Below are 71,045 nucleotides of genomic sequence, written 5' to 3' on the forward strand. Positions count from 1 at the left end.
CACCCTCCAACTCCCTCCTGCCACCACCCAGGGGAGAGGGGAGGAGCGAGCCCACCCTGTTTTTGCCCTCACCACTCTCCCTCCCTCCTCCCAGATAGGTGCTCCTCCTCCCCTTCTTCCCACAGGAAGAGAGGAAGTGATGGATACTGTGCAGACATGTCGGCCAGGGTCTTCCCAAGAAACAAGAGGAGGATACATACAGACTAAGAGATTTATTTCAAGGCATTGGCACACAGAGTTGCGGGAGCTGGCTCATGGGAATCTGCAGGGAAGTTCGGCAGGCTGGAAAGAACCAGGCACTTGCGGAGGCTGCAGACTCTTTCACCCTCAGGGACCCTCTAGGATGCTCTTCAGGTTCCTCCTGATTGGACAAGGCAGCTGGAATCACCTTTACTGATTCAGTTTGGTCATGGTAGACCAGACACCAGCAACACCCAGCACTGTGTTTGATGAAGCAACTATGGCCCTGGCCTAACCATTGACACAGAGAACGCACCAGCACAAAGGGTGACCTGGTCTTCCTTTCAGTTGCTCTGTATTATTTTAACGTGGATAAGGAAAATTCTGAGCATTTATCAGAATTCTCCTTTCACTGCAATGACTGTCTGGCATGACGCTGAGTTTAAAAGTGAGTCGATGCAAAGATGAGGAATGATTATTGTTTAAATAGTGGGTGGTACTTGACAAAGGCCATGATGATGATTCTTCACATGTGAAATTCAGAAAACAAGGATGAGTTTTAACTTAGATTCAAAGCACAGGTTTTGAAGTCAGACAAATCTGAGGATGAACCAGTTCTGCCATTTTTCTAACCACCTGACCTTGGATAATTACTAATTTTATTGACCTATTGCTTATTTTCTTCTTTCTTTGTGTGCTTATACCATTGCTACTGACAGTTTTACTGAGGTCAATGGACTGCGTGAAATGGAGTTGGGTGGTTTGCTCAGAACTAAGATACAAACGTACACTCATGAAACTATTCAAAATGCTGCAGTTTCCTCCAAGTTCCTTGAAACCCCCCATCCTGTTCTCTCCCCACCCACCCAGGCCCCAGGTGAGCCACAGCCTGTCACGAGAGGTTAGTTTACTTTCTCTAGCATTGTGTTCATGCAGAGCAGTAATTTTTCCTCTGGCTCTATTTTTCTCTGGCTCTTCTACGCTGTATAAACATTTTGAACCCCACCCTTGCTTATGTTTCAATGCTTTCTTTCGTTTTACTGATGGGTACTATTCCATTGCGTGGGTAGACCACATTTCATCACTCCTTGCTTAGGGCTGGAGCAATAGTACAGTGGGTATGGCATTTGCTTTGTATGCAGCCACCTGGATTTGATCCCCCACACTCCATATGGCCCCCTGAGCACTAACAGGAGCAAGCCCTGAGCACCACTGGGTGTTCTCCTCTCAAAAAATTCAGGACTGCAGTGATAGTATAGAGGATAGGGCATTTTGCCTTGCAGTGATGGACCCAAATTTCATCCCCAGCACCACATATGGTCCCCCAAACCCCACCAGATGTGATCCTTGAGCACAGGGCCAGGAGCATCACTGAGACTGTAAAATCTTTCTTTTGTCTGTAACCCCAGTGGGGTTACAGTTACAAAAACCAATAAACAAAACGAAACAAAACATTCCATGCTCAGCAAAAGATGAATTTGGGCTTGTTTCTGGTTGGGTCTCAGTGAAGCTGCTTTGAATATGAATGTAGCTGTCTTAGTTACATTCATATTCGATTCATATGCTTTTTATTTATTTATTTATTTATTTTTGCTTTTTGGGTCACACCCGGCGATGCACAGGGGTTACTCCTGGCTCATGCACTCAGGAATTACTCCTGGTGGTGCTCAGGGGACCATATGGGATGCTGGGAATAAAACCCGGGTTGGCCGCGTGCAAGGCAAACGCCCTACCCGCTGTGCTATCGCTCCAGCCCCCATATGCTTTCTTTTTTTCTGGGTAAATACTGAAGAATGGGATAGTTAGCTCATACAAAGGGTGGAAATTTGGGGCCAGAGTGACAGTACAGAAGGCAGGTTGCTTGTCTTACATGCAACCAATCAGGGTTCAATCCCTGGAATCCCATATGTTCCCTTGAGTCCCACAAAGAGTAATCTCTGAATGCAGAACCAGTAGTAAGCCCTGAACACAGCCAAGTGTGCACCCTCCCCACAAAAAAACGTCATTTAAGGGGCAAGAAGATAGAAAAGCAGTTAGAGCACATGCCTAGTATGTGCCTGACCTGGATTTGATCCCCAGCAATAAATGGTCCCCTCCCTAAAGCATCCCAAGGTACAGTCAGAAGGCCATTGAGCAGAACCAGATGTGGTGTGGGCCTAGAGGACCCCAGAACCAGAGGATCACACAGGTAAAACCCTGCACCATGAGCATTGCCACATCCTTGTGCCCTTGCTTTGACCCCCTTGAATGCCCTGTTTTTGGTAAATGCCATCAGGTTTTCTTTAAGAATAGTCATATTGGGGGTCTGGAGTGATGGGACAGCAAGTAGGGCATTTCCTTGCATGCAGCTGACCCGGGTTTGATCCCTGGCATCCCATATGGTCCCCCAAACACCGCCAGGAGTAATTCCTGAGTGCAAAGCCAGGAGTAACCCAGCAGCGCTGGGTGTGACCCAAAAAGAAAAAAAAAAAAAGAATAGTCATATTGTAACACAGCTTTGCTACTTCTTTTCCAACTTAAATGTCTTTAATTCTTATTCTTGCCTTATTACACTGGCTACAACCTTAATACAATGTTGAAAAAGAAGTGGTAAGAACAGATGTTTTTCTTATTCCTGATCTTTAGCAAAATAGATGCAGTCTCTTACCACTACATATGATGTTGCTCTCTTTACTGCATCTGCTGCAAGAATGAAGACTATTCTCAGCTATCAGCAGACAAGATCATGTTGACTTCTCTCTGAATAATGCATTTACTGTGCAGGGACCCCAGAGGTCCTTTGTGGAGGCATTTGAATCACATCAATATAGAAAGACTCCTTAGAAAGAAAAAGGGATCAGGGTTGAAGAGGTAATACAGTGAATAGGGCACTTACCTTGCAGCTGACCCAGTTTTGATCCATAGTATTCCATATGGTCCTCAAGCATCACCAGTAGTTTCTGAGTGCAGAGCCAGGGTAACCCCTTAATATCATAGGGTGTGACAAAAGGACGGAAGGAAATTTTTTAAAAGGAAGGAAAGAAGGAAGGAAGGAAGGAAGGAAGGAAGGAAGGAAGGAAGGAAGGAAGGAAGGAAGGAAGGAAGGAAGGAAGGAAGGAAGGAAGGAAGGAAGGAAGGAAGGAAGGAAGGAAGGAAGGAAGGAAGGAAGGAATTTGTCCCCAGGTTGACAAATTGTGGAGGGATGGAAAGGAACTGGGTATAGTTTGCACTATCTGTATTTATGTTTAGAATATGATCAAATGAATTACTCCGGGCTTTCATTATTAGTTGAGTTTGTTTACAATCATTTCCCCACCAATGTCACTTTTCAGAAAAATGGACTCTCTTGTTGAAATACAAAATTTTGCAGGTGGTGGGGGGGCAGAAAGACAGGGTCTGGGCAAGGACAAGCATTACTTGTTCTATGTTATATTTCAAGCCAAGAAGGATGAGTTAATCCTTGAAGAAAAAACATTGAACCTGCATCAAATTTAGCTGCTTTGATTCAGCCAGCCACAACAGTTCAAAACAAGGATCTCGGGAAAATGTTGGATAGTGTCTCTTTCTGAAAGAAGAGTTTAGCAAACTGGTGAATAAGAAATCTAAATGGTCAGGCTATAGAAACAGCATTTTATGGGATGATTCTTCAGTCCTATTTGTGATTCTTTAGAGATGCAATAAAAGGTGTTATTGATTTTGAAAAAAATTAATGTGACATTGCTATAGATTTTTTTAGATGCTTCTCCCCCCCCACTACCCCCAGGCTGCATGAGATCTTCTGTATTTCTAGTTTACTCTGTGTGTGTGGTTTTTTAATCTGGATTAGAGGGCTGGAGCGATAGCACAGTGGATAGGACATTTGCCTTGCATACGGCCAACTCGGGTTCAATTCCCAACATCCCATATGGTCCCCTGAGCACCACCAGGGATAATTCCTGAGTGTAGAGCCAGGAGTAACCCCTGTGTATCGCCAGGTGTGACCCAAAAAGCAAAAAAAAAAAATTAAAATCAGGATTAGGTGATGGATTTCATTGATCTTTCACTATATTCACTAAGAAGCTCTTATGGGGGAGATAGTATAGGGGTTAAGACACTTGCCTTGCTTGCAGCCAACTCCAGTTTGACCCCCAGGGCCACATATGGTCCCCCAAAAACTTCCAGGAGTGATCCCTGTGTGCAGAGCACTAACACATGTGTCCCCCCATCTCCCAAAAAAGTATTATGGGGGCTAAGAGATAAAGCTCAGTGATCACGTGCACCCATATCTTGTATGTGATCACACTATTTTTTTTTTTTGGTTTTTGGGTCACACCCGGCGATGCACAGGGGTTACTCCTGGCTCTGCACTCAGGAATTACTCCTGGTGGTGCTCAGGGGACCATATGGGATGCTGGGATTTGAACCCGGGTCGGCCGCGTGCAAGGCAAACGCCCTACCCGCTATGCTATCACTCCAGCCCCAGTGATCACACTATTAATGTGATCAATTGCAGTGACAAATTTTTGAATGTTAAATCAACTTTGCATTTCTAGGATAAACTCTCTTCTTTATTGGTGAATTTTATTTGCTAGAACTTTATTTAGGATTTTTACATATGTATTCATGCTGAATTTTGGTCTTTTTTTGTTTTTTTTACTTGAAGCGACTTTGGTTTTTGGTATCAGGGTGGTGCTGAATTCATAAAGGAGTATGTGATCTTCTGGGTTCTGAAGGGTTTATGTAAAATTGGTTTTGATTCTTCATTAAATGTTTGAGAAATTCATTTGTCAACTGGAAGTAAACTTTCTGGAAGGTTTCTCAGCTAGACATTCAGTCTCTTGAATAGATACAGTGACAAGGATGTTGCCTTTTTTTTGGGGGGGGGACACAGCTAGTGGTTCTATGGGAGTACTCCCAGCTCAGTGCTCAGGAGTCACTCCTGGTGGTGGTTAGGGACCATGGAGTGCAGGAATTGAACTGAGACTTCCTGGAAGGAAGCAGTGCTCTAGCCCCTTGAGTTATCTCCCTGGCCCATAATGAACTTCTCACGTGAGCTTTGGCAGTGTGTCTTTTAAGGAAATCATCATTTCGTTCAAGTGACCAAACTTGTTGGCATAACATTGCTCAGAACATAGTCTTACTGTCACTGTCACTGTCATCCCACTGCTCATCAATTTGCTCGAGTGGGCACAGTGACGTTTGCATTGTGAGACTTACTGTTACTGTTTTTGGCATATCAAATACACAACGGGTAGCACAGTCTAACTGCTCTTTGAATATTAAGGAATGTGTGATATTACTTCTTTTATTCCTAATATGGTAATTTATGTCCCTGCCCCTTTTTTCCTATTCCATCTGGCTAGAGGTTGTTTAATTGATGTTCTCCGAAAAGTAATAGTTGGTTTCTTTCATTTTCTTTTTTGTTCTTTTTCTGTTTTTGAACTCGTTAATATCTACTCTGGTCTTTATTATTTCCTTCTGCTCATTATTGATGCAATTTGATCTTATATTAAGGTGAAAGCTGGTTTTGAAACTTTTCTTATTACTAATACAGATGTTTATTACTATGAACTAGCTTCTCAGTACTGTGCTGTTAATGGCATCTCACAAGATTGTTTTTCTTTAGGGGGTACAGGTTTGGGGTCACAACTGGTAGTGTTCAAGGCTTATTCCTGAGTATTCAGGGTCTTTGTCTAGAAGTGACTCCCGGCAACGCTAGGGAACCATATGCAGTCCTAGGAGCAAATTGGGGTTGACTGGACAAGTGAAGAAAGTGCCTTAATCCCTGTACTATCTCTCTAGCCCACAAATGATGTATTGCCATTTTTATTCAGTTCAAAATATTTTCCTTTTTGATTTATATTTAAGTTTAATTTTTTGTTTCATAAATTATTAGAAATCTGTTTGGTTTTGAAATATTTGGTATATTTTTTGTTATTTATTTATAATATTCCATTACATCACTGTATCACTGTATCGCTGTCATGCCGTTGATTGGCGATTTGCTCGAGTGGCCCAGTAACATCTCCATTTGTCCTAGCCCTGAGATTTTAGCAGCCTCTCTTTACTTGTCTTTCCCAACGATGCCGCTGCATTAGAAGCTCTTCAGGGTCAGGGGAATGAGATCCATCATTCTTACTGTATTTGGCATATGAATACACCACAGGGAGCTTGCCAGGCTCTCCCGTGGAGGCATGAAACTCTGGGTAGCTTGCCAGATTCTCCGAGAGGGAGAACTAAGCTATAAAATGTTGCACGGCCAGGAGCTTGGTTTTATAGTCTCTGGATGTTGACTGTTGATGGGATTACACAGCACCTGGGACAGTTTGTAGGTGTGACTGCCTAGCTACTGGAAAATGGGGGATCTGGGCGGAAGAGGCCCAGTCCCAATCAGAACAGGTTTGGAGATCTCAGCCCTGGGTCCTGCACACCTGGGTTCCATTACATAATAAAATAATTCCATTATGGCTAAAGAACATTATTATTATTGTTGAGTTTTGGGGTCACACCCAGGAATGATCAGGGCTTACTCCTGCCTCTATGCTCAGGGATCATTCTTGACAGGCTTCAGGGGACTGCATGGGGGTGCCAGGCTCAAATCTGGGTTGACCATGTGTAAGGCAAGCTCCCAAGAACACTCCTTATATTATTTGAATCCTTTTAAAGTATTGATGCTGTTCTCAGTCTTAAATTTGATTGTTTTTGGTAAATGATTTGTTTTCCCTTTAAAAGAATCAATTTAGACAAGGGAGTTAAAATTCCAATTTGATTATAAATCCATCTAATTTTCCTTGTAATTTTATCTGTGTTTTGCTTACCATGTTTTGAAGCACTATAATTAGCTATATAGATGACAAGGGTTTTTATGTCCTGTTGATGAATTAGCGCTTCAGAGTTATGAAATAATCTTTGTCTATGGCAATATTCTTTGCTGTGAAATCTACTTAATATGATCATGCTGGCTTTTGTTTTTACTAATGGTAGCGTGATTTATTTTTTATATTATATATAATAAATTATGGACTGGAGTGACAGCACAGCGGGTAGGGCGTTTGCCTTGCATGCAGCCGACGTCCATTCGATTCCTCCATTCTTCTCAGAGAGCCCAGCAAGCTACCGAGAGTATCCCGCCTGCATGGCAGAGCCTGGCAAACTACCCGTGGCGTATTCAATATGCCAAAAACAGTAACAAGAAATCTCACAATGGGAACGTTACTGGTGCCTGCTCAAGCAAATTGATGAAAAATGGGACGACAGTGCTACAGTGCTATAATAAATTATATAATATAATTATATTTTATAATAGAATTAATAGCACAGAGCCAATAGTAACCCCTGAGTACCTCCAGTGTTAATTAATTTTTAAAGTGAATTAATTAATTTTTTAAATAGTTTTAAAAGGAAACTTACAAAATTACACCAGTATTTCCCAAATTCTGACCTCTAACATACTATTGTCATGCCTTTACTTATACATGTGTTATAAATTATATACAACATTATATATATTAAATTAATTATAATTATATTATGATTATACTCTCCACTGTGACTCTAATCTATATTTCACCATTTAATAGGGCTTGTTCTTGTGTTTTCAAACTTCTTATGATCTTTGTTTTTTTTTGGTTTTCTTTTGGTTTTTGGGTCACACCCGGCGATGCACATAGGGGTTACTCCTGGCTCATGCACTCAGGAATTACTCCTGGCAGTGCTCGGGGGACCATATAGGATGCTGGTATTCGAACCTGGGTCTGCCGCGTGCAAGGCAAATGCCCTACCCGCTGTGCTATCACTCCAGCCCCATACTTCTTATGATCTTTGTATAATTTCATCTGGCTAGTTTATTATTTAAAGAAGTGTTCAAATCTTCCACTATAATCTCATGTTTGTCTAGCTTTTCCTTGAAATTTTATTATTTTTAAGGCTATAACATTAACAAATAGAGTTGGAATATTTTGTTGTTTCACTTGTGAATTAAACTTTTAGATAATCTATAATTTAAATTATCTATGTTTTTTATATCTATATCCATGATGCAATTTTAAAATTTTGCCTTCATGGGGGCTGGAGTGATAGCACAGCAGGTAGGGCGTTTGCCTTGCACATGGCCGACCCGGGTTTGATTCTCAGCATCCCATATGGTCCCCTGAGCACCGCCAGGAGTAATTCCTGAGTGCATGAGCCAGGAGTAACCCCTGTGTGACCCAAAAAGCAAAAAGAAAAAAGAAAAGGAATTTTGCCTTCATGTTTTTTTTTTGTTTTATAAGTTTGTAGTTTCCTAGCACATTATTTTATATTTCCTTTGGTACTTCCATACTTTGGATATGTATTTTAAGCAGCATATGTCTGAATTTTATTTTTTAATATAGTTGAAATCTTATGGTAACACTCATCAATTTTCATGTATTGCAGTTGCAAGTGGGCTGGAGAAATAGTAAAGCAGACAGGGCATTCACCTTGCATGCGATCAACCCAGGTTCTATACCCAGCATCTCTTTTTTTTTTTTTTTTTTTTTTTTTTTTGCTTTTTGGGTCACACCTGGCGATGCACAGGGGTTACTCCTGGCTCTGCACTCAGGAATTACTCCTGGCGGTGCTCAGGGGACCATATGGGATGCTGGGAATTGAACCCGGGTCGGCCGCGTGCAAGGCAAACGCCCTACCCGCTGTGCTATTGCTCCAGCCCCAAGCATCTCTTATATTTCCCCTTAAGCCCCACCAGAAGAGATATTTGAGTGCAGAGCCAGTATCTGAACATTGCTGGGTGTGACCCAAAAACAAACAAAGACATACTAGTGGGTGACAAGTCTGAATATTCTGCTCATTTATTTGGGTGCTTTTTTTTACTCTACAAATTCCATTTTTTGGGGGGGGTCACACCCGATGATGCACAGAGGTTACTCTTGGCTTTGCACTGAGGTATTACTGCTGGCGGTGCTCAGGGGACCATATGGGATGCTGGGAATAGAACCCCAATCAACCGTGTGCAAGGCAAATGCCCTACCCACTGTACTATTGCTCCAGCCCCTGAGTTCCTTTTCTTCTCTTTGCCTTTCTTTTGCTTTCCTTTTTTTCTTTTCTTCTCTTTTCTCTTCCTCCATCCCTCCCTTCCTTCCTCCCTCCCTTCCTTCTTCCCTCCCTCCCTCCCTCCCTCCCTCCTTCCCTCCCTCCCTCCCTCCCTCCTTCCCTCCCTCCCTCCCTCCCTTCCTTCCTTCCTTCCTTCCTTCCTTCCTTCCTTCCTTCCTTCCTTCCTTCCTTCCTTCCTTCCTTCCTTCCTTCCTTCCTCCCTTCCTTCCTTCCTTCCTTCCTTCCTTCCTTCCTTCCTTCCTTCCTTCCTTCCTTCCTTCCTTCCTTCCTTTTTAGGTATTTGTGCCACATCTGATCATGCTCAGGGCTTATTCCTGGCCCTGTGCTCAGGGATCACTCTAGGTAATATTCAGGGGAACCATAAGGGGTATCAGGGATTGAACCGGGTTGACCATATGCAAGGCAAATGCATTCCCCACTGACTTATGGCTCTGGCCCCTCTGTGAATTTCTTTCTTTCTTGCCAAATCATTGATGCATTATGAGTATTTTATCCATAAATTTGAGTTATTTTCAGTGGAATGATTTTTGAATGTATCTAGACTTTTATGTGTCCTGAAGTAGAAGTTTACCTAATCTTTCTGAGCTTTGATTCTCTTGTACATTAATTGTGGATAGCAATAAGAAATGCCTCATTGAATTGTTTTGATGAATGGTAAATATGACAAAGTAGTAATACAATATAAGTATAATATGTCACAATATAAAATAGCTTAAGTCAAACACTGGAAGTTAGCTCAGCCTTTGGACAAGCTCATTTTTGTGCAGCGCCTAGAATCAATGTTTTTGCTGCCATCTTTGATTAATTAAGGAATATCTTGACATTTCAAGGTAAAACTTATTGTTTGCAATTACTGATCTCCATGACGAGATTGAGGGTTCTTTTTACAATCAAAACAAAATAAAGAAGCAAGTTGATTGATGAGGCTAATAGAACTCGTGATTTCCTTTTTTAAAACATTATCGGAACTGCCTCATTCTTCTCATTTACTCATCCTATAATGTATAAATAAAAATTGAACATACCATTTTATCTGTTTGATGTATTACCAAGTCTTAAATAAACAAGTACTAAATCATGTAGGACTCCAAGATGCCCCAGGCATTGAGCGAAGTTAGTGAGTTGAAGTCATTGATGAAAACTTCATGGACCTTGACAGAGAGGCACTGAGATAGGCTAGGTACTGGAGAGATAGTCAAGGAGTTAAGCAAGGCACTTGCTTTGCCCCTGGTTCATTTTCCAGCACCACATAGTCCCCCATCACTGCAAGGACCAAGCCTTGAGCACAGAGTCAGTAGTAATTCTTAACCAATGCCCAGTGTGACCACAAGTCTGCCCTGCCAAAAATAAATAACTAAATATGGTTGATGGGTTAAAAATAAATATAATCGAAGAGATTCTTTGAAGACTTGGCTCTTCACAAAGGAAATCATGTTTGTACATGCCTCACTCCTTACCACAGTTGTTGACTCCTCTTGCCCTTCCTGACCCTGGGACCATGTCATCCCCAAGACAGTGGCTTTTGTCTCTTCCTTTCCAGATGCCCTCCAAGAATCTCTATCAAGAGAACTGAGTCCATGTTACAGAATCTATGCTGTCACGTGGAAACGCAAGTCAAATACTTAGTCTTCTGAAGTCACATCTTTTCTCTAAGGCAAATATCCACGTTAGTCGTGAAGTACCTTTCCAAGCATTTTATACCCATAATGCAATTTACAACCTTCTAAAAACTTCTGCTTGCTGTCTGTTCCCTCTCCTCTCTGTCACAGTTGTGAAAGACCATTCTATATTTACCACCATCATTTTCTCACTTGCCACTGTCTCCTCCACCTTGTCACTCATCCGTTGCTCCACCTCTGGTCACCAATGATTTTTATGTGTTTAAATGCAATAAATACAGGTCAATCCACATTTTACTTGACCTTCTATTTTTTCCAGTTAGTTTCCCAAATGTTTCCTGCATGAATCATTTTTTCCTTCATTTCTATGGCCCATAATTTCTACACCGGTTTCAACTCCACATGCCTTGGACTTTTTCAGGTTCAGCCTAAGGAAGTACTGACCACCAAGCCAGGATCTTGCCTGCGAGGCAAGCACCTTTCTTCTATACTAGCTCTCTGGCCCCAGGTTCATCTTCACATGGCAATCAAGTCTGCAATTTCCTTATGCCTGAGGCCCTCTTCTCTCTTTAGATTGTACTCAGTCCCAGGGGTAACTGATTCAGGAGCACACTTTGCTTTTTGTCTTTGTTTTTGCCCCCAAATCTCTATTCCTAGTTTAGCTCACAGAGCAGACTGCTTGTTGGATAACTCAACTTCAATGTCTCAAGGGCACCCCAGACCCAAAGTCACTTTCAATGCTAAATACTCCTTTGAGATTCTCTCACCTGGGAAATGGCATCATCAACCATCCAGAAATATGGGTATCATTCATGACAAACTCTCTGCTCAACTGTACCTGCCCAGTCCCATCTAATCTTTCGTTAAGTCCTCTCAATATCATCTCAGGGGTAGCTCGCAAGTCTGTGCCCATCTAGCTCCCCTCTTCCCACCCATTCTAAGCTACCAGCTCAGTACTGGCCTCCTAGCTGGTGCACCTAAATTCACTCTACTACCTCCCTTCAAATTGATTTTATATTATTTTATTTTGATGAGCCACACCTAGCAGTGCTCAGGGATTTCTTCTGGCTCTGCACTCAGAGATCACTCCTGGCAGGGCACAGGGGATCGAACCTGGATTAGCTGCATGCAGAGCAAATGCCCTACTCACTATACTATTGCTCTATCCCCTCAAATTTATTTAAAATCGGTGCTTTTATAAAAATAAATATGATAATAGCTGCCCTATTTAAGCCTCAATGGCGACTCAGTGACTGAAAGATAAAAATAAAACTCTGCCACAAGGCAGAGGTGTTGCTCTTTCCATCTTTGCTTGGTCCCTGGTTCATTTTCATTCTCTTCCCTCCTATCTCACTGACCTTCTTTTTTTTTTAATTTTATTTTTTTATTGAATCACCATGTGGAAAGTTACAAAGCTTTCAGGATTAAGTCTCAGTTATACAATGCTCGAACACCCATCTCTTCACCAGTGCACATATTCCACCACCAAGAATCACAGCATACCTCCCCCCAACCCCCACCCCCAACCCCAGCCCTCTACCCTGCCTGTGTAGCTGATAAATTTCACTTTACTTTCTCTTTACTTTGATTACATTCAATATTTCAACAAAAAACTCACTATTATTGTTTGGGGTTTCCCCCCACCCCGCCACAAAGTCGGACCTGCTGAAAAGGAAGCATTTGATAATTTGTTTTCCATTGCTGAGAATGAAGAGATATGAGGTCATGCAGCCGCAATAGCAGCCGTGCAGTTTTGTATTTCTATATTTTAGTATTTTAGTAACTAAGTCCAGAGAAATTTCTGCCAGAAGTTGCATCATTGCAAGCTCGTACCTCTGTGCTACTTTATATTTCACATATGAGTGCAATCTTTCTATGTCTGTCTCTTTCTTTCTGACTCATTTCACTCAACATGATACTTTCCATGTTGATCCACTTATATGCAAATTTCATGACTTCATCTTTTCTAACAGCTGCACAGTATTCCATTGTGTAGATGTACCAAAGTTTCTTTAACCAGTCATCTGTTTGGGGGCACTCTGGTTTTTTCCAGATTGTGGCTATTGTAAACAGTGCTGCAACGAACATAGAAATGCAGATGTCATTTCTACTATACCTTTTTGCCTCTCTGGGATATATTCCTAAGAGTGGTATTGCTACTGACCTTCTTTTTTATCTGTCACCACAGGACTCTTGCACACCCTGATTTCCCTTCTTATCTCATTAGCTATCCTCATTGATTAGTGCTCAATGCATCACCTTCCCAGAAAAACCTTCCTTAAAATTCCTCACCAAGTAGGGTTCCCTTGTGATGATCCACAGTTCTTTTGTTGTTACTGTTTTTGTTTTGTTTTGTTTATTTGTCTGTTTGTCTTGGGGGTGTTTGGGCCACACCCAGTGATGCTCAGGGGTTACTCCTGCCTCTGCATTTAGGATTACTCCTATTGTGCTTGAGGATGCCAGGATTCAAACCTGGGTCAGCCACATGCAAGGCAAATGCCCTACCCGTTGTCCTATGGTTCTGGCTCCTAAGCTCCATAGTTCCTGTCACAGTGGCACCTTTTATATTTGCTGTGACTATTCAGTATTAGATGTGTTCCCCATAGACTACAACTGCCACTGACTTTTCTTATAATTGTATCCCAATGCCTAGCTCAGTATCTGGTTAGCAGTGAGTACTTAGCTAATAGTTGTATAATAACAATGATAAGTCTATTTAGGGGTAGGGGCTTTGGAAGGGCCACATCTGTTGGTATTCAGGGGCTACTCGTAACTCAGTGATAGGACTCACTCCTTTCAATGTTCCAGGGACCCTGTGGTACGAGATCAAACCTGGACCTCTCATATGCAAAGCATGCTCACCAACCCATATATTTAAGGTTGAGTATTATTATTCACTGTATCACTGTCATCCTGTTGCTCATCGATTTGCTCGAGCGGGCACCAGTAACGTCTCCATTGTGAGACTTGTTACTGTTTTGGCATATCAAATACTCCACGGGTAGCTTGCCAGGCTCTGGCCGTGCGGTCGGGATACTTTCGGTAGCTTGCCGGGCTCTCCGAGAGGAACGGAGGAATTGAACCCGGGTCGGCCGCATGCAAGGCAAAGGCCTTACCCACCATGCTATTGCTCCAGCCCATTATTATTAACTCCTCATTACATAATAAAGAAATCGAGGCCTAGATCGGTTAAGAAATGACTCTAGCTAAAAGTGGCTGAGTCAGAAATGGAACTTGTCTTTCCGATGGCAGAGCCTGGGATGCCTCAGAGGCTCTCTGTTCTCCAGCCCCAACACCCAAACCAGATGAAGCAGAGGCGGTCTAAGGACATACGTGCCCTACAGCCACATCTGCATAATCCTGGAAATTAAAAGCAGAATCCTAGAAATCTGAACAGAATTCTAGCCTCCTGGAGCTAGATATGATTTAGAAATCCTCTAGTGAAAAGAACCAATTTCTCCAAAGTCACATTGCAAGGCGATTGGGGGATTTATGGTTAAAACTCTCACTGCTTCCAAACTCAGTGCTTTACACCCTGGATTCTTTATGCCTGCCTTCTTTCCCCAGGGTCTGAGCTTGGAGTTCAAGGTCTGAAGTTCAATTTGCTATGAGTATGGGACTCCACTTTTGGGGAACTCTGGTCTAATGGATAGGAAGAGGGAGCCCAGAGCAAAAGATCCTTTGATCCTTGGGGCCAGAGCAATAGTACAGTGGGTGGGGTGTTTGCCTTGCACACGGCCGACCTGGGTTCAATTCCTGGCATCTTATATGGTCCCCCAAGCACCACCAGGTGTAATTCCTGAGTTCAGAGCCAGGAGTAACCCCTGAGCATTGTTGGGTGTCACCCATAAAGAAAAAATAAATCCTTTGATCCACTTAGTCTCTATTTCTAGGATAACAGTGCTCGGTGCTACCAAAGAGGGGGGCTCAATAAACATCTGCTCTAGAAGTAATTAGAGCGTGACTACTTCAGATTTGAACACAATAACTTACTCTGCCCTGGGCATTGTGTGAAATCCATTAGCTGCATTATCTGGTGTGGTTTACATAGCTCCACAAGAAAGTGCACAATTAAACCCACTGCAACTGAAGACTTGGAGGTTTACAGAGATTGGGCAATTTACTGAAATTTATAGTTTATGAGGAGGGACTTGAATTAAAAAATGTTCCTGGTCTGAGGAGAAGGTACAGGGGTCAAGGTATTTGTCTTACATGCAGTCAATCCAGGTTTGATCCTTGGCAGTGCATGGTCCCTTGAGAACCACCAGGAGTGACTCCCACATAGAGACAGGGGTAGCCCACTGAGCACGGATTGGTGTGACAAATATCATCCCAAATGCAACAGATTTAGAACTTAACCACTCCACTAAGCTCCTTCCAAAAGGAAAAGCAGAGGCCCAGGTTAGTGGCTTAGTGGTAGAGCACTTGCCTTTCATGCAAAAGGCCTTGGATTCAATCCCTCTGTGTTACCTGTGATCCTATGACACTGATGTTCATGTTCCCTGGTGTGACAGCAAAGTGTGTGTTCTCCAGCACACCTGAGCTCAGGTGAGCAATGCAACCCCACCTGCACAAGTACGTGAGTGCTGAAAGCAGATGTGCTAAATCAACACAGCGACAACAATAGGAAGGAAAAAAGAGTAAAAGGACAAAGCTTGGTCCTTATAAAACAACTGACATGAATGTATGTCTGATAGTGCAACGTCTCGACATCCATTACCTTTACTACTGTCTGCCTCCTACATTTCTCATTTCATTTCACTAAAAAAATTAATACTCTAAGACATCATACTAACAAATTTTAAAACTAACCAAAATACTCTATAGAGTCAGATATAGAAAAAAGAGCTATTGTAGACTGTCATGAGATCCTAAATGTATTCCGATATCCTTTTGGAAGGATATATAAATAGATCATTAATCTGCTGGCAGTGGGCCTGGAGTAACAAGAGTTGGGGCCACAACTTGTGGTGCTCAGTTCTTACTCCTGGCCCTGCTGTCAGGGATCACCTGAGATGCGTTCAGGATCACAATGCTTAGGAGGCCATATGTGATGCCGGGGGTTGAACTGGGGTTAACTGCCTGCAAAGCAATGCCTTAACCCCTATACTAGCTCTCTCGATCCCCATTTTATAATTTATAAATGGAACTATATAAGATAAATATACATCCTTTCACAATATATTTAACTGAAAGTTCACACAGCTAAATTGATTTAACACTAGCAGTAATTTAATCTTCACATTCCACAGTCAAGCCAACACCCATGACAAGAAAGCAAAAGAATGGCAAAATAATGCACTTTGCAATTTGAACTCTAGTTCCTCTGTTAGTGTAGGTTATATGACCCCTATTAACCTGAGTTTCTTCATAGGTGAAATAGGGCATCCCTGCCACTAGAATGAAAAAAAAGTGAAAAGATACTAGAGATAATGCATGCTGTAGCCAGGGATGTAGCTTGGCGGTAGAGCCTTGCATGTGAGAAGCCCTGAGTTTGACCCCTACACTGAAAAATAAACTTTAAACTTAATAAAAGAAAGGTAACACATGACAAATATTCAGTATAGAACCTGAAGGGTCAGAGAGATAGTACAGGTGCTTACCTTGCACATGTCTGACCCGGGTTTGATCTCCCGAGCCCACCAGGTTTGATCCAAAAATCAGAAAATAAATGAGGTCTGGAATAATAATACAGATAATAATAATGATGATGATGATGATGATGATGATAATAATAATAATAATAATACAGAGGGTAAAGTGATTGTCTTTCATGTGGCTGTCCTGGGTTCAATCCCTGGCACCACATATAGTTCTCTGGGTACTGCCAGGAGTGATCGTGACTGCAGAGCCAGGAATAAACCCTGAACACCACCAGATGTGCCCTCCCCCAAAAAAAAGAACTGGCAGATAGTAGACAGTCAACAGGACTAATAGCCATTACTGTGTACTCATAACCAATTATTCCCACCACTTTCATTTCAACTATATATATGCTTGGTGTGACAAGACATGAGATTTGCCCAGAATAAAGGGGCAGTCAGTACTCTGAGTGGAATAAAAGACTAATAGTTTCTGTGTGTCATCCACGAGGCTCCCAGAAACACCCCCCCTTTATTTCAAGAAATGGTACCTCTTTGCCCTGAGGAAAAAAATATACTGAGTCTTTGGAGATGGAGAAACAGGATATTCTCAACCTTCAAGCTGGTCCAAGTTGTCTGGTTTTTTTTTTTCCATTGTATTCCTCATTTACCCTCTGCTTCCAATTCCCAGTTGGAAAATTACCAAGCTTAGAAAGATTGAGCCACCAAAGGAACCCTCCAGGTCATTTTAGCTCAGGGTGGAATCCAACATCCAGATGGGGCCACAATTTCTTAACAAAGTTTCTGAAATGCACAGCACTCAAAGACCAAAAGCTCTTGAATCAGTCTAAAACAAGCACATTTGGAAGAAGACCCTGATATGCCATGATCATCCTGGGGACAGCGAGTCATACAATTCTTTCCCCCAGAACACTGGCATTCTCATGTGGTGCTGCTTCAGACCTCACAGGTTTTGCATAATAGGCCATTGATATTTCCTGTCAGGACCTGTGAAGTTCTGGATTCTGAAACACATCTGGCTCCAGGAATTTCAGGTACTGGAATCTGGACTCGTGCTTCCAGACAGGCTCTTTGGTCTTTCGTGTAGATGATAGTGCAGCTTCTTCCTATTATTCATCGGCTGAGTCAAACGCCAACGTCTCAGCCCTGTACAGGGAATTCAGTACCACGGACAGCAACACCTTCCCAGGGGAGCTGCAAAAAACGGAACCCCTCCCTCCACCTCCTGACACCCACCTGGGAAAGAGGAATAGTTTGCCTGAGAAGCGCAGCCATTGTTTCCTAACCGTAAAATACAAGGAATTTGTGTGGTCTGAGGAATTAAATGTGTTTCTTATCTTTCGCCTCCAGCTGGTTCCTAGGCCCTGCTCTGACATTATTAAAAGCCTGGCAGGTGCTTGGAATGTTTGTTTTCATCAAATGTTCTTGCCTTTCTAATCTGCAAATACTTGGGACTGATTTTCTTTCCCAAGTGCTGGGTGTAGTCTAGCCACTGGATTTTTGCAGACTTGCCTCAACGCAATCCCGTCACTGAGAAGAGACCTGGTTGGAAGTGGACAGGAAGGCCCCCGTGGAATCCTGCCAGCCCCAGTGACTCTCACAAAAGGGAGCTGAAGTAAGATGCAAGTTCCCTCCCTTGCTCATACTGGGATTGTCATTAGGGCTCTGAAGAGGAAAAGAGGGGCCACCGAGAGGGGATTCCTTTCACTGCTAAGTGAAGTCATATCCAGCCTCAGAGACACTAGGCCCGCTCTCTCTGAAAACAAAGTCTCCACTGGTGAGCACAGGCCCACATTATGTTAGAGCTGCAAGGGACCTGAGAGCTTATATGCTGGTGGCAGTATATCAGAGTGGCTGCTCTTCTTCAGTCAACACATATCCGTTAGGTACCTACTTATGTAAGACACCAAATAGACATGAGGAATGGTGTGATGCACAGTCCCCCGCTCCTCCAGAATGCTTGGTCAGGCGTCCAAGCAAACAAAGTAAGGGTTGAAAGTACAACAAACTTCAGGGAAGAAAGAGAGTCCAGCAGATAAGGTACTCGCCTCGAATGTGCCAGACCTGGGTTCAATCCCTAATACCCCACATGGTTCCCCAAGCCTGCCAGGAGTGCTCCCTGAGTGCAGACTCAGGAGAAATTCCTGGACACCACTGGGTGTGGCCCCATGCCCCACCAAAAGAGAAGAAGTAAAGTGAACTGAGAGGTGTAGTGATGGGAAAATATAGATCGTTACAGGAAGCTCAGGAGGGGAATCCAACTCAGGCCAACAGTTCTGCAAAAAGATGCTTAAGGAGGAAACAACCTGAGCCGAAATATGAGGAACATGCCAGTGGGTGCAGTCAAGGATTTCAAGGGAGCAGAACAGCACATACATGTTCAGGTAGGAGGATTCGGGCTAACAGCCACATTATACGTGGACCATGTACTGCTGCTAAAATAGTCACCTCCGCTCTACCCCTTCCCTTTGTCACGGGCTCATATACTCTTTTTTTTTTTTCCTTTTTGGGTCACACCCGGCAATGCTCAGGGGTTACTCCTGGCTTTGCACTCAGGAATTACTCCTGGCGGTGCTTGGGGGACCATATGGGATGCTGGGAATCGAACCCAGGTTGGCGGCATGCAAGGCAAACGCCCTACCCGCTGTGCTATCTCTCCAGCCCCGGGCTCATACAATCTTGGCGATGGTGCTCACACACTTGGCCGCAGTGCTCCCTGGGAGACACACACACCTGCCAGAGGTTACACACTCAATTGTGCCACCAGAGCTCCTAGAGAGCAGAGCCCCCAAGCTGGCGCTTGGTGCATGTGAGTGGCACCAGGGATCAAACTCTTGGCCTCACACTTCTGAGCACTCTCCCGTCGCCCTCCCACACACAGAATAAAATAATCTTGTCCCTGATGACCGGGACCATATCTTATTTCTCCACGTCTTCCCGGACCATGCAGCTCCCTGGATTGAATGCATCCTCCATCCATTGTTACCAGTGACAATGGGTTTTTAAGGCTCACACACCAGGACCATTGTTGAGCAGCTGGGCTTCTGGGAGGAAGCAGAACGCTACAGCAGAAACTTGGACACTTCAATTTCTCTCACTTTTCGGCTAATCCAGGGGGCCCAAGGGTTTCAGCAAAGCATGTAACTTAAACTGCTCTGACTTCCCAGGGCTGACATGTCCTCAGGAAACTGTGGCCAAGCTCTCATGCCCTTGAGAAGATTTCACCTTGAGCCCATTGATAATAAGAGAATTCCATAACCTCTCTAATTTTCTCCTTTTCTACTCACCAAAATAAAACTTGCGGGGGTAGGGGAGTACAGAGATATAATGCAACAAGGCAGGGCACTTGCCTTGCATGAGGCTGACCTGGATTCAATCCCCAGAATCATGTATAGGCCCTGGAGCACTAACAGGAGTGAGCTCTGAGCAGAGCCAGAAGTAAGTTTCAGTAACTGCTGGGTATAGCCTTCAAACAAATAAAAAAAAAAAAAACCTAAAATTTAAAACTTGAATCTAAAGAGATAGTATTGTGTTCCTGCAAATAAGGCTCTTGTCTTGCAAACAGCTGGCCAGGGTTTAATCCCTCCCCCCCATACCTGGTGCTCCTGATGGCTCCATCAGGAATGCTCCCAAAGCACAGAGCCAGGAGTAAGCCATAGACCCAGCCAGGTGTGACCTAAAATCAAAATAATAATAAAAAAATAATATTCCACAAAACATGACTCATAAGCCACTGTTCATCGGGTTGGGAAAGAAAAAGCCCAGACTTCCCTGCCAACCGATTGCTGCCTTGGCCAACTCCTCTCATGTCCTCATTTCTTTTCCCATGGTAGCTCTACAGATGATCTCACTGATCTCACATAGTTCTGTGACTTTTTTCAGTGCCTGCATTTACAATCTAGAAGCCTTAGGCAACCTCTGCAAGCTGTGCCGTGGGCCCACCGGGTGTTCACCCCACGTTACTGTCACAAGTCCGTGGAGTGTCCAAGCGCTCAGTGTTGGCTGGACAAACTGCAGCAGAGATAAGTCTCGCTGTCCTTGGCAAATTGTGGTGGCTCAAGTCCAGAGAGATTCTTCTTGGCTGGAGCTTTGAGGACTGGGGGATAGCCAAGCAGCTGGGAGAGGGATTCAAGTTGCAAATCCAGGGCAGTCAGCATGAGTGAACTGCGGAGACTGCTCTCAGCAACACTGCAGAGTAGCGGAGAACTTGGCAGGTGGAAGGAATTCCGTCCCCTACCAGGATGCTGTGGTCTCCGTCTCGCCCTCCCCCGCCACCCCCCTTTTCTGCATACTCTTTCTGGGGGCTCCAGCTTTCCCTCATCACTTGTCCTCTTCCCTTAACTCCCTCCCAACCTTCTCCTCCTCCTCTCATGCCATTACATTGCCCTTTCTCTGCATCCTCCCTGCTGTTTTCTTCTTTGCCTCCCTTTTTGCTGTGAAGATCAGCCAGGGCATCATCCATACAGCTGTAAGAACATAGTCCTTTAGAAATGTGGCCTCATTGACTGCAATTGCCCCCCAGTAACATGCTAGGGGTAAAGGGCACCTTCTCTGTCACTCCTCCTGAACTGTCCATTCTGCAAATATCTTTGTTTTAAAATAATTGTTAGGTCCTGCGTGTATACTATAGAGAATTCAAAGATTCCTCCAAAAGGAACAAGAGGACTATTTAAGTGACTCAGACATAGTTGCCTTTACCAGAGATGAACTTTAATTGCCTTTGGCTTTACTTTCCCCTAGGACCTTTTCTGGAATTTTTTGCATACTTGTAGCTATATGTGCAATTGGGTAACCTGATTTCCCTCTACCTCATATTAAAATGTGCATATGCATTTCCCTTGTGGATTATAAACTCTTCAAAAATGTTGTTTAGGGCCAGAGAGATAGCTCAATGAGCTGAAGTGCATGCTTTGCAAGCTGGGGGCCCAGGTTCAATTCCTGGAGCCACATGGTTCCCCCGGCACCACATAAAGTGACCTCCAAGCACTGAGTTGGAAATAATCCCTGAACAACTGCAGCTATGGCCCCCAAACAAAAATTATTTAAGTGCGCTTTCCCTTGGTCCTATTTTTAGGATATTTACATGTGTTCCAAGTTATCCTTAGAAATAATGAATACTCCAATGACCAGTTTTACATACAAAGTCTATATAGTTGGTTTGTCATAGGGTTGTAGAGTATGGCTCAGAGCTCGGAATCTGGGTTCCACCCTTTTAGCCATACAAAGGGGGAAACCATTAGTCTCAGTTTTCACATGCATACAATAAAAATGATCATAAAACCTTCCTCATGGGACTGTTTCAGGAATGAAATATGAGGGGCTGGAGCGATAGCACAGCAGGTAGGGCGTTTGCCTTGCACTCGGCCAACCTGGGTTTGAATCCCAGCATCCCATATGGTCTCCTGAGCACCACCAGGAGTAACTCCTGAGTGCAGAGCCAGGAATAACCCCTGTGCATCGCCAGGTGTGACCCAAAAAGCAAAAAAAAAAAAAAAGAATGAAACATGAGGGTCACCTAGAGAACCCAGCTGGAAACATTCTCTAGGATCCAGTAATTACTCAGTAAATGTCACCTACCAATAGTGTCCTATACAGATTCCCAGAGGTGACTGACTTTGGCCCTTGTCATTGCTTGAGAAGTGCCAAATTGTTCTCCATAAAGAACCTACACTGACCAGCCATTGTGATTTGAACTCAAGCCTGCCTGATGACAAGGCTTCCATTCTCTCTCCCCATGCTCCTCCCACAGCTCGTCAAACAAGGGCTAAGAAATTCCTGCAATAACCAGTCCCTTGATGCAGAAGAAACGGATTATCCTTGGATGAAATGAAATGGTGTAGAAAGCCTCAATGCCTGGCTCCTGTCAAATTGAGAGTGAATACAAATTATATTGTCGAGTGAAAGCCTAATTCAGCGAGTTAGTAGATGATTCATGGAGATAATGCAGACAAAGCTCTTGGCCCAGTTTCTGGCTAACGGCCGGCACTCAGATCAATTCTCCTCCATGCATCCGCCATCTCTGTCTGTCCATCTCACTCTCATACCTCACATCCAACTCCTCAGTGCCCGGCCTGGCTCGATGAGCCGTCACCCCCATGGAGTCTCATCGTGACACTCTCATGGGTGCAGCTGGGCCTTGCTGTTATGGCTGGTGCCCGAAGAACAGGTTTGGGGGCCAGAGAGAGATGACTGTATGCCAAAGTATAAATAAGAGAGGGGTCATAGGTAACAGTATTTCCAAACAGATGTACCTGTGAAGGGAGTCTATGTGGTGTGTGTGTGTGTGTGTGTGTGTGTGTGAGACCATAGGGCAGGATGGAATCAAGAGACTGAAAATTGCATATAGAATGGCCCTTGACAGTTTATCTCTGGATTCTCTCTCTCTTTCTCTCTCTCTTATACACACACACACACACACGCGCGCGCGCGCGCGCACTCATGCACACAGATACAGACACATGTCTTCCAGAAGATGGAGGAGGAGGAGGAGGAGGAAGAGGAGGAGGAGGAGGAGAAGGAGGAGGAGGAGAAGGAGGAGGAGAAGGAGAAAGAGGAGGAATAAGAGGAAAAAGAAGAAGAAGAAGAAGAAGAAGAAGAAGAAGAAGAAGAAGAAGAAGAAGAAGAAGAAGAAGAAAAGAAGAAGCAAAGAAGAAGAAAGAAGAAAAGAAGAAGAAGAAGAGGAGGAGAAGAAGAAGAAGAAGAAGAAGAAGAAGAGGAAGAAGAAGAAGAAAGAAGAAGAAGAAGAAGAAGAAGAAAGAAGAAGAAGAAGAAGAAGAAGAAGAAGAAGAAGAAGAAGAAGAAGAAGAAGAGGAAGAAGAGGAAGAAGAAGAAGAAGAAGAGGAAGAAGAAGAAGAAGAAGAAGAAGAAGAAGAAGAAGAAGAAGAAGAAGAAGAGGAGGAGGAGAAGAAGAAGAAGAAGAAGAAGAAGAGGAAGAAGAAGAAGAAAGAAGAAGAAGAAGAAGAAGAAGAAGAAGAAGAAGAAGAAGAAGAAGAAAAGAAGAAGCAAAGAAGAAGAAAGAAGAAAAGAAGAAGAAGAAGAGGAGGAGAAGAAGAAGAAGAAGAAGAAGAAGAAGAAGAGGAAGAAGAAGAAGAAAGAAGAAGAAGAAGAAGAAGAAGAAAGAAGAAGAAGAAGAAGAAGAAGAAGAAGAAGAAGAAGAAGAAGAAGAAGAAGAAGAAGAAGAAGAAGAAGAAGAAGAAGAAGAAGAAGAAGAAGAAGAAGAAGAAGAAGAAGAAGAAGAAGAAGAAGAAGAAGAAGAAGAAGAAGAAGAAGAAGAAGAAGAAGAAGAAGAAGAAGAAGAAGAAGAAGAAGAAGAAGAAGAAGAAGAAGAAGAAGAAGAAGAAGAAGAAGAAGAAGAAGAAGAAGAAGAAGAAGAAGAAGAAGAAGAAGAAGAAGAAGAAGAAGAAGAAGAAGAAGAAGAAGAAGAAGAAGAAGAAGAAGAAGAAGAAGAAGAAGAAGAAGAAGAAGAAGAAGAAGAAGAAATAATAATAATAAACCAAAAGAGCACGCAAGAAACCTTCGCTTCGCTTCTGAGTTTGGCTGGCAGCCCTGAGGCAGCAGAGCCCGGGGAAACCTGCCACTCCCTCCTGCCAGAGCAGGACACACATCCCGAGTGGCTCTTTGAACATTTTGCAGTTGTTTCCTTTATTCTCTTTTCTCTCCCTCATTAAATGTTTTAATCCCTTGGACAGTGACGGGCATGAGAAGGATTGCCATGGAAGGGAAGGAGGGAAAGACTTGGCTTTGGCATCAGAGCATCCTGGCTTCAAATCTTGCTTGTCATTTGTTGAATGTATGAGGCTGGCACATTGCCCTCCCCTCCGTGAGCCTTGATTAAAAGCCGTCTAATTGAATTGCTTTAAGGTTTAAGTACAAAAGTGTTTGACACAAAATAGGCATCCTGCATGGGTCCTGCTTGCTTCCCTAAAGAATATGAGTGGGTCAGAACCAGACAGCCCTGTAATGGTTAGAGCAATTGCCTTGCAAGCACCTGACCCCAGTTCCATCCCAGGCACAATATGGGCCCCTCTGAGTGCAGCCTTGCAAGTTCCCAAACATTATCAGGTACAGCCCTGAAGGCCCCCAAGCACTTCCAGGTGCCACTCTATAGGTCCCTGAGCACTTATGGGGTACTGGACAATCCCTGGCACCCAAGTAGTACCACATCCTCAGACCCTGCTTTGAACCACAATTCCAGCTCACAGAGAATAACTGGTAGGGGCCCCACTAGTAAAACCATAAAGAAAAGAAGAAAAGAAGCACTTCAGCATTTCTAGCACATTTTCTTAACACTAGCTCTTTGCCTTCTAGTGCCTTCTCCCCAGTCCCTGATCTGAGTGAAGGGTAATTTCTCTCCCCTGCATGTCAGACATACCAATGCATGCATCAGAAAAGTACTTCCTACACACAGAGGGAGGGAGAGAGACAGAGAGAGAAAGAGTGGTGGGGAGATGCAGCCTCGAGGTATAGCTCAAAGGACTCCAGGCCAGAGCCTTATGAGATTTGGGGGCTCACTCTGCACTGTCTAGTTGAGAATAAAGCGACACCCCCACCCTCACTTCCCATGGCAGACCCCCCCTTACTGGCTGTAGCTTCAAGGACAGCAGGGAGACAGCCTCCCACATACCTTTCATTTCTCTCCTTCAGCTCAGTATTGATCCCAGACACCATTTTTCCCAGCTGAAAAGTTATTTAACTTCTCTGGAACTCATTTACCTCCTGTGTAAGCTGAGAATGATTCACCTTTATAAGAATAGAATGAGTTAAAAAGCTAAGCAGATGTTTCCCAAACTGCAGACGTATCAGGCACTCTGCTCCTCCCATCCCTGTGCATCCTCTTTACTGCACCAGGGAGAGCCCTGGTCAGTCCCCTGGGCACCACAGAAAATTCTCAACCTGTCCCCACCCTCCTGCATCTGCACACACTGCCCCCACTTTGGACAGGTGGGCATGTGCCAACAGCTCAGCTCCTCTGCCACTGAGCAACACACATGAGCCTCCAAGGCAGCTGTGGACACCGGGGTGCGTCTTGAGGGAATTTTGAGCTGCGAGGTGTGTGGTTGCTTGGTTGCTGTGTTATTCCCCCATCTGCCTGGTTCTCCCTGTTCAGCGCGGCGGTAACTCACCTGTTCTCCTTCCCAGACTTGAGGGAGCCGGTGACTGACAGAAGAGTTGGGGGGCAGGGAAGAACAGGAACCAAGAAATCTCACCTTCTTTCCCTGGCATAAATCAGGTGTGGCTAAAGAAACTGCCTTATCTAAGGCTAGTGAGAGAGCTCAATGGGCTGCAGGATGCTCAGTTTCAATCCCTGGCACTGCCCAGTCACTTAAGCCCCACTAAGAATGACCCCTAAGCAATGTCAAATATGACCCAGAATCCTCCCTGGAAAAAAAAAAAGCCTTACCTGCAGTTATGCAATCTGCACTAGAGAGAAAAAGCAGGCAATTTTGGTCATGTACTTCCAAAGCCCCCCAAATAAGTTTAAGGAACAGGTCACAAGACCCTATTTCTCAGAGATCTGCTTCTAATCAAAAAGTCTGAGTCAGAGGCAGTGAGGGTCACCCAGTTTCTCACTGAAGTCTGGGGAAGAACTGATTCCCTCTCTCTACTTTGCTCAGAAGTGAACCCTTTCTCGGAACCATGGCATCCTAGAGCAAGTCTAGGGGAGCAGGATTGGGTTGATGGGCAACCCCAAAGTCCCGTGCTCTGCCAGTCTGTCTGCACCCCTCACCCCTGCCCCGTTACCCAGGGCTCTGGATCCCAGCCATGTGGGACTCTGTGAGGGATTCCCAGGTCCTGAGCTTGCCGGGCTGGGTGTGGGGCTCATCTTCCCCTTGGCGGGGGAGCATCTCTCCCCGTGTGTGTGGTATTTTGATGTCCTGTGGGAAGCAGATCTCCGCATACTTGGTGCTGACTTGCATTCCCCCGGGAATGCTGTGAGCACATCAGCCCTTTGTAGAATTTGTGCATGAAAGAGCTTATGAAAGAAGGTCCCCAGGTGAAAAGAGATTAGCAACTGGCACTGACTCCAACACAAAGAAGCCCCGTGCTGGATTCCACGGGGGGATTGTCAGAACTGGGAGCTGAGCAGGAAGGGAGGGCTTCTCCTCCCAGATCACTGCGTAGCCAGCACCTGCTCGGCCCTTTCCCCATGGCACTTGCTCTGGTCCCAGGCAGGACAGCAGTGACCTCCTTCAGAAGATGCGCAGGAGCTGCTCTGCTCACGCTTGCTCCTGGGCAAGCCTGTCTTAGCCTCCTTCTGCACTCATTAAGACAATTGAGATAATTGTCTGAAAATTGGCTGAAAACTCCAAGCCTTCTTGGAGTGGGCATAGGTGAACTCCCCCCACCTCCCTGTACATCCAGAAGCTCTGGCAGCCACGTCTAATGCCCTACTGCCACCACCATGTAAGCACATCTACCGGCCTCGTTCTAGAGACTCATAAATAAACATCGAAAGAGATCACCTAGCCGCAAAAATTTCTTGGACACCCATTCCCAGCTGAGACCTCTCTGAGGCAAACTCAGAGGGCAGCGGGCCTACTTCTGCTTAAACAAAGCCCTGGAAGCCACTCTCACACCCCAAAGACACCCCCATGCCTCTTTAACAGATTGCCCAGTTAAATAATGAGGATTTCCTGGATTTGTGGCCCTGCAAATCTTAGCCACTTAGTGGTCAAGCCACTAAGGGGTTAACAAGCAATATAAATAAATGATTGTGGGCCTGCTACGGGGGCAGACTTGAGGGGTGGTTGGAAAAATGAGGACAATGGAGGAAGAAAGGTGACAGTGGCGGTAAAATTGGTGTTAGGACCTTGAATGCCTGAAACAAATCTCCAAAATAGACCACACTTACATCCCAGTAGTAGCACACCAGATTGGGTGGAAATATAACTGCAAGAAGCCAACCAACTAACAAAACATTAACACAGAAAACCTAACTTGTAACAACATCTTAGTAATCCCTCAGGCAAAGTTGAGAGACAATTTTCACAAATTTTCTTCTATGGAAATATTTTTTGATCATTTTGTTAGCCACTTAAGTGGTAACAAGCACTATAAATAAATTATCATGGGCCTGTGACGAGGGCAGACTTCGGGGGTGGTTGGGAAAATAAAGACAATGGTGCAGGGAAGGTGACAGTGGTGGTAAGACAGGTGTTAGAATACTGAAAGCCTGTAACAAATCTTTGTGAACCACAGTGTTTAAATAAAGTGGGGAGAAGAAAAAAGACAATAAGATGAGTGGATTTTTTGGCTTAAGAAACTTTCCTACAGGTTTACTCCGTGGCTTAGAAGCCAGCCTCAAATGCTGGGGGGAAAGGCAGCTCAGATAGAGAAGAGAACACCAAGTAAAGGGTACTTAGAGGACCAAACTCTAAGTAAGTGGGGAGATGCGAACCAAATGTAGACTATAGATCGAACACAATGGCCACTCAACGCCTCTAGTGCAAACACTCAAAAGGAAAGAGAGAACAAAAGGGAATTCCCTGCCACAGAGGTGGAGTGGGGTGGGGGTGAGGGGATGGGGGTGATGGGAGGGATACTGGGATCATTAGTGGTGAAGAATGGGCATTGGTAGAGGGATGGGTACTCAATTATTGTATGACTGAAACGCAAGCACGAAAGTTTGTGAATCTGTAACTGCACCCCCACGGTAAGTCACTAATAAAAAAAAAATTTTTTTAAAGAAACTTTCCTACAAACCAAAGGGAGAATCAAATTGAGACAGACCAGGGATGTGACTCAGTGGTAGAGACCAGAGATGGCACAGGTGTGCCTCGCACACAACGGACCCCAGTTTCACTCACAGCACCACATATGGTCCCCCAAGGACTGCCAGGAGTAATCCCTGAGCACAGAACCCGGAGTAAGCCCCGAGTACTGCCAGTGTGACCCAAGTCTCCCCCCAAAAAGAATTGAAACACACAGTGTAAAAAATAACTTGTCCTGGAGGGTTTAATACCCTGGGCCACTCGTTCCCCTCGGAATATCCTCTTAGAGGTAGCCTCAGCTTCCAAGAAGCAAAAGGCCCCAACGCTATCCCCGCCACTTTCTCCCTTTCCCCACGACCAAGCTCTCCTGCTCCTCCCGAAGTGTCTCCAGTCCCTCCCACTCCCCATCCCACACACTCTGCCTACTCAAGATCCCACCTATTTTCCAGACTCTGACACAGACGTCTCCCAACCTCACCTCTTCACTTCAACTTTTCTAGCCAGAATTTCCTCCTCTCCTCGCCTGCCATGTGAATTTCTCATCCTTTAATAAAATTCAGCCCAAATGTCACCCCCTCCTCCAGGAAGCCTCCTGGAACAATCCCTGGCAGAAGAAATAGCTTCCTTCTCTTTGCCCCTTTCACTTACCCTCTGAAAGCCTTTCTATCTCTCTCTTTTTTTTTTTTTTTAGCTTTTTGGGTCACACCTGACGATGCACAGGGCTTACTCCTGGCTCATGAACTCAGGAATTACCCCTGGCGGTGCTCGGGGGACCGTATGGGATGCTGGGAATCGAATCCGGGTCAGCTTCGTGAAAGGCAAACGCCCTACCCACTGTGCTATCGCTCCAGCCCCTGAAAGCCTTTCTCTTCATGTGCTGAAATGTCTGGTTAACATTTCCATATATCCCATCATTCCTTATTCCAGCTCTTTCAAGGTCCTGGACTATTGCTTAAACTTTATATTCTCAGATCTAAGAACCAGGCCTGACCTCAGTGCAGAGGAGGAATGTGAGAGGTGGGGTGACATAGAGGTGTACTGCAATAGTACAGCAGGTAGGATACCTGTCTTGCACACAGCTGACCCAGGTTCAATTCCCACACCCCATCTATTCCCCTGAACCCCAGCAGGAGTGATCCCTGAATACAAAACCAGGAGTAAATCCTCAGCACAGCTGGGTGTGTCCCCCTTCAAAAAAATAATAAAAAGAAGAAAAGAAAAAGAAAATTTAAAAAAAGAAAGGAGGGTGTGGGTGGAGCAGGGGATGGAACATGGAACGGAAGCAGGATATATTCTTCCTTCCTGAGCTCCCCCTATAGCTTATACAGGATAAAAGACCATTTTCCCCAAAGAGGCTCTTTCTGCTGCAATCTTAGCCAACCCTTCTTTGTTCCACATTTCACGGGGTGCTGATCGCCCTGCAGTTTCTTCCAAACTGCTGAGGAGACTTTAGCATCCCAACGAAGCAAAGACCCAGGGTCCTTAGACAACTGCCTCCAGTCACACTGCCCCTTCATGACTGAGACTAGACTAGAACTCAGGTCTCTGGACACACAGGCCAGGGCCCCTGACACCTCCCCACCAGTCTCTCTTCCACTTTTCCCTTCAGGCGACAGCATATCATTATCGACATTAGTATTTGGAATTTATATGCAGCTTTTGCTTCACTGGCTTTGTATTATCCTTTTGATTAGTAATTCGGTATGCAGCCCAGGCAGGGAGCGAAGCCAGAATAGGGAGGAGAGAGGAGCTGAGGGGAGCTGAGGCCATGCTGGGGCCACGAGCCCCCGTGGGAGTGAGGTCACAGGGGAGCAAGGGGACAAAAGGGCTCATAAACTAAAGGGATAGTGTGTGTGTGTGCGCGCGCGCGCGCGTGTGCGCATATGTGTGTGTGTGTGTGTGTGTGTGTGTGTGTGTGTGTGTGTGTTAAGGGGTGGAGGTGCTGTGCTAACGTGAATTAGCCTCAGGTCAGAGAGGTCCGACAGCCTTGGCCTCGGATCTTGCACCTAAATGGAGTGAAAGTAACTCTAACAACAACAGGCTAACCCCCAGCATCAGCCACTGCCGGCCAACCCCACACTACAGTAAGGCTCTAAGGCTGGGGAGTTCTCTGCTTAGCACCCCCCAATAGGAGACCAGCACCCCAGTGGCAGGGCAGGCCTTCCTGGCTCCACCCACTCAGCTCCAGAGGCCCCCGCTAGGAGAAGGGTACCAGAGGCTACCATGCAAGTGGCATCCTGGCTTGTGGGTTGCGGTCACCCACTGCAGGAGCCCCCTGCCTTCCCATACCTTCAGCCAATGCACATCCAGCGTCAGTCAGAGCTGGGGCCTCTGGGACAGGTCCCCATGAACAGTAGAAAATAGGAAGACTCCAGCCAGAGTGATAACACTTGCCTTGCACTCGGCCAAACTGGATTCGATCCCCAGCACCCCAGATGGTCCTCCAAGCACTGCCAGGGGTAATTCCTGAGTGTAGAGCCAGAAATAAACCCTGAGCATTACCAAGTGTGGTCCAAACCCACCCTCCTCTCACCCCCCAAAATAAAAAAGACTCTCCCTTTCACAAGCTCCTGGGACCTACTGTAACTTAGTACCTTGAGGGGGCTTGGACAGTCTCTAGGGGCCAGAGTGCAGTTCAGCCCCTAGCACTTACCTTGTCTGTGCAAGGCCCTGCCTGCATCCTCCACACTGCAAAAGAGAAGATGGGGGGTGGGGCTCTCAACAGACTCTTTACACTCAAGATGAGAGAATCCTGGGCTTACCAAGGGGGAGACACAAGGGTGGGGGGTGGGGGAGGGCATTATGTGGCAGAGCTGTCCCCCGCCCGCCCCCACTGCGGCCGCTCAGGGTAATGAGGCATACATGCCATTTCACTCTGTCCCCATATGACCCTGTAAAGGGGGCACAGCTCCCCCACTTTGACAAGAAACTGGGGCTTGGAGAGGTTAAGTAACTTGCTCTAGACTATTCAGTGAATAAGTGGAACACCGGGACCCAAATGTAGGCCCCTGATCTTTCAGACCTGTGCGCGCTCCCAGCCCAGCTCTGCCATCTCCAGATCCAGACATTTCATCTCGGTGAGCCTGTGTCTTCAGGAGGGAAAAGCCAGTGGGGAAATTCTGCGTCTTCCCAGAGTTAAGAAAATTAAGAGAGATCATATTAGTTAAAAGCATAAAAGCTAATGCGGTGTCCCGTATATAGTAGGCGCTCAATAAACGCTTTCTGTGGGTAGGGGGATTTTCTGGATTTTGGTTTTGGTTGTTTTTTTTTTTTCTTTTTAGGGCAGATCAACCTTAAAACCCAAGCTTAAGGATGCTTCCAGAAGCCCGAGGGCTGGCCCCTGGCTTCTTGGGGAGTGGTGGAGTCGGGGAGGGGAGGAGAGCTGGGGAGGGGGGCTCGGCTCCAGGCACCCCAGGAGCGTCGGCTGGGGGCTGCACCCACTTCCCGCCCCGCCCCGCCCCGCCCCGCGCGGGGTCCGGAGCGCCTGGTGGGCTGATCCCGGAGCGCGGCGGGGCGTGCGGCGGCGGCTGCCGAGGCAGGAGGAGGGGGACCCTCCGCGCCGCTCGGCTGCGGGCTGCGCGGCGGCGGCGGCGGCGGGGCCCGGCCGGGATGCGGGGCTCCCGGGACCGCGCCGGGCGGGGCGCGAGGCGGCGGCGGCGGGCGGCGGGCGGGCGCTGTCCGCGGTGCTGAAGCGGCGGCGGCGGCGGCGCCAGGGACCCGGGGCCGGAGGAAGAGGCGCCCTCCGGGGAGCTCACCGGCCCATGTCGGGCCCCGCAGCCCCGCAGAGGAGGCGGGACCGTCCTCGGCGGGACAGGTAAGGGGCCGTCTGGGGGCGCGGCGGGAGCGCAGAGCTCGGCTCCGCGCCGGGCTGGAGCCGGGGAGAGCAGCGGGACCCTCACGCATCGCGGGGGGCTCCGAGTCCCCGCTGGCCGGTCCCTTTCGCTCTGCCAGAGAGCACGCAAGAGTCCCTCCAAGCCCTCACCTATGGGCGGGGGGGGGGTGCACAGAAGGACCCACACAGTCAGGCCTTGAGCCCCCCCTCCCACTTCAAGCGGCGCGACATTCCACCCACTGGTTGCAAGGAAGACTGGCGAAAGTCTCCTGGACTCCTTGGTCCCCCCAGTCCACACCAAGGTTTGGGGATAACGGGGGAATCCAAGCCAGCTTCACTAAGCGACTGGGATGGGTGGTCGCTCCCCGAGATATTTTTGCCCTAGAAATGGCCCTGGGGCCAGCGAATGAGCTGTAGACTCACGACCCATCTAGGGAAAAAAGGAGGTACCAGGAGATGCTCCGTTTTTAGGGGAGGGGGTGGAGGCTCTTGACTCCCATGGAAGTAAGTTGCTTTTGCATCTCATAAGGGCCAAGAGCCGAGGGACCTGGGTCCTGTTGTCTGTGATGTACCTAAGTGCTAGAGACCCCAGATAGGGCCTCCACTAGAGCCGCCCTGTTTTCTGGCAAGAGGGACTGAATGAGCTCACTCAGGCCTGGAAAGTGCTTCCAGTTCTTCAGAGCAGAGTTTTCCGAGCGGCAGAATGAAAATAAAACTGCCTAGAGGAAGACTGCTTGTCACTGTGAGTGGCTCTGGCTTGGTCCCTGTCCTCACAATCCAGCCCCGTTTCCCCACCCTGACAGAAGGAGCCGGGAGCTAGGAGTTCCTGACTAGGCACAGATGTTCCATAGTGGTTCGCCAGTTCCGGGGGTCCTCTAAGCCTCAGTGCCCTCATCCCTAAAGTGGGTATGACTGAGGTCATTGCTCAGCTCATCTTAAGAAACTACCTTGGGGCTTGGTGAAACCACATACCTGATTGAAGCCTTGTCATGAGTCCTTTGTCATACCAGTCTGAGTGGCTGTCACTGGTCCTCAGCTGGGCTGACTGGCAGCAACCAGACACCCTCCCCCACACCTTCCTCCCAACCCAACCATGACTTCCTTTGTCATTCATTGGCTTCCTTGGGAGCTCAGAGCCTGTAAAGACCAATTTAAACACAAAGGAAGGGGAAATTGGGCCCACACCCTGTGGTCTTCTGGGCCCTTTCCTGGGTCTGTGCTCAGGGACCACTTCTAGAGGTACACAAGGGACCATATGTGGTGCTAGGATTCAAACCAGGGTCAACCGCATTCAGAGCAAATGCCCGACCCCTGTACTATCTCTCCAAACCCAGTTTATACATTGTGAAGGGTGAGTAGGGTTCTTCCCCTCTGCTCCCCTTCCTGCATCACCTATAGAAGAAATATAGGGTGAGAGAGAGTCTGACTCACAGTTTTGTTTTTTTCCAAGAATCACAGATCTAGGGAAACAACTCCTTGAAGGCAAGAATTGTGTTGTTTTTATCTCTTTGCTTCCCTCCACACCTCCCCTCCCTCATAGCACCTGGAAAATAGTAGGGAGTCAATAATTGGGTGCAAAATAAGAGAATTGGGTGTTAAAATACCCTGGAATAAAGGCATTTCACTGGAAGTCAGGGACCCTCATGTTCTGGTCCCAAATCTGCCACCTGCATCTCGGCAGCTTCCGCTCCGTGGGCTGCAATGTTCTCCTCTGTAAAAGCAGAGGGTGGGACCAGAGAAGTTTTTTTAATTCCGAGTCTTGATTTTGTGTGTGTGTTTGTGGGGGCCAGGGGGCAGGCTCGATGCGGGCTGTGTTGAACCCATGGATTCCTCCATTCCCCTTAAATGCTAGATTCTGGCTTCATTCATCCTGTTGGAATAAAAGTTTATGTTTCTTCAGCAAAGAAATAGATTTTGTGAATGGAGTGAATGGGATCAATAGGAACCAAAGGCCCATTTTTTATATCTCAAGGTTTTCTTGAGATTTTCTGCTTGGGGCAGGAGAAATAATAGTACAGCAGCAGACAAGGCACTTGCCCTGCATGTGGCCAACTCATATTTGATCACCAGAAGCCCATCAGGTCTCCTGAACCCCAGCAGGAATGATGCCTGAGCACAGAGCCAGGAATAAGCCCTGAGCACAATGTAGCCCCAAACCAACACCAACAAAAAGATCTCCTTCCCTTCCTAATTTCCCTAGCTAATTCATGAGCATGAATGGAGTATGAATTGAGTCAGCCCAAAGGCAGGGAAATCCTCCTCAATACTTCTCATGAGCGGCTGGAGCAATAGCACAGCGGGTAGGGCGTTTTTGCCTTGCATGCGCTGACCCGGGTTTGATTCCCAGTATCCCCTATGGTCCTCTGAGCACTGCCAGGCATGATTCCTAAGTGCAAAGCCAGGAGTAACCCCTGTGTCTTGCCAGATGTGACCCAAAAAGAAAAAAAAATCCTTCTCATGAGCAGCCCAGGACCAGGAGCCTCGTCCTTGGTTGCCTGACTGCCCTCCCCACCCCACCCCCCACGAAGACTGGAGAAAGTACAATGAGGAAAGACCCATCTCTAGGGAAAGATTTACTGCTGTTGTTATTGTTTTCTTAATACAAAAACAAAATGAGCTCTTCCAATAATAATTTTCCTGGACTGGAGCAGGCTCGGTGACTGCTTAGAAAAACCTTAGCTAATTGGCACTTGGGTAGAGCTGAGTAAGCGGTACCAGTGACCTTCCCAACTACCCTAGTGACTGCCCAGCCAGGGTGGGGTATCTGCATCCCCCTATGTCAGCACTTTCAGACTCCCAGTGGGTGCGGGGCTGGCAAAAAAGCAGCTCTCAGGAGCAAATGGGCAGTCACTAACCCTGATGATAAAATGAGGGCAGCGGCAAGTATGAACAGGGCCTTTCTTTCCCACAAGACTGGTGTGTGGGGGTGCTGGCCTACTGCTGTGGCTACAACAATGTCCTTCCCCTCCTGCTGCAGTTATCGGAGTGGACATCCATCCCCCAGAGCTGTCAGGATGTGGGGCATTTGCAGCCACCCAAGCAGACACATCTGGTGTCTTTCTCAGCCAGGGAAACTGCCCACCAACTCCATCCTATGTGTTCACCCAGTATCCTACTTGAGCCCCTCTGGGAGATCTCAAAGGGAAGAAGGGTGTAAACCCACTATATAAAGGGTCATCTTGGGGACAGAGGATGCTGAGGAAGGAGAAGAGAGAAAAGGAAGGGGAGTGGTGTGTGTGTGTATGTGTGTGTGTGTGTGTGTGTGTGTGTATAATTAAAATTGAAACAGTGAAATATACACATGACCCTGGGTAAAAGAATATGCAATATTCCCCTGGGCAGATACTTGAAATGGCAGAGACTATCTGGAGGCACGTGCATACTATTAATCACCTTCAAGTTCAGAGACAAGTTCATCCATGCATACTAGAGGCACTTTCTACTGCCAAGGATGCCAGTTCCAGGAGAAGGAAGCAGAAGGAACAACGATCCTTTGGAGAAGAAACATCCCAGTTCCCTAAACCTCTGGCACTTCCCTTCCATTCTGAGGATCTCGGGGGCCAGTATTCTGTCTGGGGCAAATCTCCCCACGCAACAAGCCAGAGACAGTCAAGTCTGATCCTGTCCCACTGTACCCAGGCCCTCTCTCTCCCCCTGCCTCTTCCCTCTCCTCTCTTCTCCCTCCTCCCTGCAGCAGCCACCACTTTCCCCCAATACCCTCCCTCAAAATGAACCCAGCAGGGAGTGAGGCCTGTGCTCTACCTGTCCATTAGGTGTGTTATCTTCTACCATTAGACACGCTGCTTGCTTCTAAGTGCTTGGAAATGAACTGCTTCAGCAGAGAGACAGGTTGTTTTAGCAAAAATAAGGATTTTATTTCTGTCTGAAAATGGACTCACCGGAGTGGGGTACCACCATCCCAATCCTCGAAACAATTTTCACCCTCGCCAGCCACTCACCCATCCTCCAGGACAGGGTTTGTGTTCCAAGGGTCAGTTCAGACCACAGGATCCCGGGGCGGGGGCAATGGCTAGAAACGAAGGCAGAAGCCTCTCGTGGGAGCCGAGAAATGTTCTAGCGGTTAGCTCTCTTCTTCCCGGCTCCCCCATCCATCCTGTCCTCTCCACTGTTCTCTCCTCCTTCTCTTCCTAGAAGCTATGATAATTCTCAGATCTCTCTCCGACCCTCCCGCTCCCCGGGCTGCAACTTCATGCAGTCTGTAGTTAGATGCAGTTCCTACCCTAATGCCTCAAAGGCACCTCAAAAGCACACTCTCCATTTCTCCATTCTGCTCTTCCTGTGTGTGTGTTTACAAGTGTGTGTGTGTTTGTGTGTGTGTGTGTGTGTGCATTTCATTTTGCCCCTTTGATACTTAAGTGACCCTTACTAAATATTCTCTTTATTTTTCAGCTTAGTAAACACTAAATTTCTACTTCTTATGATTTTTTTATTTTCTTTTTTTGTTTGTTTTTGGTTGGGGGAGAGGGAATTGGACCATACCCAGTGGTGCCCAGGGCTTACTCCTAGCTCTGTGCTCAGGGATCACTCCTAGAGGGCTTGGAGGACCACATGAGGCACACAGATGGAACTGCAGTTGGACCTATGCAAAGCAAGCACCCTACCGGCTGTATTATCTCTCTGGCCCGTTGTCTTTCTAGGGCTCCTGTTAGACGCTGTAGGATAGTTGGACTCTCTTCCATGACTCTGAACCTTTCATGTACTCCATCATTTTGTCTTTATACTCTGTCTTTGTTTTATTAACCTTTTGTCTTACATTAAGAGATTTGGGGCCAGATCTATAGTACTGTGGGTAGGTACATATCTTGCACACAGCCGACCCATGTTTGGTCCCTGGCACCCCATTGTGTTCCCTGGACCTGCTAGGAGTGGTTCCTGAGTTCAGAGCCATAAGTAAGCCCTGAGGACTGCTGGGAATAACCCAAAACCAAGAACCTTTGAGCCAAGGAGATAGTTTAAGGGTGGTGCGCCAACCTGCCATGTGTGAAGGCCCAAGTTCAATTTCTGGCACAGGTTGCCCCCATCCAGAACCAGATAATATACCTGGTGGGCTCTGAGCACCTCTGGGGGTGACCCAGGTGGACTCCAGACTTGAGCAGCACCACAGCACTGGCCCAAGCACTGTACCTTCACTGAACTAGCTTGTACCATTGGGCTACTATTGCTAGGAGTGACTCCAGCACACTCCTTAACTGTCCATTCTGTGACCATGCCTCTCCGTTCCTAAACTTTTTCATGTTCCTTGACTTGTCCCTTTTTTTGTTGTTGTTGTTGTTGGTGGTGGTGGTGGTGGTTTATTTTTCTTTTTTAGTAGCAGTCTGTTCTTGTTTTGTAGGTAGACTGTTTTCTTACTGCTATCTAAGGATGTGGATGGGAAAAAAAATTAAGGATTCTTTTATCTAACTTGATGTTGGAATTTTATTGGTCCAGTGGTTCTCAGTATATATCATTCTCCTCTTATTTATTTATTTAGTTTCTATTTGAGGGCTACCCTGGTGATGCTCAGGGCATACTCCTGGCTCTCCATTCAGGAATTACTCCTGGTGGTGCTCAGAGGACCATGTGGGATTCTGGGAATTGAACCCAGGTTGGCTGCATGCAAGGCAAACCCCCTACCCACTGTGCTATCGCTCCAGCCCCCTGATTCTTCTCTTGACTCATCATGAAGTTGATTGAATAACATAGACAGTTGACGTGTATTTCCTCCAAAGTTGTACTTAGTCAACAAAGCCTGGGGGCTATCCTCCTCCCTCTGAGTCAGCCTCACAGCCCTATTCATTTCTACCCGCATCTACCCCTCAGATATGCGTCTTCATCTCCATGTGTTTTGCCATAGACTCAGGTTCACATCCTCTCTTGGCTGCATTTTTTTTTCTTTTTGGGTCACACCTGGCTATGCACAGGGCTTACTCCTGGCTCATGCACTCAGGAATTACTCCTGGCGGTGCTCAGGGGACCATATGGGATGCTGGGAATTGAACCTGGGTCAGCCGTGTGCAAGGTAAATGCCCTACCCGCTGTGCTATCACTCCAGCCCCTCTTGGCTGCATTTTTGTAATCGTTTTGTTTGTTGAGGGCTGAGGGAAGCTCCCAAGCAATGTTCAGAGGATCCAGGGACACACCCAGGGACACTCAGTCCACCTAGCTGGACAGTCCAATGCTTGGGCCCAGTGATAGATGCTTCTTGGGCCCAGCAGTGCTCAGGGTCTTCCAAGACTCTACCCAGCAGTGCTGGGGGAGGGGCATTCAGTGCCGGGGATCTAACTCAAGTATTTGTGCATATGAGATGCTTGTCCTGGCCTCTGGCACTATCTCCCCGGCCCCTGTGACAGTTGCTTAACAGGACTCCATTCTCACATTCGGGTTGTTTCTCTCGCTGCCACCCATCAGAGTGAGCTGCCCAGAGCACAGATCCGACATGCTTGTTACAACAGTCACAGGATGGACTACCTAGCATGGACCGTGGATGTTGTCGCTCAGTGACAGAGCACAAGCTTTGTGGGGATGGGGCCCTCAGCATTCTGCCCGCAAATAAGCACCCCCGACTTAGAACAGGAGGCCTCCCCCTCTGCTGCCTCATTCCATCAGTCCCAACCACGCTGCTTCCCCTCCCACTAGCCCACTCCTCTGTACTCTTTCCTCTGCCGAAATGCCTTTCTCGCGCCGTCTCACCTACACCACTCATCTTCTTGCGTCAAGACTCAAGCTAGTTGTCACCTGCTCCGAAAGCCTCCTTCCCAGCCACCCTCGATTCTCTCCGCCCCTGCCCGGAGTAGGAATCCTTCCCAGCAGCGCTATTGCAGGCATGTCACAACTTACTGCACTGGGGGGACATTGTGGAGTTTTGCTTATCTCTAGACCCTACCACTCCTCCAAGCGGATGCTGCTTCTCATACACTTTTGCCTTTCTAAGAACTTGCTGGAAGTAGCTCATAAAAAGTTCACAGTTTGGAGGGTTATTTCATTTTGTTTGTTTGCAGGGAGCCTCCCTAAGTGATAGGTACTCAGGAAGTTCAGGCTGGGGTTCAGTCTTGGCTATTCTCAGCCAACCATACTGGGTGGTTCAACATTTGGGCCTTTGCATATAGCAGTGCTTGGGCCTTATGGGGGCAGGTGCCACCAAGGCCACTCAGAGGCCACCCCTGACAGTGCTCAGGGGCCTTCAGGGCTATGCCCTGCCATGCTCCGGGAAGCATGCAGGCTGGGGATGGAACCAAGGTTGGCTGATTCAATCGTGTGCCTTAACTCCTGTATTTTCTCTCCGGTCTAAGAAACACTTGTGCTGTATTAAAGTGTGCCCGGCCGGGTGCTGCGTCTATCCCAAATGCTAGAATGAACTTTCTAGCGGGGAAGCCTCCCTCCCAAGCTCACTCATTCAGCTAATTCGCTCACCATTCATGAGGTCGGCGTACTGTTGAGTGCCTGCTGTACCCAGGCGAGGGGCTGCCGGGGTGAGTAGGACAGTCACCATCACCACGTCTTGACGCTCATGATGTGGAGGGAAAGGACGCTAGTCAACACATCACACATATATAAATAGCAGCTGAGGTAAGCTCTGTGAGAAGGAGCGAGCGGGGAGTGGTGGTGGGCAGAGAACAGAAATCTAGACAACGGAGCCCGCTGAGATGACCTCCCAGAGGAAGTGACTTTTAGGATGAGCACCAAGAGCTCATATGTGTGTGGAAACAGGACTTTGGAGAGCCATGGCTGCGAAGGGAAGGAGAAAAAGAGCAGAATCTGAAGGTGAGGGTAGGGGGAAGACAGCTCGGTTCACTGGTGCTGCCCAAATACCCAAAGACTCGGTCGCTAATATGCAGATATTTTATTAGCTCTGACAGCTTTGGGGGTTGGAAATTCCTGGGTGAAGGCTGGGGCCCTGGCATCATCCCCCTCTCCAGCACTGGCAGAGGTCCCCTGCAGAGGTGTTTGTGCCAGGAGGACGGGAAGTGTCCAGGCTGGCTTCTCTCATAAGGTGGGCATCTATGCAGAACCTCTCTGGCACAGGCTGGAATTAGGGGTCCAAAAAGCCAAATGAGAGGCAAGGTCTTGTCTTGTCTTTTCCCCCGAAGTGCTGGGGGGACCATAAGAGATACCAGGGATCGAACCCCAGGTCGGCCACGTGCAAGGCAAACGCCCTCCCTGATGTCCTATTGCTCTGGTTCCTCATTTCTCCTTCTTTCTTTTCTCTTCCTTTCTTTTCTTCTCTTTTGTTTTATTTTTGAGTCACATCCAGAAGTGCTCAGGGTTTGCTCCTGGCTCTGTGTGTGCTCACAGATCTGGCAGGACTTGGGACCATTTGGGGCGCCAAAGATCAAACTGTGTTGGCACCTCATATCTGCCACACGCAAAGCAAGCACCCCACCACTGCACTTTGCTCAGGACCCACGAGGCCTTTTCTAACTTGACCTCTGCAGTCATGCAGTGTCCCATTTGCTGGGACTAACAGGGTCCTAAGCCACTCAGATGAGAAAGGAAGGACAGGACACCCCCATACCATCCACCCGCCATCATGGAAAGAATATCAGAATACTGGCAGTCACTTTTTTTTCCTCATTGAAGTAACACTGCCTTATACCTTTTAAGTTTCTTTTTTTTTTTTTTTTTTTTTTTTGCTTTTTCGGTCACACCTGGCGATGCACAGGAGTCACTCCTGGTTCTGCACTCAGGAATTACCCCTGGCAGTGCTCAGGGGACCATATGGGATGCTGGGAATCGAACCTGGGTCAGTCGCGTGCAAGGCAAATGCCCTACCCTCTGTGCTATTGCTCCAGCCCCTATCTAAGTTTCTGATATTCATGGTTGAAAATCAACAGTCAAGGGTCAGAGAGAGTATAGCAGGTAAGGCGTTTGCTTTGGACATGGTCAACCCAGGTTTGATCCGTGGTACTGCATTTGGTCCCCCTGAGCCCCAGCAGGATTGATCCCTGAGCACAGAGCTAAGAGCAAGCCCTGAGCACCACTGGGAGTAGCCCAACACCTCCCTCTCCCCGAAAAAAAGAAAACAGCCCCTGCATTCCCTTATCCCCACTCTCAGTCCTCTTCCCTCCTGGCAGCTCCTACTTGGTCCTACAGTCTGAACATTGATATGATTATTTATTTATTCTTTGTGGAACCAGGGATCAAATCTGGGTCTCACATATGCCAGGCAAATGCTCTATCACTGAGCTACACTCCAAGACTCATTTTTTTTATTTTAATTTTTTTTTGTTTTGTTTTCCGACCATACCCGGCAATGCTTAGGGGTCACTCCTGGCTCTGCACTCAGGGATCCCTCCTGGAGGTGCTCGGGGGACCAAATGGGAAGCCAGGGACTGAACCCCAAGTCGGCGGAGTGCAACGCAAGCGCCCTACCTGCTGTACTCCATCTCCAGCCCCCTCATTATTTATTTTTAAGCTGAGAAGACTGCAGTAGAGTTCAGTGCCATGCAGAAGGATCAGGTGTTAGAAACAGTTGAAGACAGGAGTGAGAACATCATCAATTGTGTTAGCTCCCCGCCGAGGTAGAGAAGCAAAGAAGGCTGCTCCCCGCTCTCCCACCCGGCCCTGACTCCTTCTCCACTTCCTGGCAGACAGTGGGCCGCAGGCTTCTGGCTTTCTGCTTCCAGGCCAGGAATCAGCACACCCCGCCTAAACCTACCCACAGCACAAGCTGCACGGCTGCTCTCTGCAGCTGACAGAGGAGGGCCTCACTTAAATTTTCATTGTTTCTGTTTTGTTTTTTTTTTAATTTTTGTTGGTGGTGTTGTTTGGGGGAGGGTCACACCCGACGATGCTCAGGGGTTACTCCTGGCTCTGCACTCAGAATTACTCCTGGCAGTGCTGAGGAGGACAGACTATATGGGATGCTGCGGAGTGAATCCGGGTCAGCCGTGTGCAAGACAAACGCCCTCCCCACTGTCCTATCGCTCTGGCCCCTCATCCTTTTGGTTTAGTCTTCTGCTCTATGTGGAAATTCTACCTTTTTTTTTTTAATCTTTTTTGGATCACAACCGGAAATCACAACCGGAAATACTCCTGGCTCATGCACTCAGGAATTCCTCCTGGCGGTGCTCAGGGGACCATATGGGATGCTGGGAATCGAACCCGGGTCGACTGCGTGCAAGGCAAACGCCCTACCCGATGTGCTATCGCTCCAGCCCCAAATTCTGGCTTTTTGGTGGAGAAGCAACTGCCCTTTCACACTGACTGTGACCAGAAGCCCAGCGGCCTCATAAAGGCGCTGTCTTGACTGATTCAGATCATAGGTCGTCTGAGGCCTCGATGCTGCAGCTTTTTTCTTTTCGTTTTGGACCCACACACGGTGGTTCAGGGCTTGCTTCTGGCTCTGTGCTTAGGGGTCACTACTGGTGGGGTTCAGGGGCCATAGGGGATGCGGGTATTGAATGCGGTTCAGCCGCATGCGAGGCAAGTGTCCTACCTGCTGCATTATCTCTCTGGCCTTTCTTTCTTTTTTTTCTGTTTCTCTTTTTGTTTCTGGGTCACAACGTTGGCTCCCAGGGGGTCCTCTCAGCTTGATGCTCAGGAGTTGCTCCTGATGGTTCTCGGAGGACCATGAGGTGCTGTGGACCAGAATGAGGGTCTCCTGCGCACCAAGCAAGCTCTCCAGCCCTTTGAGCTAACTGCCCTGCCCCTTGATTTTTTTTTTATTTATTTTTTGGTTTGGAGGTCACACTCAGCGATACTTAGGGGTTACTCCTGGCTCTTCACTGAGAAATCAGTCCTGGCAGTGCTCTGGAGAACCATAGGAGATGCTGGGAATCGAACCCAGGTCAGCTGCATGCAGGGCAAACGCCCTATGTTTCCAGTTCCTTCTTCCCAGGCACTTCAAAGTCCCCCATGTAGTGTGTGAAACCAGCTTCATGCAGCCCCTCCCCACATCCCACCCTACAGCTAGCTGGACAAACTGATACTCAGGCCTGGGTCCACAGTGGCTCTGCCCCTCTCCAGCTGTGTAATCCCAGGAAACCTGCTTAATCTCTCTGCGCCTCCATTCCCCTGTGTGCGAAAGAGGATGGATTATTACATGAGATGCTGCATTTGATGCACCTGGCGTGGTGCACGGAACAAAGTGAGCACTCACTAAATGCTTGCTGACATGTGCCTGGGATTCTGAAGCCCAAGCCCAGGCTTCCTGTCCAATTCACCCCCCATCAGCTGTGCGCCTGGGGCCACTGAGAGGCACAGAACAGAGGTATGATTAACAAGTGGCAGGTGTTACTGTTATTTCATCCTTTACTCTGAACTTTTCTGTATTTTTGTGCTTATGTGCTTTGCTAAGACACAGCATATAATTGGATTCTGTTATAACAAAAACCTGGATGTTGTCTTATTTATTCTTTATTTGGGGGCCACACCCAGTGGTGCTCAGGACATTCTCCCGACTCATGGGTCACTCCTGGTGGGGCTCAAGGCACCATATGGGGTGCTGGGGATCAAACCCAGTTGACCACATGCAAGGCAAGTGCCCTACCACTCTCCTATCTTTCCAGGCCTATAGATTTTATCTCCTTTAAATGTAAATTTGGGGTGAGTGTTGAGGGGGAGGCTAGAGAGATAGTACAACTGATAGGGTGTTTGCCTTGCACATGGCCTGCCCAGGTTTGATCCCTGGCACCCATGTGGTCTCTTAATCCCTGTGAGGAGTAATTTCTGAGCGCAGAGCCAGGAGTAAGTCCTGAGCACTGCTGGGTGTGGCCCCAAAACCAAAATAAATAACTAATGTAAATTTGGAAGAGAGATAGTACAGTTATTAATGTGCTTGTCTGGCATGTGGTCAACCCTGGTTTGAACCCAGGGTCCCTCAAGTACCACCAAGGTGACCTCTGAGCACAGGACTAGAAATGGCACCTGCTGGGTGCGGCCAAGACCCTCTCCCCTCAAAAAATAATTTTTTAAACAAAAGTTGTGGCTGGACCAATTGTGCAGTGGATAGGGTACTTGCCTTGCATATTGTTGACCCAGGTTCCATCCCAGTATACCATATGGTGCCCAAGCACAACCAGAAGTAACACTTGAGTGCAAAGCCAGGTGACACTCAGGGGTTATCCTGAGTAACACCAGGTGTGGCCCAAAAGCAAATAAATAAGTTAAAAATATAAATTAAATAAAGTTGGGGCTGGAATGATAATACAGCCAGTAGGGTGTTTGCCTTGCATGTGGCCAACCCAAGTTCGATCCCCAGCATCCCATATGATCCCCCAAGCACCATCAGGGGAAATTCCTGAGTGCAGATCCAGGAGTAACCCCTGAGCATCGCTGGGTGTGACCCAAAAAGAAAAAAATGTTAATATTTCATCATCATCATCATCCCATTGATTGTCAAATTTCTCGAGTGGTCTCAGTAACGTCTCCATTTGTCCTAGCCCTAGGATCTTAGAAGCCTCTCTTTACTCGTCCTTCCCAACGGTGCCACATTGGAGGCTCTTTCAGGGTCAGGGGAATGAGACTCAGCATTGTTACTGGTTTTGGCATATGAATACACCATGGGGAGTTTGCGAGGCTCTCCCATGTGAGCAGGAAACTCTCGGTAGCTAGCCAGGTTCTCCCAGAGGGAGAAGCAGGCTGTAAGATGTCACTTCCAGGAGCTTGGTGTCTGGATGTTGGCTGTTGGTGGGATTACACGGCTCGGGGGGCAGTCCCTGGGTGTGACCACCTAGTTATTGGAAAATGGGAAATCTGGGTGGAAGAGGCCCAGTCCCAATCCGAGCAGGCTTGGAGGTCTCAGCCCCGGGTCCCACACACCTGGGTTCCTCTGCCGGTTTCTTCATGCGTGAGGCTCGTCCGAACATGTGGAGAGGGGCCTTGAACATGACTGTGGCTAAGGCTCCGGAGGTCTTTGGCCGAGGGAGCTCTGCTTGGGTCAGGGAGGGAAGCTGGAGCCCACCCCCTCCGAGGGGCCCCGGGGAAGACAGCCAGGCGTGCGGGCAAGATAGATAGATAGATAGATAGATAGATAGATAGATAGATAGATAGATATAGATATAGATATATAATTAAATTAAATTTGGGACCAGAGAGTGCAGGTAAAAAGCCCTTGCCTTGCATATGTGAGGGCCTGGGTAAGATCTCTGGCACCATCAAAAAGACAAAAAAACTAAATTTAGGGATATAATAGGCATTCACGAGAAGTCACTGGCTTACAGTGAGGAACTCATGAATCTGTGACACAGACCTATCACCATTCCCATCACTCCTCGTCCTCATGCCCCTGTGCCACCCCAATCTCCTCTCCCTCACTATAGCTTTGCGTTTCTAGAATTCTCTATACCTGCAGTACTACACAAGGTGACATCTTTGTCTTCTGATGGGCGGTTTAATTTCATTGACATTCAGTGGTGTCGGATAGAAGCCTGACCTCTTACTGTTTGTTTTCTCCTTATCACACCATTTCCGTATTCCTGATTCTACTCGTCTCATCTTGGATTCATGGAGCATTCCTGTTCTTTTCCGTCGTGCCCCATCAATTAGCTTCCCGGTCAGACACGCCTTAACGCTCCCTGCAGGCCCCATCAGCACAGCAGTACCTAAAGGGCAGCTCCCGGACCAGCCGCAGCAGTGCCACCTGGGATTATGTGAGAAATGCCAGTTCTCAGGCCCCAGCCCCTCCACATGACCCATGACAGTTGACTCCAGTCGTCTGGGTGACTCCAGGGAAGGGGTCGCTCAAGGCCCAAGACCCTTCCCTCCTGGCAGGCGGCAGGCTGTGTGCATGCATAAAGCACCTTAATACAATGAGGAGGGGGTTGATTCAAAGTAGGTTCCCGTCCTCTTAAGGGGGTTGCTCTGCCTCGGGTTCGCTTCTCCTCCAGGGGATAAGACGAAAGAACTTCCTATTGAAAACCCAGAGGCGTACTGCAGCCCTGTTCGTAACAGACCCTGAATTCCAACTTTTCTCCTCATATCTCCCCCACAGGTACTGTATTTCACCACGTAATTGTCATTTCCCCTGGTTGGTTTATTGGTTGGCAATTTTTAAAAGTTTCACGTAATGGTCACATCCAACTTTGGGCTGGGGAAGGGGCACACCCAGCAATGCTCAGGGGTTACCTATAGCTCTTCACTCAGGGATCATTCCTGGTGGTGCTCACGGGACCATCAAACCCAGGTCAGCTGCATGCAAGGAAAGCACCCTACTCGCTGTATTATCTCTCTAACCCCCCACATTCTACGTTTCCCCCCCCTTCAAAAAACTTTCTCATGAACTTTTCAATGTGAGGTTGGAGAGATAGTCCAGTGGGTGGGTGCTTCCCTCCTTGCATATGGGTTTGATCCACAAATAAGTCCCCTGAGCACAGTCAGGATTTATTTCTGAGCACAGCCAGGATTTATCCCTGAGCACAGAGCAAGGAATAACCCCTGAGCACCACCAAATGTGACCCCCAAACCAAACTAAAATCACACACACACACACACACACACACACACACACACACACACACACACACCTGCAGTGATTAAGCCATGAACATGGCACAGCCTCCCTGGGAAGGCTGGGCCCAGTGTCAGCACCTTTCCATGTTCCCTTTCTTTTGGGGACTGGGCACCTTGACCCATCAATTCCTGCTCCCGTGGCACTTCCTCAGTGATGCCTCCACGTCCCCTCCTAGCTCTTGTGGATGTTATTGGCAAGTTTGGTGGGCATTGGGTTAGTCTGCACAGCTGAAACAGAAAGCTGTTCCCCAGTTTGTTAAGCCCCTCTAAAGTAATAGTCAAAATAAGAACTCAGAACAGCTCCATTCCCGGCCCTTGGCAACCACCTCCACAGTTGTCTGTTCTTCTTCTCCTGGAAGAAGTTCAGGCCCGTGCTGAACTGAGCTACTGGATATCAAGGCCTCCCCTTTCCGTACATTTTCTAGACAGGCAAATGACTTCCCTGTACCCGAACTTCCGTGATGCTGAACTCCGGGAGAGGCTGATCATTATAGTGAATTCCGGGGCAGCTTCCTGTCCCTGAGCTTAGAGGTGGCACAGTAGTTTTCCACTCCCCAAATTAGGGAGATAAAAGGTCAGGATCCAGCTCATTCTCGGATCAAAGGGCAACTCGCAGGGACTGTGGCCTCGAAGACGCACCTTCTATCTCTGTCTCCTCCACAGGGCCAGCCCCGCAGCCCTGCAGCACAGCGTGGAGCCACCTCCTCGGCTTCGGAATCCCAGACAGCTGTGTCCTTCCTCTACCACAGAGTGTGCACATGTCCTGCACAGCACACATGCATGCACATGCTCTCACACATGCGTGCACACCCTCCAGCCAGTGTGCAGACACACACAGGCCCACATGAACAGCAGGTCCACACGGCCCAGGGACACCAGGCAGCAGGCAGGCGGGTGGGTGTGAAAACAGCTCTGCTCCGAACACTGGTTCCTTCCTCCAGGGAACGGGGCCAGGCGCTCCTAAGCAACAGGCTAAAAGGTCAGGCCAGGCCACAGGCAGAGAAAGAGAGACCTGGGGTCTGTTACTCCCCTTTCTCTGGCCAGGACTTTGTTCTACATGGCTGATCAGCTCTGCAAACTTCTAGAATGTTCCAGCAGGCTAAGGATCATGACTTATTAGAGAATTAGTGGACTAGTGTGAATGCCCATACTTGGGTTGCTTTGTGGAACTGGAGTTTGTGTGTGTGTGTGTGTGTGTGTGTGTGTGTGTGTCTGTCTGTCTGTCTGTCTGTCTGTCTGTCTGTCTGTCTGTATCAGGGATATGCAGGAAAGCTGGTGATCCTGCTTTGGGGACTGTTCGTAACAGCTTTGATGCTGTGCTTAACTGCCAAACCCAGTATCCCCATGGGCTCAGGCGGTTTTAAATTTATCTTAGATCATTTGACTCAGATGAAATATAGGCACTTAATTTCTCCCCCAGTTTAAGTGTAGCACATGCCCATGGTGAAAGGGAAATGTGGAAAATGGATAAAACATGATATAAAACAGAAAATGAAGAGCACCTGGGCTCGCCAGCCCTGGAGATAATCGCTGTTGACATTTCGACAGAGTGGAGATTACGGGTGCTCCGTGTGCTTGCCTTCCTGATCCCCAAACCGTGGGCGGTGAGCACTCTCTCAGGTGCTCCTCTTCTCAGGAACGGCTTGTTCGGCAGCCTGTCCCACTGCACCTTCCTGGCATCTGTGTGGATGGCAGCTGAGCATGGACGTGGCTTCCCGTTTGTCCTTATCGTGGTGCCTCAGGGTTGCTCATCTGTTTGTGCTCTGAGAAGCGCTCCAATGGGCACGGAGAACACATGTCATCCAGCCCAGCTGGGAGTTGGAGTCCAGACGCTCCTCTCAGGGTCCTTTGACCACAAGTGGGAAAGTGCCAGAAGTGGGGTCTGGGCTGAGAGTCTACTGGCCCTGTCTACCCTGGACAAGGATGAAACAAATGGCCCCACTCTGGGCTTTCGAGTTCTGGGGATGATTCCTGTCACAAGCAGGGAGCTGGCGCCTCCCTCCTGCCGGGGACTTGGGCAGCTGGCTTGCGAGGCCTCCCGGTGAGTGGGGGCGTCCAGGGGAATCGGATGCACCATCTGCTCTGAGGGCCCTGGAGACGGTTTCCTTGCACCCCACCCATGCAGGAAGATCTCTGCTGGCCTCTGCCTACAAGCTCTGCCTGCAACAGGGGACCCTCCCGGCTCCAGGTCTTGCTTTAGCTGAAGGGCCCTGGAGGCTCTGATGGGGTGTGGGTGAAGCCCAGCAGGGGAGAGAAGAGGGGCTGGAAGCTGTGTGCTAGAATCCTAGGGGGCGGGGCGGGGCGGGATGGGCTGGGGCTGCAGTAGCCAGGGGGACTCAGGGAGTCAGGAGAGCTCCCGGGTTCCACTCCTTGCTGGTGACCCCGGATGCCTCTTCTGTCTCCCCAAACCCACCTGGGGGCGCCAGGGAGGGGAGGTGCTGGGGCTGCTCCTCCCTGGACTCTCAGCGAGCTCATTCATCTCTCTGACTCTGGAAAGCTGGGTGGGAGAGAAGGGTCTCACTTGTCTGGGATGCCGGAGGCTTTGGGATCAGGGATTGTTAGGGCCATTGTAGGATCTCTGGACCTCGTGATCCAATTCCTCTTGCTACAGATGGGGGAAGCTGAGACTCAGGTAAATGGAAAGTCGACAGAGAAGACTGCAGAGGTAGTACAGGGGTTAGGAGACTTGACTTGAATGTGGCCGACCTAGGTCAGTCCTGCAAACACTGCCAGGAGCATCCCTGGACACTCAAGTCATACTCAAGCAGGTGTGACCCACAGACCCAAAGCGGGAGAAAGGTGAGTGAGCAGTGGGTTGGATGTGTGGCTCAGTGGTAGAGCATTTGCCTTGCATGCAGCCAACCGGGTTCTATCCCCGGCTTCCCATAGGGTCCCCCGACTGCCAGGAGTGATTCTTGAGCATAGAGCCAGGAGTAACCTCTGAGCATCACCAAGTCTGGCCCAGAAACAAAGCAAATAGAACAATGAAGTGTAATGGAAGGTGGCTTAGACAGAAAAGCCCCAGGTAGCTCACCGCTCGTGATGGTATAGTCACTCCCCCTTCTGCTCTGCTCTTCACACTGACTGCAGCGCCCACCGGGGCCACACGCTTTTAGCTGCTCATACTCTGTGCAGGTCCCAGACCCTTGGTTGCACTGTGGCAAAGACCACACTCTCTGCATGGGGACTGCAAAGTACCCCCCCAAAATAAAACTGCATTGTCTTTTGGGGAGTGTGTGTGGGCATAGAGTTGGGGGGGGGGTGTGGCATAGGGAATTCCAGGGATCGACCTCACATTAACCAAGCTCTTCCCAGAACTCTGGCTGTGGATTCTTTTTCTTTCTTTCTTTCTTCCTTTCTTTCTTCCTTTCTTTCTTTCTTTCTTTCTTTCTTTCTTTCTTTCTTTCTTTCTTTCTTTCTTTCTTTCTTTCTTTCTTTCTTTCTTTCTTTCTTTCTTTCTTTCTTTCTTCCTTTCTTTCTTTTTGGGTCATAGTCGGTGATGCCCAGGGGTTACTCCTGGCTCTGCACTCAGGAATTACTCCTGGCAGTGCTCGGGGGACCATTAGAATGCTGAGAATCAAACCCAGGTCAGCTGCATGCAAGGCAAACACCCTGCCCGCTGTGCTATCACCCCAGCCCCTGGCTGTGGATTTTTTTTTTTTTTTGCTTTTTGGGTCACACCCAGCAATGCTCAGGGGTTACTCCTGGCTTTGCACTCAGGAATTACTCCTGGCAGTGCTTGGGGGACCATATGGGATGCCGGGGATCGAACCCGGGTCGGCTGTGTGCAAGGCAAACGCCCTACCCACTGTGCTATCGCCCCAGCCCCTGGCTGTAGATTCTTGATGGGGAGTAGGGCTGTGGAGGGATGAGGTAAACCAGGCCCATGGCTGACATCTCTCCCCGCTCCTTCAGCCCTTACCTCTGGGAGGAACCAACGTGGACCTTTCAGGGTCGCTCACGGTGGCCCTCACCCCCAGCCTGCATGGATCCAAATGGGCATCTCAGCCATTCCTGTGGGTGCTCCAAGCACCCTGAGGATGTGTGGGTGGGGTTATCCTCTGCAGGTTTCAGCAAAGCCAGCAGGGCAGGGAAACAGGCCTGCAGCATGCAGGCCAGGACTGACTCCCATCCTGGGGCCCAGGTGACACCCCAATGGCTTCCAGCTTGGTGATGAGCCTGGGGCAGGCAGGGGTGTGGAGTGAAGTGCCTCACCTGCCTGCCCCTCCTCTCATGCCTAACTTCTACCTGCCAGGCCCCACAGTCCCCAACCTCAAGTCTGCCAGCCCTGAGCCCACAATGCTCCCCGGAGCCTGGGAGCCATGGGGGCCCTTTGGACTGCAGGGGGTAGTCAGCCTCACCCCTTCTTGTTTGCTGCTGGGGTGCACCATTTGGCCTGAGCACACACAGGAACTCCCCAAATCAGGGGAAATTAGCCTGAATTACAGGAAGTGCAGGTGGCTGTGTATGTGTGATAGGGCACTGGGGTCCCATTTCACGCTAGACCAAGTCCTCCCTCAACACAGTCACCCTCTTGCCTGCAGGTCTCTGTTTCCAAATAGCCTTTCCCATGTGCTCCAACCCCTGCCACTGAGTCCCAGGAATGCCCCATGTACACAAAGTCATGGCATAGCCTCTGCTGGGGGCTGGAGCGATAGTACAGAGGGTTTGCCTTGCACACGCCGACCCGCATACAATCCCCGGCATCCCATAGGGTTCACCAACCACCGCCAGGAGTAATTCCTGAGGGCAGAGTCAGGAGGAACCCCTGAGCATTGCTGGGTGTGACCCAAAAAGGAAAAAGCCCCTGCTGGGGTCATGGACACCCCACTTCCTCTCTGCCTCTCCCTAACAAAGGCTTCAGAACTAGGTCTAAGCCTGTCAGTCCTTCTGAGACCCCCAAAGCTGGCTTAGACCTAGAGGGGCTGGGGCTGGGGCGATAGTATAGCCAGTAGGGCACTTGCCTTGCATGTGGCCACCCCAGGTTCCATCCCTGGCATTCCATACGGTTCCCTGAGCCCCTCCAGGTGTGATCTCTGAGAATGAATCATGAATCATGAAATCCCATTAATCTTCGATTTCTCGAGCGGGCTCAGTAACCTCTCATTTCATCCTTTCCCTGAGATCTTAGAAGTCTATCTCGACTCGACCCTCCCAACGATGTCGATGTCGCACTGGGGGCTCTTTCAGGGTCGGAGGAATGATATCCAGCTTGTTACTGGATTTAGCATATGAATACACCATGGTAAGCTTGCAAGGCTGTCCCATGTGGGCAGGAAACTCTCAGAAGCTTGCCAGTTTCTCCCAGAGGGAGAAGTAAGCTACAGGATATCAAGCTTCTGAGAGCTTGCTTTCAAGTCTCTCTCTGGATGTTGGCCGTTGATGGGATTACACACACCTGGGTTCCTCTGCCAGTACCTTCATGCCCGAGGCCTGTCCGAACGTGTGGAGAGGGGCCTCGAGCATGTCTGTAGCTAGGTTCCGGTGGTCTTCGGCCGCTGGGAGCTCTGCTCGGGGCAGGGAGGGAAGCTGGAGCCCATCCCCTCCGAGGGGCCCCGGGGAAGACAGCCAGGCATACGGGCAACAGACTCTCTGCACTGAGCCAGAAATTAACCCTGAGCACCACCAGGTGTGACGCCCTCCTAAAAAAGACCTCAGAGGGGCTATAGTTCTGTCCCCCTCCCCGTGTCCCTCTCTCTGGGGGCCCTAGAGCCATTACACCTTCTCCAGTCTCGGTCTCCTCTCTGTCCTCCCGCCTTCTGTGAATGTGCTCCCCCTCTTCCCCAGAGCACAGCCCCCAAGCCTTACACCCCAAATTCTTACACCCCCTGCTCTGTTCTCCCCCGGGGCAGGCGTCTTCACACTGTGAGCGCTCAGAAGACAAAGCACCTCCTCTTCCTCCTCCTGCCGCTGGCCCCTGCCTGCCCGGTGTGTGGACAGGCCACGTGAATGACTGGCACTCTGAGGTACGTATTGTCGCCACCGCCACCTGCAGCTGCATCAAGGACACCAAGGACGCTCAGAGAGCACTGGGCAGCCCGAGGCCATTCCAGGGGCATCAGCCTCGGTTGAGTTTGAGCCCTTACCAGCCCACAGAGCCAGCACTTGTCACTGCTTCCAGCCCTGCTTCCAGCTGGTCTGCGTGTCTGTCCACGGAGGCTCTCTCTAGACCACCCAGCCAGCCCCTGTGCCCCTCCCCGGAGCGGCCCCCGGAACTATGGAGAGTCTGAGTGAACTGGAGAACCCACTGCTGCCTCAGGGCACCTACCCCTACCCCGAGGCTTCGCCAGGCTGGCCGTGCCAGGAGAAGCTCTATTCCTACCTCCTGGGGGGCGCGGGTCCTGCGCGCGCCCACCAGTTCCTGGACCCAGGGTCCCTGCAGCTAGCCGTGGAGGCCTGGTACAGACCCAGCTGCCTCCTGGGGAAGGACAAGGCCAAGGAGCCCAGGGCTGGCAGCTGCGAGACCAGTTTCACAGAGACCACAGAGCCCCAGTCTGGGCCCCTGGAGCGGGCGGCAGGAGCTGATCAAGAGGAAGAAGAGGAGGTCGCCATCCAGACAGTGTCCTACGGGGTTCAAGAGGAACTGCAGGGTCAGGAGGATGAGCAGGGAGAGGAGGAGGTGAGTGCATGTTCCTGGGTTAATTCCCAGCGCCACATGGTCCCTGCCACCCGCTGCACTGCCAGGGCTCACTCCTGAGCACTGTCACTGCTGGGTGGGGCCACAAAACCCAAAAACAGAGTAAAAATGGGCTGGGGAGATAATAGAGCAGGTAGGGTGTTTGCAAGGCAAGCACATGGATTCAATGCCCAGCATCTTATGTGGTCTCCCATACACCGCCAAGTGATTCCTGAGTGCAGAGTCAGGAGTAACCCCTGAGCACTGTCAGTTGTGCACCCCTCCAAAAAAAATGGATAAAATGCATATTCCTGAACCCATCCTCTAAATGTTGAGTTCTAGCAAGTCTAGACTAGGGTCCTGAAATCTGATGTTACAAAGAATCCTGCATTTCTGACACAGATATTGTATACACTTGAAAAAACACAGAGAGAGGCCAGATAGTACAGCAGGTAGGGTGTTTGCCTTGCACATGGCTGACCCAGGTTCGATCCCTGGCATCTCCTATATTCCCCCCAAACACCACAGGGAGTGATTCCTGAGTGCAGAGCCAGGAGTAACCCCTGAGCATCACTGGGTGTGACCCAAAAAGATAGAAGAAGAAAAGAAGGAGAAGGAAAAGGAGAAGGAAAAGAAGAAACACAGATATTGTCTATATTTTAAAACACTAGTGTAAACCGACTAGTTTGTTTAAAAGCATGTATTGTTCCTAACTTATCTTTTTTTTTTTTTTTTTTTTTTTTTTTTGCTTTTTGGGTCCCACCCAACGATGCTCAGGGGTTATTCCTGGCTTTGCACTCAGGAATTACTCCTGGCGGTGCTTGGGGGACCATATGGGATGCCGGGGATCGAACCCGGGTCGGCTGCGTGCAAGGCAAACACCCTACCCGCTGTGCTATCGCTCCGGCCCCCCTAACTTATCTTTTATATGTGTGAAATAAATGAGTTTTACTTAGGGAATATGAGCGGAGAGAGAAAACCGTAAAACAAAGAGAAATTTGGTATGCTAGCCTGGGGTACAGACAATTCCAGAATAGAGTGTGCCACTATTCTTGTTTTCCTTTTCCCCCCATTTCATTGAGTAATTTTCCATTGATACATAACATTGGATAAACTTAAGGTGATAAGATGATGTGGTTATGTACATATTGTAGTTACCACAGTAAGGTTATGAAGATATCCTTCTCTTCAAAAACTAAATATGAGGGCCAGATAGATAGTAAAGCAGGTAGGATACTTGAGTTGCCTGCAGCCAAGCTGAGTTTGATCCCTGGTACCCTGGTACCTCAAGGGACCCCTTGAGCACTGACAGGAGTGATCCCTGAGCATAGAGCTAGGAGTAAGCCCTGAGTACTGCTGGATGTGAACCTCCCCCCACAAAAAAAGACTTTCAATGGATGCAGAGATATAGACGATTATATATATATATATGCATATGTATACATATTCATCCATCCACATGTATACACACACATATGCTGTGGAATATTATTCAGCCATAAAAAAGAATGACCTCTTGGGGCTGGAGCGATAGCACAGCAGGTAGGGCATTTGCCTTGCATCCAACCGACCCGGGTTTGATTCCCAGCATCCCATATGGTCCCCTGAGCACCACCAGGAGTAATTCCTGAGTGCATTAGTCAGGAGTAACCCCTGTGCATTGCTGGGTGTGACCCAAAAAAGCAAAAAATAAAACAGAATGGCCTCTCTCTTGCTTTTTACAAGATGAAGCTTGATGCATCAAGCTAAGAAAAGTAAGTCAGAGATATAAAGACATAGGATAATGAAATAAGTAGGATCTCCCGTGTGTGTAGATCTAAAATGGCCAAGCTCGGGGCTGGAGTGATAGCACAGCGGGTAGGGCGTTTGCCTTGCACGCGGCCAACCCGGGTTCGAATCCCAGCATCCCATATGGTCCCCTGAGCACTGCCAGGGGTAATTCCTGAGTGCAGAGCCAGGAGTAACCCCTGTGCATCGCCAGGTGTGACCCAAAAAGCAAAAAAAAAATAAATAAATAAATAAAATGGCCAAGCTCATAGAGGCCAAATAGATCTACAATCACCATTATTAATTGCCATTGTTGCAGTGAAAACATTTACGATCTCCTCTCTTAGAACATTCACGTGATAGTATGGTACTGCTCACTACAAACACCACAGGGGGCTGGAGAGAGACTACAGCAGGTAACACACTTGCCTTGCGTTCAGCCAACCATGTTCAATCTCTGGCACCACACAGGGTTCCCTGAGCACCACCAAGAGTGATCCCTGAGCACAGAGCCAGGTGTGGCCCAAACCACCCCATTCCAAATAAACACCACGACCACACGTTATATCCCAACCCGGAAGTGTGTCCTCTTAATTACTACCTCCCCTCAATCCCTGGCAATAACCGATCTGTTACAGAGCTCAGCTTTATCAAATGTTATCTATAGATGTAGCTCAGGGTTGGGGGGCTGGAGTGATAGCACAGCGGGTAGGGCGTTTGCCTTGCACGCGGCCGACCCGGGTTCGATTCCCAGCATCCCATATGGTCCCCTGAGCACCGCCAGGGGTAATTCCTGAGTGCAGAGCCAGGAGTGACCCTTGTGCATCGCCAGGTGTGACCCAAAAAGCAAAAAAAAAAAAAAAAAAAAGATGTAGCTCAGGGTGATTCAATTTTTTTTAAATGTTATCAATAGAGATAGATATATTGTCTATATCTATTCAAGCCCGCCACTGGGAGATCGTGGGCCGGCCCACAGAACCCCACTCCTTTTTTTGCAGAGCGATGTGACCTCCACCGAGAGCGAGAGTGAAGACAACTTCCTGACACTGCCCCCCAGGGACCACCTGGGCCTCACCATCTTCTCCATGCTCTGCTGCTTCTGGCCCCTGGGGATCGCTGCCTTCTACTTCTCCCAGGGGGTAAGAGTCCCTGGGGCCTGCACACTGGCCATCTCGCCCCCCCCCACACACACACTGGAGGGCAGCATGGGCTCTGGGGTCCCTGACTGGGCATAAAGTGCTCACTGCCATCACAATGTCTCTCTCCCCAGACCAGCAAGGCCATCTCCAAGGGGGACTTCCGGCTGGCCAGCACCACCTCCCGCCGGGCGCTCTTCCTGGCCACGCTCTCCATCGCGGTGGGAGCCGGACTCTACGTGGCTGTGGTGGTGGCCCTGGCGGCTTACATGTCGCAGAACGGTCATGGCTAGTGGGCCCAGGAGCTGGCGTCCGATTCCCCTGCTCCCCGGGGCTTGGGCTTGTGGATGCTCCAGGAGCCCCTGAAGACCACCCCTGAGGGTGCCTTGTTGGGGGGGCCTGCGGGCTTCCCATCACCTCATCTTATCCATGTCCCCCAGTCCCGGGGCCAGGCTAGGGGCCACCCCTCACCCACCGGACTATGCTGGGATGCAGGAGGGGAGGACCACCGAGCAGGGCACCCCCGCATGCCCCCTCTGGCTGGAGGTCAGCTGGGAGCTCAGCCATTCGCTAGAGGGTCTCCTGACTGCCAGGGGCCTACCACCCAACTCTGCCTGCCTCAACACAGCAAAGGAGCAGCTCAGAGATGGGGGAAGGGCACCTGACCCAGGGCTTCTAGTTCAGAGGTGTCTCTCCCCTGGGCACAGTTGAGTTTGCCCAGCTCCTCTCTCTGGCCCCCTGATGCCCAGACCCCAGCTACGGAGAAGGGCTCCCTGGTTCCTTCTGGAAGAGGATGGCCTCTCCTGTGGGCAGAGAAGCTTCTAGAGACAAGAGGCATCTCGGCTGGAGACTGCAGGAGCGCGAGGCAGGTGCAAGGACAGAGGCTGTGGGACTGCTAGACCCCGTGACTCCCGTTTCTGCCCTGTCCCCTGCCCACGGCAACCTTTGCTGGGCTCCACCTCACGACCCTGAGCTGTCACCTCCCAGGTAGATGGTGCCTCCAGCCCAGCCACGGAGCGGGGGCCTGACACCTGGCACTGTGGAGCTGTAGCGAGGAGAGAGCCCAGGGGGCAGCGAGTTCCAGATGAGGACAGGGACACTGAGCTTGACCGGGACACTGCACAAGCAACTGTGCTGAGGACGCTTCCTGGAGGAGGCATCCCTGTGCGAGAGCACTGACCTAAGGGGTAGGTTTCCTTTGTGTCCTGGGCAGGACGACAGCCGTCCTCTGGGCCTGGTGGCAGGCCAGGTGTCCTGCTGGAGCCGACCTGCAGTCCTCGCTGGGTGCGCCAGAGACTCCGGCAGAAGGGGGGACGCCTTCGAAGACCAGCGATGCCCTCCCGCCTCTGAGAGCTGGGCGGGTTCTGGGGCTCCAGAACTTCATCACTGACTCCCCCACTCAGAGCCGCTGTCAAGCCCCCAGCCTCAGGAAACACCCGGAGTTTCAGAGGCGTCGCTGTGGGCGACAGGGCAGGCCTGTGGGTTCCAGCTGGGGAACCCTGTTCTCTGCTACTTAGTCCCTGTCCTTCCCCCGCCTTGGTCCTGGTGGTGGACCCAAGAATGACCCACCCAGCGCCCCAGACCCCCTTCACCCCCACCTCTCCTGAAGCTCCCCAGGCCCGGGGCAGCATTTTAACATCCTAATAGTGTATATATTCCCTTTAATAAACCTTTCTGTAACACCTGGTGCCTTCTGGCCTCTTCCTTCCTCCTTTCCTTCCTCCTTTCCTTCCTTCCTTCCTTCCTTCTTGCCTTCCTTCCTCCTTTCCTCCTTCCTTCCTTCTTTCCTTCCTTCTTTCTTTCCATCCATCCTTCCTTGCATCCTTCGTCCTTCCTTCCATCCTTTCTTTTATCCTTCCATCCATCCTTCCATTCTTCCTTCCATCCTTCCTTTCATCCTTCCATCCATCCTTCCTTCCATCCTTCCATCCTTCCTTCCATCCTTCCATCCATCCTTCCTTGCATCCTTCCATCCTTCCTTCATCCTTCCTTTTATCCTTCCTTCCATCCTTCCATCCACCCTTCCTTTCATCCTTCCATCCTTCCTTCCATCCTTCCATCCATCCTTCCGTCCTTCCATCCATCCTTCCATCCATCCTTCCATCCTTCCTTCCATCCTTCCTTCCATCCTTCCTTTCATCCTTCCATCCATCCTTCCTTCCACCCTTCCATCCTTCCTTTCATCCTTCCATCCATTCTTCCATCCTTCTATCTTTCCGTCCTTCCATCCTTCCCTCCTTCCTTCCATCCTTCCTTTTGTCCTTCCATCCACCCTTCCTTCCATCCTTCCATCCTTCCATCCATCCTTCCTTCCATCCTTCCATCCTCCCATCCATCCTTCCTTCCATCCTTCCTTCCATTCTTCCATCCTTCCTTTCATCCTTCTTTCCATCCTTCCATCCTTCCTTCCATCTTTCCATCCATCCTTCCTTCCATCCTTCCATCCATTCTTCCTTCCATCCTTCCATCTTTCCTTCCATCCTTCCATCCTTCCTTTCATTCTTCCTCCCTTCCTTCCCTGCCTTCCTTCTTTCTTGTTGGAGGGCTCTCCAGTGGTGCTCCGGAGACCAGGGCCTCTTCCTGGTGCCCTTGGCCAGCCAGGCCAGCAGTTCAGAGCAATGGCCGGAGGGTGCAGTGCTGCTTGGGCCCTGCTGTGCCTGCAAACACCAGAGCCACCACCCCCAGCAGTGCTCAGGGGAGCTGCACCTGGAATTCGGGGGGGCATGGGGCATGCACTGCTGGGGTCACTCCCTATAGCCCCTGAGCTGTCTCCCTGGCCCCTCTGGGCCTCTTTCTGTCCTCCCTGTTTCCTCCTTTTCTTTTCCCAGACCCACCGCCCTCCCCTCTCTCCCCATGGCCCCCACGACCTTCTCAAGAGACAAAGGCAGGGGAGCAGAGTGATAGGACAGTGAGTGGGGCGCTGCCCTGCTCATGGCCAACCCAGATTCTATCCCCAGCACCCCGTAGTGTCTCCTGAGTACTGCTAGGGGTGATCTCAGGAGTAACCCCTGAGCATCACTGGATATGGCCCCAAACGCACCCCCTAAGAGAGACAGAGCCGCATCTGGTCTGGGTCTGTGTGGGCAGAGGGCTAGAGGTCCCAGGGGCCCTGGATGACAGGGTGTCTGTGTGGGGGACATGCAGGTACTCATACCTGAAGAAAAAGCCCTTCTGCGCCTTAGAGCCTTAGACCAGGGAGTCGTGAGTCCTGTGACCCACGGAGCTGCCAGGAGTCCTGAGGGTCGGAGTCCCACGGGAGCCCCACTTCCCCGGGGCTGCTCTCGGCTCCCTGCTGGCCTGAATCCTAATCCGCAGTCCCTCTCTGTCCATCTGGTCCCCGTGCTGCACGACCAGGAGGTGGCCTCATGCCAGGCGTCTGCCCGCAAGGCACCCCTGTGCCAGGGCAGGAGATGCTTTCGAGGGCTGGAGCGTCCCGCGGGCGGCTGGCCTGTGGGAGCCTCGGGTTCCATCCCTGGCACCACATGCCCCCCAAACACGTTTGTGTACCACCCCCCAGGAGAGACAGCTCCGCATATATAAGCACATGCTGGGGGGCGGGAGGGGGACCGGCCCTGAGACAGGCGTGCATGGACATCAGGGAGGGGTTGCTCCAGGTGACCACTGAGGAAGAGGAGGTGGGCAGGCCGCCATGCCAGGCTGAGAGACGATGGCCGCTGAGCTCATTAACTAAGCAGGAACACGGGGCCGAGCTGCGACTCCCAGATCATCATTGAATGCGCCTTTCTGAAAGAAAGGTGAGGGGGGCCCAGGGGGCCTCTGCTACGGGGTTTTCTCCAATGGGATAAGCCCAAGGGGGCTTGAGGCTTGACCCCAGCCCTGCCTGCTCTGTGGTCCCACCCCTCTGTCTGCCCAATTCCAGGCTGTGCTCACCCTCCTGTGCTCACCCTCCTGTCCAGGTCCCGCCCCCAGCCCTGACATCCCCACCCTCCTTCCTGGACAGGAAGGGGGGCTTGAGAACTGCTGTGGCCGCAGAAGGACTAAGGCCTCACTCCCTGGGCACTCTGCGGCCGCCGTGCATGCAACACAGCAGCAGACCCATTGACGCCATCTCCACCCGTGGCATGTACCTGCACACCCACAGTGCCTCCTGGAAACAGGTAGGCAAGTCACAGGCATCAGAGAGCTCCCAGCCCTGGGAGCAGACTCCAGCTGATCCCAGATGGGGTTGGCTGGACAAGCCCCCAGATTTCCTGCCCTCGGAATAGGGGACGTGAGGCGCTCCGGGATTCCCCAGAGGAGTTGCGCTTCATATGCTGAGAGAGCCCTTTATGGGAGGCATGTCCCCCCAAGACTGACTGCCTTCCTCTCCATCTTCTTCCTCTGTTTCCTAAGAGCCAGTAACCAAAGTCTGACTGCACCTGGGGCCGGAGCGTTAATACAGCAGGGAGGGTGCTTGCCGTGCATGTGGCTGACTCAGGTTTGATCCCCAGACCCCCCCGCTATGGTCCCTTGAGCACAGTCAGGAGTGATTCCTAAACACACAGCCAGGAGTAAGCCCCGAGCACCGTCAGGTATGGCCTCAAAACAAAACACCTGAATTCTCATCTTGGACTCAACTTCTAGGGAAAACCAAACCAAGACACAAAGAGTCATGATGTGCGCACGTGTGTGGTCGCGACACTGTGCATCCGTGTGCCTATGCACTTGTGCACAGACGTAGGCGTGCAGCCATGCACGTGGGCATACACACGACAGCCCACAAGTGCACAGATCCCACGTGGGCACGCTCGTGCAGCACACACGTAGGCCAGGGTGAAGAAGGGGCCGCGGCAATGAGGAATCCTCCCCCACAACCCCACCTCAGCCCTGCTTGCTCTGCGGTACCCCCACCCCCACTATCTGCCCGCTCCAGGCTGTGCTCCCCCTTCTGCCCAGGTCCACCTCCATCCCTGACACCCCACCCTCCTCCCTAGAACAGAAAGACTCTACAGACTCGACTCCAGGACCCAGAATCCTGCTCCCAATCCCCATCTTACCCTACCTCCCGGCTGCAAATTCAGACTCTGCAGGAGGAAATGGAGCGAGGAGCTAAACATTCCCGCCTCCTGCCGCAGCCCCCAGGAAAAGACCCTCCCATGGAGCCTGCGCTCTGGCTCCTCGTTTCTGCCTCCCTGGCAGCACCCCTTCCTTCTGGCACGCCCGGGGGCACTTGGCCTGCACCTCCCAGAGAAGCCTCCTGGGAGGCCTGGCGTTTGCAGTTCCTTGGGCTGCCAGAGAGAGGCTGGGGGCAGGGAGGGTCCCCTGGGTGAAGGTGCCCGTGACGAACTGCAATGCCAGCACATCTGTGCAAATATTACCAATTATTTCCCGCACTATAAACACCCAGCAGGAAGGCCAGGAAGCAACCAACCCAAACTGTCTAAAATAGAAACCACAATTGCTGCCCGGGGAAGTCGGGGCAGCGGCCAGAACAGGGGCCTTGCGCCAGGACCCCGGGTTGCCTGTGCAGACCCAGCTGCCCTGAAATTCACCTGCTCTGAAATTCACCCCTCGCCTCAGTTCCCCTGAGCTGGCCAGGCAGCCCCCCTAGGACAGGTCCTGGCCCCGGAGGGGGGATCCTGGAGGCGGCTCCACGGGGCCTCCAGTGCAGGGGGCAGGACTGGCAAGGACAGAGGACCTAGGAGCAGAGGTACTGGTTCCTGGTCCAGGGCGACTGCTGTCAGGCTCCAGTCAGAACTAGCGGGGCATTGTGTGCAAAGGCCTGGGGTAGGGGGAGGGAGGGAGGACCCTTCACTGCACCCCCCACCCCGAGCTGCTGACAAGGGCTAACAGATTGTGGGCACAGTCACACCGCTGCCAAATGTGGAAGTGCCTCCAAACCAGTGGGGCTCCATGTCCTGCGCTCCTCTGGCCCCCGCCAACATTTCTGCTTCCTGCTTCCCTGGCACCTCCCCAGGGCCCATCAGCTGCTGAAGGGCTGACTAGCACACCTCAGCACCATCCCAGACATGCCCCAGTCCAGGCCCGAGGCTGCTGTCAAATACCTCAAATGCTCCCCTCCCCCAGGCTGTACGGGCGTCTTGCCCCCCCTCTCCTCTATGGATGCCCCCCAGGAGGGGAGGCCAGGCCAGCCCGTCACCCCCGGGTCTGCCCTTGCAGGCCACTGCTTGGCAGAGACGGTTTCTGAGTGAGCCCCATCCACTGAGGCACAGCAGGTGGTCCCGTGGGCAGGAAGGTGAATCCTGAAGGTTTGCTGTGGCAGGAAGTGGGACCTGAATGGAGTCCTGCCTGCCCCAGAGAACCCCCGAGGCCCAGAGGTGAGAGGGCCCAGGCTCCCCCGCACTAGGCCGGCGATGTCTGCTTCCAGGACCAGGGTGGGTTTTCTCCTGCCCCCAACCCTGCAAAGCTGAACAAAGTGACCCAACCACAGCCTCACACTCTGCTCCCACCCTCCCAGCCTGTTTCAGCTTCAGTCCCTCCTGCCGGCCCCTCCCTGACGCTCACACCTCAGCCCTTCTATTTCAGTGGCCAGGCAGGGGTGGGATGGGAGCCTGAGGGCTTGTGATTTGTCTGCCCCAGATCATGACAGGCAGCACACAAGAACGCAGGCACACATGCGCTAACACACACACACACACACACACACACACACACACACACACACACACACACACACACACACACACACACACTCTGATGCTCTCACATCCTCTGCCACAGGGGAAGGTGCTACTCTGAATGTCTGCACGGCTGTGGTGGGGGCTGAAGGGTGGCCCACAGAGACATTCAGATGTTCTGAACAAAAATAAAAGGTGCCCGAGCAACCCATCTGCATTTCCAGATCCTGCCAACCTACATCCCTTGAACCGCTTTTGCCTGGTTCTATCTTAAAAAGCCTGGCAGGATTCAAAGCCACTTCTGGCTTGGTGAGGAAATGACAGAGAAAGAAATTCCCAGGGGGCAGGGCACCCCATGGGGCAGCCCAGAGGGGATCAAAGGGGACAGCAGGCATGTTTGCAACAGCAGCGGGAAGAGCCAGGGGAGGGTGGCAGGGGTGGAGCCAGGGGAAAGACAAGGGGCGGGGCCAGGGAGCAGATGGGGCGGGGCCAGGGCCAGGGCCAGGGGCTGGGGCCCACTAAGCCTACAGAGGCTTCACACTCAAAGACCCAGCGCACCTCTTGTTACTGTCCTCAGGCACGTGCTCCAGCTCCTATTTTAAGACAGGGAGACCGGGGTGGACAAGGCTCTCTCTCTTTTTTTCTCGTTTTTTTTAAAATTTAATTTTATTTTTATAAAGTTGTTCACAATAGTTCATTACATTTAATATTCAAACACCAATCCCACCACCGTGCACCTTCCCACCGCCGTAGGAGGAAAGTGTGTGAAGATTGTGGTATTTCATCCTGGAGCCATTTAAGTCCTTGTGTAAGAGATTACAAGCATGTGTGTTAAACCCAAACAAATGTGTGTCACGTTGGGTACATCAGTGGGCTAGAATATAAGAGGTCGTCGCTCCAGGAGACGTTCTATGTCACTGTCTTCCAGGAGCTTTATTTCACAGTCACTGGATTTTGGCTGTTGATGAGATTATACGGCACTGGGGGCAGTTTGTGGGTGTGACTGCCAAGCTACTGGAAAACTGGGGAGCTGGGGGGAGGAGGCCCAGTCCCGCTCCAAGCGAACTTGGAGATCTCAGTCATGGGTCCTGCATACCTGGGTTTTTGTGCAGGTTCCCTCATAGGTGAGGTTCATCTGAGCCTGTTGGAAAGCGGCCTTGAGCCTGGCTGCGTTTGGGTTCTGGAGGTTTTCAGCTGCTGGGGTTCTGCTGGGGAAGGGAGGGAAACTCAACCTGCCCCCCTCCGAGTTTCCCCGGTGAAGACAGCCTGGCGCAGGGTCCAGGCATTCTCTGTCGCTCTCTTCTGGGAGGGACCAGGTTCTCTTGCCCCCTGAGAGCCTCCTGCCACACCATACCTGGCCCAGGTCCCCAGACCTGATCTACTGCTTGTCTCAGAGCCAGCTGCGGGGCTGACCCGTCAGGGTCATTGAGAAGAGCCTAGAGCCAGTGCCCAATTCCAAGCCTACGCCTGCCTCCACCCAGCCTTGGGCCTCTGCCCTCCTGGGAAATGGGGCTCAACCCTACTGCTTAAGGTTGCTATGACAACGACAGAAGTGAACACTTGTGGGAGTGATCCCCACAGCATAGGTGTCCAGAAGGTTTCCGTGGGAAAGGCCTTGAACCAACTTCAGTTCACGCCACCCTGAATCGCTTCTTTGCACGAGTCCCCACCCCCACCCACCCCACCCTCCACAGCCAGGGCCCAAGGCTCTGGGACACCAGGTCACCACAGAGCTCACTGAAGGCAGGGATGCCACTCCAGGGCCCCTGTGCCTGGAATTCCCTTTCCCGCATCCCTGCCCTGACCCTTTCCTCCACCAGGAAAAACAGCTTCCAGCACATACTTCTAGAAAAATTTCACCTTCTTGCAACTCTGCCCCACAGCCCAAAGCCAGGTGGAACGGGTGGCCTCTTTCCTGGAAAAGTCACAGTGTCACCACCTCCCAGTCCCGCCACCCCATTGGCTCTTCTGAGTGAGGGGGCTCGTGCACAGCAGGACCTGGACCCCAGTTGGAGAGGGTCAGGTCAAGGTTCACCCCAGGCTCTGAGGGAAGATTCTCCACTGACAGACTGTAGCTAGAAATGGATCCCCTGATGGTGTCTCAGCAGAAACAGATTGTGGAGTCCTTGCACCTCCTCCCACTGCCCCCCCGACCCCACCGCCAGGGTATCAGAAAGACCTTTTCTGCCCTCCTCAGGCACTTGGGTCTGTGCAAGGTAGAGACCAACAATGGGGTCTGAGAGTTTGCCTTGCATGCCACTCGCCCAGGTTCCATCCCCAGCACTGCATATAGTCCTCCAAACTCTACCAGGAGTGAGCCCTGAGCACAGAGTCAGGAGTAAGCCCCGAGCACTGCTGGATATGAGCGCAAACGTACCACCACTGCCAAAGAGAGAGAGAGTGAGGAAGAGAGAGAGAGAGAGAGAGAGAGAGAACAACAAGAAGAAAAAGAAGCCAAAGTGATTGCTCTTTGAGCCCCTCTGGCCCCCACTAAGCTCTTGTCAAGAATAGGACCAAAAAGAAAAAAAAAAAAACACGGCCAGACAGAAACCCACAACAGAAATACCATCTGCACGTCTGTACTCATTGCAGCACTGTTATAATAGCCAGAATCTGGAAACAACCCGAGTGCCCGAGAACAGATGACTGGATAAAAGAAACTATGGTACATCTACACAGTGGAATACTTCTCAGGTGTGAGGAAGAGTGAAGTCATGAAATTTGCTTATAAATGAACGGACATGGAGAGTACTGTGTGGAGTGAAATCAGTCAGAAGGAGAGGGGCAGGCAAGGGGAGTGCGGAGGGCGGGAGGGAAACTGGGGTCACTGGTGGTGGGAAGAGTACACTGGTGAAGGGACGGGTGTGGGAACATTATATGACTGAAATCCAATCACGAACAACTTTGTAAATATGTTTATCACTGTGATTCAAAAAAAAATTTTTTTTAAGAGCTGGAGAGATGGTATAGCAGGTAGGACACTTGCCTTGCACACACAAGACCCAGATTTAATCCCTGGCACCACATATAGTCCCCTGAGCATCAGAAATGATCCCTGAGCACAGAGCCAGGAGGAATCTCTGAGCACAACCAGGTATGGCCCAAAAACACACCAAAAGAGAGCTGTGTCATCTGCTCCTGCACCCAGGTCACCCTCACCCCTTCCTTCAGAGAAGCCCACAAACCTGGAAGCTACAGGCCTGGCCACAGCTGCTCCCAAGGTCAAGCCAGGCCGAGGCACTGACCTCACCAGTCTTTGGTCACTCTTCACCCAACCCTCGACTACCTGCTCCAATGCGTCTCCGCTTCTCGCTGCAGACAAGTCCTCCTCCTGCCCCCGCCCTCTCCCCAGCTGTGCTGTCCCCCGGGCCTTGAGGAGGACAGAGCTGGACGATGCCCTGCTAAGGGCACTGATCACAGGCTGCACGGGCCAGTTTGACTCCACTGCGGTGAGGGCCCTGGGGCAGCCACACCCTGGGAACGGGAAAGGCGAAGGGGGTGCCAGGGGCTTCAGGAAGGGAGACGTGGGGCTTCCGGAACCCAGTCGGGTATGGAGAAAACTGGGGCCAGAGACAGTACGGGGACAGGGCAATTGCCCAGCACATGGTCGACACCAAGTTGAATCCCTGAAACCTCCAGCGTGACTCCTGAGCATAGAGGCAGGAGTAAGCTCTGAACATCACTATGTATGGCCCGAACCTCCTCGCACATCTCCCCCACCTTAAAAATGTTTTCCCTAGGCAAATCAGAGCATGTTAACCTGGATCAGGGCAGGCAAGGGACACCACCTTTTTTTTTTTTTCTTGGCTTTTGTTTTTGTTTGAGGGCCTCAAAGCCATGCTCAGGAGGTGAAGGAACCCTCCAGAGATATTCTGCCAGGGCCATGCAGTGCTGGGGATAAAACCCAGGGCCCCACCTGAGCGAGGCTTATGCTATAGCACATGAGCCACATTCCTGCCCACCTCCCTCACAACGAACTGTTTTTGAAAGCTTTTCCAAATCTATGGTAAGACCAGACCACTGAGATAAAGTGTGGAAGGTAAGAGGTTATAAAATCAGAGCAACATATAATAAGAGAGAGAGAGAGAGGGAGGGAAGGAGGGAGGGAGAGAGAGCCAGCCTTGCAGCTTCCAGAGGATTCTATGACTCTCCCTGGAGTGACAAGCATCTCACAGAGGCCGTCTCTGCCGCTGGGCATATACTGGATGGAGCCAGGCGCCCAGCTAAGCAGCCAAGATGCTTCCGCCTCTTCCCTCGTCAGCCGCAAGTCCTCCGAGGTCGGGACTGTCATTATGACTCACTCTGATGAAGCATGAAATCCAGTGCTCAAGGTCACACAGATGGCAGTGACAGTCCTCGCATCAAAGTGGGGCTTCAGGAGCCAAAGACAAGGCGCTGGGACAAAGGTGCAGCCAGTGGCACCCGCAGCCAGTCATTTCTCTGCCTGCCTGTTCCACCCTACCATGAGTCCCTAAAGGGCAGGGACCCCATCCTTTCATCTGAGACCCCACCATAGACCCATAAGGTTCAAAAACTGTTTGTGATATAAATAGCCTGGGCCCTGCAGGACACAGATATGCCGCCAGCAGTGTCTAAGGACACTCACTTCCTGTACCCACTTACTAGAGTCCATGTCACAGACGCCCAAATGTCCAAAAGCATACAGTTATGCCTCCTCACCGACTGCTCGTGTTGTGGGAGCTCTAAAAGACACAGTGACGGGGCCAGAGCGATAGATAGTACAGTAATAGGTATTTTTCTTGCCTTGCACGCAGCGGACCCAGGTGCAATCCCCAGAACTCCATATGGTCCCCTGAGCCCACCAGGAGTGATCCCTCAGCCAGAGCCAGAAGTAAGCCCTGAGCATGGCAGAGGGTGCCCCAAAAGTAAATAAATCAAAGAAACAGGTGAAATGCACATAAGTGCTGGTCCATCAGCTAATGAAAGACTATGCACATATCAGCATGAGAGGGTTCAGTTACAGCATCACCTGATAGTCGAGTACAAAACCATTTACAGAAGCCCAATGCGCATCTTGTAGTTTGTGTATCAGGTTCCTAAAGGAATTCAAATATACCTATGTTTGGAAAGACTAACTCTAGAACAGAGGTGATGTTCTAGCTAGCTCTAGAAAGGAACGATTTATTTTTGGTTGGGGGCCATGCCCAGTGGTGTTACTCCTGCCTCTGTTCTTAGGGGTCATTCCCAGCAGTGCTCAGGGAACCATGCAACACTGGGGAAGAGAATCTGGACCTCCAGATGCCTACCCCACTGAGCTATCTCTCTGGCCATTCAATTGTGACATTAGCTACAAATGCAAGAACATATATCATTTAAAATTTTCAACATCCAGAGCCCAGGTTGTACCTCAGAGGTAGAGCACTTGCCTTGTATATGAGGTTCTCTGTGCCCAAAATCCCCATTAAAAGATTTTAAAAGGAGGGCTGGAGCAATAGCACAGCGGGTAGGGCGTTTGCCTTGCACGCGGCCAACCCAGGTTCGATTCCCAGCATCCCATATGGTCCCCTGAGCACCGCCAGGGGTAATTCCTGAGTGCAGAGCCAGAAGTAACCCCTGTGCATCACCAGGTGTGACCTAAAAAGCCAAAAAAAAAAAAAATTTAAAAAGAACCAGAGAGGTAGTACAGGATTAAGGCACTTGCTTTACACACAGCCCACCTGAGTTTGATCCCCAGCATCAAATATAGCCTCTGAACACTGCCAGGAATGATCTAGGTGTAGCCCCAATCCTCTTCCCAAAAAAGATGAAAAGTAACAGGCAGAATTAATTTGAAGATATTTTATTCAACTTAATATATACATGATAATATTATTTCAACATTTAATTAGTATTGAAACTATTTTCCAGTTTTATTATTCAGTATGGGCTGGAACGATAGCACAGCAGGTAAGGTATTTGCCTTGCATGTGGCTGACCCGGGTTCGATTCCTCTGCCCCTCTTGGAGAGCCAGGCAAGCTACTGAGAGTAGCTCACCCACATGACAGAGCCTGGCAAGCTACTCGTGGTGTATTTCAATATGCCAAAAACAGTAACAACAAGTCTCACAATGGAGACATTACTGGTGCCTGCTCGAGCAAATTGATAAGCAACGGGATGACAGTGATACAGTGATTATTCAGTATAACTATTTTTTTAACCATTTGTGAGGTCTAGAGAGATGGTTCGAAATATCTGAATGCATGTTTGTTTTTGACTGTTTTGGGTCACGCCTGGCAATGCTCAAAGGTTATTCCTGGCTCTGCACTCAGGAATTACTCCTGTGGTGCTCAGGAGATCATATGGGATGCCAGGGATCGAACTTAGGTCAGCCGCATGCAAGGCAAATGCTCTCCCCACTGTACTATCACTCCGGGTCCTGAAGGCATGTTTTGCATGCAGGAGTCCTGGATTTGATTCCTGATACCACATGGTTCCAACAGGAGTGGCCTCAACCACCAAATAGCCCCTGAGCACCACTAGGTGTGACCCAAACTGTAAAATTATTAGTGAAATGGTTGTATTACTTTTGTACGAAATCTTTGAAACAACAAAATCTCAATTTAAATTAGCCACATTTTCTTTTATTGTTTTAGTTTTGGGGCCACACCCGGCAGTGCTGAGGGCTTACTTCGGGCCCTGCACTCAGGAATCACTCCTGGGGGCAAGGGCCATCTGGAGTGCCGGGAATCGAACCCAGGTCCACTGTGTGTAAGGCAAGCTCCCCACCCACTGAACTATCACTCCAGCCCCAAGTTAGCCAGATTTTAAGTGCTCATTAGTCCTGTTTATGTAATGTGGTGGATAGCAGTTCTGAAACTAGGTCAAACATGGTAAAACCTGTTGTTCTTGGGTGTTCGGAGGGCTGAATCAGAGCAGGGGGAAAATATAACTGTCATGTATATTTTGTTTTGACTCTTTTCTTCCACGTGATCCATTACCCCTGTTTCAAAATTTAAAATTTTAATGGTATGACAAAGAAAAGTCAGAGCAAGAAACCAAAAACAGCATAAACTATAGTACAGTGGATAAGGCATTTGCCTGGCATGTGGCCAACCTGGGTTCTATGCCTGGCACCCCTATGGTCCCTTGAGCCCACGAGGAGTACTCCTTGAGTGCACAGCCAGGAGCAAGCCCTGAGCACCCCAATGTGGCCCAAAAGCCAAAAACAGAAAAGCAGTGATCTCAGCAGAAGATTTCAGACTTGGCGGTGCAATGTCAGGGAGGTCCAAGGAACGGGACTTCTAAGAAAATGAGTAGGCGGTGGTGGTATGTTCACTTAGTACTCAGCATTGTGAGGGAAACTGTAGGGAAGGGCATCAGAGGAGGCCACGAAGGTTGGCAGGTGGGGAGGTGGGTCTCCATAGAGAGAAAACCCCGGACTGAGCCCTCGAGTCAGACGCTTGCAGCTTACGGCCGGTGGCAGGAGAGGTAGGAAGGCTGGGGGGGGCTGCAGCAGGGGGCAAGGGAGAGTGGAGGGTGCAGGCAGTCCACCCAGCACTGTGCGGGGGATGGACAGAGGTGGGGTCTGCTGCACCCCCGGGGCTGTGGGGAACGACCGTCAGCCGCCCAGCTACCAGCGAGAGTCTTTGCCTCTTGGGGACCCAGATCCCCTTGGGAGGACCCCGGCAGCTTCGGGCCCCATCCAGAAATGTACACCTCCACCCACGGCTTCTTTCTTTCCCTTTCTCCTCCCTCTGTCGTGTCGCTGTTGTTGTGACTGGGGGTTTCGCTCGCCTGGTTGTGAGGTTCCGGTCCTTTCCGTCATTGCAGTGTTTTGTCAGGGAATGCACCCACTTTAGTGGCCAGGGCCCCCCTGAGGTTGCCCACGTGAAGGTGGTACACCAGATGGCAAGTTCTGTGGCAGGGCCGGGAATCCCAAACAGGAGAGCCATGGGACCGTCATCAGCCTGTGGGCAGTGCGTTGACCTTGGATCACAAAATCGTGATCTCACGTTGGCAAAACAGAGGCCTGACCCAGACTCTCCTCGAAGCTCTTTGATAGGGTAGGGGTCACGCTGATGATACTCAGGGGGCCAGTGGGGGTCCACAGGGACACACTTGAAGAGCCATGTGATGCCCAGGGTCAAACCCATGACCTGGCACACGCTCTCCCTCTTGAGCCACGCCCCCAGTCCTGCAGACACAATTTTATACACAACCTCAAGGCTCCAGGCATCAGGGCGGTTTCTAAAGCCTGTTGGTAACTGTCCACAGTAGCTAACACATGTGGCCAAAATTACACACACACATATCCCCTGATCCTGCCCAGTCCTCTGGCACCCAGCCCCATCACCCACTCTGCCCCCATCCTCTGCCCAGCTCACACCCACTTCCCAAGAGCTGCGGGCACGGTCCGTGCTCCTGGGCGTCTGGGTTTTAGGGACTCAGCATCTCTCTCCCACAGGCACGGCTGATGACTTCCCCCACTTCGTTCAGACTCTCGGGGTAAGTGGTGCATGTCATTAGAGTTTGGGCTGCTCATTCATTCCCTTCTCGCCCCCGCAGG

General features: G+C 49.8%; 1 protein-coding gene and 1 long non-coding RNA gene across 2 annotated transcripts; one reads left to right on the forward strand and one right to left on the reverse strand.

Annotated features, from left to right (window-relative positions):
- Positions 1–293: 293 nt before the first annotated feature.
- LOC129403263 (uncharacterized) lies at positions 294–16,527 on the reverse strand. Its single transcript, XR_008629085.1, has 3 exons — positions 16,451–16,527; positions 3,056–3,143; positions 294–361 (listed from the first exon to the last, which is right to left on the reverse strand). It is a non-coding gene; the product is annotated as an uncharacterized LOC129403263 (long non-coding RNA).
- Positions 16,528–31,767: 15,240 nt separating this feature from the next.
- Positions 31,768–57,642, forward strand: SYNDIG1L (synapse differentiation inducing 1 like). The gene is made up of 4 exons (XM_055133287.1): positions 31,768–31,975; positions 52,294–53,060; positions 55,823–55,963; positions 56,095–57,642. The coding sequence occupies exons 2-4, from the start codon at positions 52,659–52,661 to the stop codon at positions 56,251–56,253; spliced, it is 702 nt and encodes a 233-aa protein (XP_054989262.1). The 5' UTR covers positions 31,768–31,975; positions 52,294–52,658; the 3' UTR covers positions 56,254–57,642.
- Positions 57,643–71,045: the final 13,403 nt, after the last annotated feature.

This window comes from Sorex araneus, chromosome 3 (assembly GCF_027595985.1).
Source record: "Sorex araneus isolate mSorAra2 chromosome 3, mSorAra2.pri, whole genome shotgun sequence".
Classification (NCBI taxonomy): Eukaryota; Metazoa; Chordata; class Mammalia; order Eulipotyphla; family Soricidae; genus Sorex; species Sorex araneus.

Bases quoted from the DNA above. Each gene is read 5' to 3' on its own strand.
- SYNDIG1L (XM_055133287.1), top strand. From the start codon at position 52,659: ATGGAGAGTCTGAGTGAACTGGAGAACCCACTGCTGCCTCAGGGCACC. The intron at 53,061-55,822 runs GTGAGTGCATGT...CTTTTTTTGCAG, and splicing joins ATGAGCAGGGAGAGGAGGAG to AGCGATGTGACCTCCACCGA. The intron at 55,964-56,094 runs GTAAGAGTCCCT...CTCTCTCCCCAG, and splicing joins CCTTCTACTTCTCCCAGGGG to ACCAGCAAGGCCATCTCCAA.